The sequence below is a fragment of the Centropristis striata genome, chromosome 18 (assembly GCF_030273125.1).
Source record: "Centropristis striata isolate RG_2023a ecotype Rhode Island chromosome 18, C.striata_1.0, whole genome shotgun sequence".
Taxonomy (NCBI): domain Eukaryota; kingdom Metazoa; phylum Chordata; class Actinopteri; order Perciformes; family Serranidae; genus Centropristis; species Centropristis striata.
The window spans coordinates 27,675,666-27,747,754 of record NC_081534.1 but is presented as its reverse complement, the minus strand read 5'-3'; the positions used below and the strand labels follow the sequence as shown (position 1 = coordinate 27,747,754).

At 40.8% G+C, this 72,089-nt stretch overlaps 1 protein-coding gene and 2 long non-coding RNA genes across 4 annotated transcripts; all 3 read right to left on the bottom strand.

Annotated features, from left to right (window-relative positions):
• Positions 1-35,820: 35,820 nt before the first annotated feature.
• On the bottom strand, positions 35,821-38,898 carry LOC131991279 (uncharacterized). The gene has a single exon (XM_059356630.1). It carries the CDS (start codon positions 38,236-38,238, stop codon positions 35,863-35,865), a length of 2,376 nt encoding a protein of 791 aa, XP_059212613.1. The 5' UTR covers positions 38,239-38,898; the 3' UTR covers positions 35,821-35,862.
• Positions 38,899-41,038: 2,140 nt separating this feature from the next.
• Positions 41,039-42,840, bottom strand: LOC131991669 (uncharacterized). Of its 2 annotated transcripts, XR_009396158.1 has the most exons (4): positions 42,504-42,840; positions 42,366-42,430; positions 42,163-42,288; positions 41,039-41,461 (listed from the first exon to the last, which is right to left on the bottom strand). It is a non-coding gene; the product is annotated as an uncharacterized LOC131991669 (long non-coding RNA). The 2 variants fall into 2 exon arrangements; XR_009396157.1 differs by having other exon boundaries at positions 42,366-42,840.
• Positions 42,841-47,224: 4,384 nt separating this feature from the next.
• LOC131991668 (uncharacterized) lies at positions 47,225-49,879 on the bottom strand. The gene is made up of 3 exons (XR_009396156.1): positions 49,587-49,879; positions 49,384-49,509; positions 47,225-48,682 (listed from the first exon to the last, which is right to left on the bottom strand). It is a non-coding gene; the product is annotated as an uncharacterized LOC131991668 (long non-coding RNA).
• Positions 49,880-72,089: the final 22,210 nt, after the last annotated feature.

Here is a 72,089-nt window from a genome sequence, read left to right as displayed (position 1 = left end):
CTGCAATGTGCTGAATTGTCAAGATTGTAACGCTACTATGAAATGTCAGCTAATGTTGCGACCACAATTTTGAGTTAGCATTGATACGCTAATGGCTACTCTTGTAGCTGTAACAAGCAGCGCCACTAGCATCAGTTAGCCGCTAGCATCAGTTAGCCGCAAGCATCAGTTAGCTGCTAGCATCAGTTAGTCGCTAGCATCAGTTAGCCGCTAGCTTTCGCTAATGACCGAATTTCACCGCTTTCCAGCATTTCACAACAAAGAAATAAGAGTTATCAGAACTATTGTCCCTTGTTGTGAACCCCAACTTAAAGATATAAGTAACAACAACTCACAAACTTGTTTTTGAGCAGACAACTGGCTTCCTTTGTTGTGCTAACTTACATTATTGCCCTAAATGTCAATAATTTATATTTCCAGGTTTTACCAACTTAAATCACTGTTTAAGGCCAAAAAATACAAGTTGGCTTTTTTTTGCAGTGTAGAGGGTTAATGAACAAATCTGCCTTACGCAGCTTTAGAAATACCTAAAAAAAGTTTGAATCTTACATCCCTGTGCAAAACTAAACTAAACTCTCACTTCCATCTGCATGTTTAAAGCTCCTGTAGCAGTTTTCGGTGGGAGCCTCTGGCTGATCTCTTGTCCTGCTGTAATCCCTCAACTCAAATCCCAACATTCCTGAGTAAACTACTTCCGGATGTGCCTGTGAATCCACAGCGCCCAACTTGTTCAGGGCTTACCGAGACTCTCCAACCTTGGCTGCCAGCTCAGTGTATCTAAGCTTCCTCCTTCCATCTACCACATCATCTCCCCACGGCACGCAGACTTCTGCAAAGTGTAACGCTCCACAGAGTACTAGACCACCAAGTCAGCTTCTGAGACTCAGTATCTCTGCGAGACTGTTGGCCATGACTGCTCACGCTCCTCGGTGCCTGAAGTCAATCCCCACAGCTGCTCCCACTGTGTGGACGGCTGCCTCTGTTTCCGGGCAGAACGTGTCGGAGTGTGTCAGAACGAGTGGTGAGCCAGTACCAGACTGTGTGTGTCGCATTTGAATCACAAATAAGTTCTGATAACATCAAGGGGCTTTACCTCTTCTTAGAAGAGTGATGGATGAATGGAAGAATAAAGAACGGATGGATGGATTTTAAAGTTACTGACATTTATGTGGTCATTTGCTAGTTTAAAGATATCTTAAGGTAAAACAGGGGTCTCAAACTCAAATTACCTGGGGGCCGCTGTAGGCAGTATCAAAATGACCAAAAAAAGACACAAAGTGACTGAAAAAACACTAAATTACTTTAAAAAGACACAAAATGACCAAAAAATACACAAAATGACCAAAAAAAGACACAAAATTATTTTTAAAAAAGACACAAAATGACCCAAAAAAAGACACAAAATGACCAAAAATGACACATTACAAAAAAGACAAAAAATGACCAAAAAAAGGCACAAAATTATTTTAAAAAAGACACAAAATGACCCCAAAAAAGACACAAAATGACCCAAAAAAGACACAAAATTATCAAAAAAAAGTAATTAAAAGGACCTTCCACACACAACACAAGTGCCATTCATATAAAACTCACATTGAACTTTCACATCAAGGTGGGGGCCACAAAATATCATCACGAGGGCCGCAATTGGCAACCTGACAACATTTTTAGAACTCTGCAGTGGTGGAAGAAGTAGTCAGATCCCTTACTTCAGTAAAATTACTAATACCACACTGCAGAACTACTCTAATACAAGTAAAAGTCCTGCATTCAAAACTAACTGAAGTAAAACTACAAAAGTATCAGCATGAAAATGTACTTAAAGTATCAAAAGTAAAAGTGCTTGTACTGCAGAATGGACGCACTCAGATTGTTTTATATGTATTCCAGAACAATGCTGATTACATACTGTAAATGCATCAATATTATAACTACTTAATATACTGTTGTATACATGCATAATCACTTGGAATTTATCATGTTTTTATGTTAAATCTCAACCTGAAAAGTAACTAAAAGTAGCAGCATTTAAGATGACAGATTAGCTATTTACATAAACATGAACTTGAATTAGCCGCAGTTAGCACAAAGCTTAACTATCTCTGAAACTCTTTGCTGATGTTGACATTTTTACTTACATTTATTGTCAGATTCTCTTGAAGACATTCTTTAATAGGCCCATCTTCCTTTTGTTGGTTGCTTTGCCTGGCAGTAATTGTTGCCAATGCTGGAATAACAACTTTTTCTGCAGGATTTCCCCCAATAATTCAGGCTTTCACTATCTGAAGGCTCGTTTATCTGCATTTGTAAAACAGCCAATAGGAACACTTCTCTGAAATTACCTGTGATCGGCTAAAATACAAAGCTAAGAGGACATACAGAAGTCCAGCTTCTCAGACCACTTAAATTACAATATACTAAAAGGTTAATATGGAAAGTCTCGTCCAATATCACACTTAAAAACCCGCCTGCCACAGCTTTACACTGACATATTTCTTTGATGAGAAACATTAAGGTAAATGCTACTCCCAACCACTACAGATTGGTTAGTAAAAGACAAAAATGTATCAAGAAGAACAAAATGGTTTGTGTTTTTAGTTTAATTGGCAAAGAGGCAGAAGAAGACCATCATTTTTGTTTATACCCTGAGGGGGAAAGTCTGTGTTAGGATACTAAAGGTGAATTAATCAGTTTAAACTCTTGCTTGTGGTTCTGGTTGGAGAATGTGAGGTGCATGTTGAATCTAAAAAAAGAAAAACTGCTATAAAACTGAGCTCAATTACAGAGTCAATGACTCTAAAATGGTAAAATGTATGTATGTGAAGAAGGCTGGTTGATTACTTGTATTTATTTGAGGACTAAATGACACTACACTGATTGTTTATTTGAATATATTAACTTGAACTGATTTCAACAGGACGTTTTGATGAGATCTCACACAAGTGGGCATGATTACAGCTTTTTTTTTTCAGGCATAAAACAGGAAACATGAGTGAATGCTGCATTAAAAGCTTTTCACTTAATCCCTGAATACACAATTTATAGGTCTTATATGAATTTTGCCTTCAGAAATGTCTCTATATTTAGTATATGGCAATATTTTAAATGCTCATTTAAGTATTTTCCTGCTATTTGATTTAAAAATTATTATTTTTTTTTTTAACAAAAAACTGAATTTCCAGCCTGCAGCTTTAAAATATATGTCTGCACATTCAAGCAATTGTAAAGGGCTCATCTATAGTGCACACACACACACACACACACACACACACACACACACACACACACACACACACTGCATACATGTACAATATATATATATAGTACACACACATTTCCACAAATGACTTCATGCACTCCCTTTCCAGACCCGAAGCCATTAGTGCACTGCTGAGCCCTTTTCTTTGAATCCAGAGGGCTGACAGTGAGTTTGAAATCTCACAAACACACACACACACACACACACACACACACACACACACACACACACACACACACACACACATATGCACACATACACTCCTCGTGACACTCACACACACCATATAGAGGCTAAGCGGGCAGGCGAGTGGGAGCCAGCAGGAGGGAAATGTCAGGACAATGTCAGGGTGTTAGCTTGGCATGGCACGGCCGGGCTCGCCTCAGAATTTCTCTGAATGTCACCACTCTGGAGACCAGACACACACACACACACACACACACACACACACACACACACACACACACACACACACACACACACACACAGATCTGGAACAGAGGGGAAAGTGAAGAGAGGGATCTATGTTTCCCTCCAGCAGCAGCTGTGTCAGGGGAGAAAGCCGGACAATGAAACACCTCTCGCTCCCTTTATAAGGTCATATCTGAATGTCACTCATTGATTATTAAACGAAAAAGCCAAAAAACAGGTTTGTAATGCATGCATGTGTGCATGTGGTGACTATTAAAGCACAATGGAGGCATAAATGACCTCAAACCAAAGATTAAGCATCACCTCCATGAAATGTGTGTTTTCTTTCAAAGATTGCCCCAAAATACACCAATTATAGTAAAAAGAAACAGTAAAACAGGCATTTTAGTTGAACTTTTTAACTTTCCAACAGACCTTGACTGGATTGTAGGTTACAAAGTTTTCCATTAGAAAATGTAATCAAAACGAAGCTTAAAATTGTGATATATCTGTAAAAATAAAAAAATAAAAATCACTTTTTTTTCGACATTTAAAATGTCACAAAAATGAAACCGTTTGGAATAACAGGATGCTGTTAAAAACATTAAATTCTGCGCTCCTGAACGCAACTGTGAAGCCATGATTTATTCTGCTGAGACGAACGGTCACGTGACAAATATTCACTGAAAATCAGACAGAACGGCAGGCTGCTTACACAGAGCAGAGAGGAGAGGACAGGAGAAATGAAAGAAGTGTGACACCCAAAATCTGTCCCAAAGCTTGCCAGACTGTAATGAATTGCACAGATATGAAAGTGAAAACACCTCAAACTCAATCCATTATCAGTCAGGGCTCGACAATAAAAGGACTTAAAAACTGGTATTAGCTTGAATAACTGAGGTTGTTTCCAATGATGCCCCAATGGAAGGACATGTTGTATTATAATAAAATATACAGGTATGCTTCAATGAACAAAAGCACACCAAGAAAACTAATTCATTTAGTAGACCTCAACTGTATTAATAAATCAAAATATCAGATCTAACTGTGCTCAACACAAGATCTGAGACATTTTAAGAGCCAGACTCCAAACCTGCCGTCAGTGTGATTCATAAACAGTCCCTCGGAATATAAGTTGTAGATGGAAAACAAATCTTTTGCATCTTACTATCAATCTCTGCAGTGTTTCTTTCAAATGGAAGTCGGGAACAAGGAACATAAAGTATTGAAGAGGTACTCTGGTGGATGTCTGTGACGCTGCTGCTGCTGCTGGTTTGCTTCACTGACAGTAGTTTATTAGTTTGTCAGCCAGCTGAATCATTCATGAAAACAAAGAAAAAGTCACTGTGACTTATGACCTATCTATCTCTGAGCCAAGTAAAAGGAAAATACTGTCCTTTTCTCTCACACACACACCTACACACACCTACACTTGGCCTTGTGGGAAGCAGAACAAGATGCTGTGAAAGATAAATGAGCAGGATAAACTGGTGTTTGGCTCTCTGTGCTGCAGCTCGGCTTGAAAGCTATTCAGAAAGGGAGAAACTAAGAGGGCAGATCTTCATTGATCACAATGACCCCCCAGAGACTGAACAGACAATAACACTCCAACACACACACACACACACACACACACACACACACACACACACACACCTGAGGCAGCTGTTGTATACCTGCAAACACACACACAATGTACACAATATATATATATATATATATATATATAATTATGAATCCCACAATGGGGAGATTCAACCTCTGCATTTAACCCATCCTTTTTTAAACACAAATGAACACACCATGCGAGGAGCAGTGGGCAGCACATTACTGCGCTCGGGGAGCTGTGCAGGAGGGATAGGTGCCTTGCTCAAGGGCACTTCAGTCCTTGACCTGTCAGTACTGGGATTCGAACCGGTGACTCTCCAGTTACAAGCCCGATTCCTAACCTGTAGACTGCCCTAAAACATCTGCACCGAACGTGGGGCACACACACACACACACACACACACACACACACACACACACACACACTCACACACACACACACACACACACACACACACACACACACACACACACACACACACACACATATACACATACATATATACATACATATAAGTAAAACATACTTTTTTATGTTACAAATAGACTAATTATTTTTTTCAGAATAGTTTTGCATCCTGCAAACGATCATTAAAGGTATACCATGCAGGAATTATGTTCTTAGTTTTTTGTGTGCATTTTCTCTAACCAAAAGTGTAAATATAAGTTATGAAGGGCATTTTGGTGAGAATAGATGCTGCTTGCTTGTGCAGATTATCACATGAATATGATTGTTTTCTGTAGTGTATCTGTTTCTCTGTGTTGTGTGTGTGTGTGTGTGTGTGTGTGTGTGTACGTGTGTGTGTGTGTGTGTGTGTTTACAAAATTGCTCCAGTGGCTCACAAACTGCACACAAAGTGAAAAATCTGTGATGTCAGAAGGGGAGTTAACTAACACACACATACACACAAAGAACAAGATTACCATCCATCTTTCTCTCTCTCTCTCTCTCTCTCTCACACACACACACACACACACACACACACTGAGGGGGAAGAGAGTGGCCATTGATGCAAGTCTTCCATGGAGATTGGTCAGATAATGGAGCGAGGCTGTTAAGTCTGGGGATGAGATGATGATTGCCAGGCAGTCCAAAAACAAATTAAGGCATTAAAGCCTCGGGCTCATTTCTATATTAATGCAGCCGTGATGAGTTTCTACATTAATAGAAGACGGATGATGATCCACTGCAGGGTTCTGTAAAGTTCAACCAAACCTGACCAGCATAGAGATGTCAAGTGCCGTTACATCAGAGAACGTATATTTAAAATGGTGTTTTACACATTGTGGTGAGCTCCATTTCACTTTAAAAAATTTTTTTCTCCAACAGCAACTGGAATCATCTGAAGCACCATGTGGGCTCACTATGGTGAGAGTTGTTTTTTACTGAGAGTGAGGTTATATTGGATTCCAATTGATGAGGAAAAAGGCCATTTTTACAATAGTGAAAGCACCTAAGTGTCATTTCTTTCATGCTTTTATTTATAAACAACTTTCCTAATTTAAATGATGATTTCCACCAAGCACACAGGTAATAATATTTAAGGCCTGTGTATATTGTATATATTGTTCCTAATTTTATATTTGTTATTGTTTAAAGTGTAAATACTTTAAAAAACAGATTTTAATTGTTAATACATTTATATTTCTTTTTAATAATGCTTGTTATTTTATTGATGCTTCTTTCTATATATTTTTTTCCTTATCATATCTTATTGTATAAACCGACACTTTTCCAGTTATTCAGTAAACTCAGACCTCTGCTCAGATTGACATTGTGTTAATAAGGGGATCAAATACATCATAAATCCTCATAAATTCATTTGGAGGATGAAGGTGGAATTTGTTCCACCCTAAATGGGTCAATAAAACTATCATGAGACAGAAGACTGAACAAACCAAGTGTCCTCAGATAATCAGACACAATACTGTCAGTAAACGGCGCAGAAGCTTTAAACCATGGGCCTCAAACTGGTGGGCCAATTGCAGCCCTCGTGACGATATTTTGTGGCCCCCACCTTGATATGAAAGTTTAATGTGAGTTTTATATGAATGGAACTTTACCGTGTTGTGTGTAGAAGGCAATTACTTTTTTTTGGTAATTTCTTGTCTTTTTTAATGATTCTGTGTCTTTTTTAAAAATACTTTGGTGTCTTTTTTGGTAATTATGTGTCTTTTTTCAGGTAATTTGTATCTTTTTTTAGTAATTTTGTTTCTTTTTAAAGTAATTTAGTATTTTTCAGTCATTTTGTGTCTTTTTAAAATAATTTTGTGTCTTTTTTTGGTGATTCTGTGTCTTTTTGGTCATTTTGTTTATTCTTTATGTAATTTAGTTATTTTCTGTCATTTTGTGTCTTTTGGTGTATTTTTTTGTCATTTTGTATCCTTTTTTAAGTAATTTTGTGTCTTTTTTTAGTAATTCTTTGTCTTTTTTTGGTCATTTTGATACTGCCTCCAGCGGCCCCAGGTAATTTGAGTTTGAGACCCCTGCTTTAAAGGGTTCAATATGCTCTGAGAAAACTAGGTTGTACATGATGTCATTTGAACATTTAATACGAAAGTATTCATATTTGTTCTGAATGACCTCACTCAAAGGAGTGAAAAACCAGCCGATGCACAAAAGAGGGATGTGACGCAATGATTTGTAAATATGTGGATATGGATGCACTCTTTGAGTCTCTTCTGGAAGGTTCATTCACTGTGTCTCACTTGTTTTTATAACACACAAAAGTGACAGAAGTAATGAAGAAAGACAGAAGAGAGCTACGGAAAGAATTTTAATCCTACATTCTTTCTTGCAAGTTCTCCGGCTTCCCTCCAGCAGTCAGAAGACGTGAAGTTTAGGTTAATAGTAGACTCTAAGTTGTATGTATGCATGAATGGTTGTCTGTCTCTGTGTGTCAGCCCTGTTATAGTTCATACACTGAAAAAAAGAGATTTTTTGGCCCTGTAATTTTTATTTCAATCATCTATATAAATTCTACAAAGAAATACAAATTCAGTGCTTTTACTTTAAAATAGCAGTTTTGATGTAGTGCTTTACTTAGTGATTGTTTGTTATTATGTGTCCTCAGTTTGTATGTAAATTGAATCATTTATTCCAAGTAATATTCACTAAACCAGTTCATTGGCTTCATTAGTTGATATTTCCAAGTAAAATGTAATTGAGAATCATCAGTGAATCTGCAATTTACTTCTGTATTTTCATAAAAAAAATAAGTGGTTCTATTAAATAAATATGACTTAGAAACAGCCTGAGTAAAGATTACAAACACTTTCTGTGTGGAAAAACTTTCCTAGCTTTTTTAAAGTAAATGTCACTTTTTCACACAATTTTTTCAGTGTAGATCGTCAGCTGGACTTTACATTTATACAGGTTTTATATTATACAGGAATTAACAGGAATTTATAGGAATAAAGAGGGAATTTAAGGTTGGTCCTTAACATGGAACTTAAATATAGTTTGGGAAAATATATTTTAGCATAATCTTGACTAAAACAACCAGATTTCATGCAAATACCCTTGAATATCTGCTATTCCTCAATCACATGGACATAGCACACTGCTTACTGCAGCTGAGGCCACGCCCCCCACTGAGACCACGCCCCTTATATACACCACGCCCCCTACATGCACTGTGCACTCCTCCATCACATGTTCAATCCATTTACATGTTGAACTGTTCCTTTTTGGAGGGAGAGGGGCTTCTTTCATTATTTTCATTTAACATTCTGAATGGGACTATTTGGGGATTTTTGGAGGGAGTGATATGTAATATTGTGTAATATTGTGTAATATTAAAGTCAACATTCATGATTTTGTTGAAATAATAGATTGTTCAATAAAATAATTAAAACTTGATAAGGTTCTACTTACAAATAAATCTGTTGAAATATCATGTTTTTTTTTTTTTTTTTTTAATATTTCCAAAATTCCCCAGCTTAACTTCCAATGGAAAGTTTCTAGAAATTTACCAGAAATTTTTCGGACATTTTCCACCCCTTTGCAACCCTAACTGGGAGCAGCTTCAGCCCCCCATGAGACCCTGAATAGGGTAAGCATTTACAGGTAATGGATAGATTCATACTTTCTGCTAAATGTGAGAGTGAATGTTTCAGAAAGTTAGAGACAGAGTCAGACACAGACTCTGATCCTGATCTGATGTCAGAAAGATCACAGTGCTCCGTCTCTGTCCGTGGTGCTGAAACACTCAAACCCCTGTCTTTGCTCTGTCTGTCTCTGTTTTTAAAGTGCTGAACACAAGTGCAGTCAGCTACCATAACGCACGCAGACAGAGAAGAAAAAGGCAAAGTGAGTTAGGATTTAAGAAAAGATAAAATAATAATAATAATAATACATTTTATTTGTAAAGCACTTTTCATAAAGAAATCTCAAAGTGCTACAGGAACCAGAAACAAAATAAACAAGAGAAAAATCAAACACGTTAAAATCAGCAGTAGGAAAAAAGACACAGGTAATAAAGTACATTAAAGAAAACAGCTAAAGGAGGAGATTAAGTTGCAGAGACAATAATAAAAACATCTAGGGACAACCTAAAAATGCCTGCCTGAACAAAAAAGTTTTAAGCCCTTTTTTAAAATTGTCCACAGACTAATGTCACACATGTAAGTGTAAGTTGAGTAGTGAATAACTTTTTGGCCCAAGCCCTGTCTACGCTGCTTAAACTGTCAAAACACTGTCTCCTTTACACCTGTGCAACATGATAATGTGGACGAACCCTTTATGGAGTCATAGGAATGGCTTTAATTAAATAAATCTGTATAATTATTAAATATTAAATTTATAAATATATATAATATATATAATTATAAATAAATACATGTGGAAATATTTAGAGGATAAAATAAAATAATAAAGTTGAGAAAAATCCTTAAAAAGGAAATTTAAAGAGAAATAAATAATATTATATAGTAATATATAGTATTTGCATTTTACATTTATTTTCCATTTTATATTTTCCATATTTTTTAAATTTATTTTTGTTTGTAATTGTTTTTTGTTGTTAAAAATACATTTTATTTGTTTATTTTGTTTGTCTTGTTTTATTGTGTTGTATTGAAATAATGAAAAATAATGAAAATAATGGATTTATATATATTTTTAAAAATGTATATATATACATATATATAATGAATATAATAAAAATATTTTAATATTTAATATTTTTAAATTCATACTTTTTTATGATATTCAAGGCTTTTTTATTCCTTTATATTTACACAATTATTTTGATTTATTATTTTTCTTTTTTTTAATTGACTCCATAACTCTTTGCCTCTTGTACAATTGTAGCCAATGTTAAATAAAAGAATCAACAAAAGTGCCACGACCATCATCACAACTATTATCTGCAGGATTTCATTTTGCATTAGAGTAAGGTAAAATAAACCCTGCACAGAATGCACAAAACAAACGTACAACAGTAGGAGGATTATCATCAGGTCTCTCTTGTTTCCAGACAGCGGAGGCTACGATGCAAATCACATCTTAATACGAGCAGTAAATGAGGTCCTAGCCAGGGTACGTATCATAAAATATTCTGCTTGTGTCTGCAAAGTGATGCTATGCACGTCGTGATCATGTATTTTTAGTCGGTAAACAAGGGAGTCAATTCCTTAAACCCCGGACTGCAACAGTGTCCTCGCATTTAATGCCAGCATCATTACTGCCAGAACCTCCAAACCTGCTTAAACAGAATATATTTACTAAGCAAATCACTGCAGTGTATCTGTCAGCACGCCACCAGCTCAGAGCTATGGGATTTTTTTAGGACTGTTATTCCAGATATACACCATTAAACTCTATGTTATAAATATGGACTGTGTTTGTAGCTGTGTTTGTGCTTTAAATAAAAAGCTAATGCTCTTTATTTGTGGAGATTAGATCATTTATCTCCCCACTTACTGTCTGCTGCTGCTCTCTCTCTCTCTGCTGTATTCAGCTATTAATATTAAAAAGGCCTGTTTTTAGGGGAAGTGCAGTCTTTTTGTCTTTGCATTTTGTGGTTTGGAACGTTTGTCTATAGACAAAGCGGCACCAGCATAATGGGGATGGGCAGTCCTGTCTGCTGACAGTGACATCAGCATGGGTAGTTTGAGTGACAACCAGTTTTCTCAGCTGATTGATGACAAACTTTACTACAAAAAATGTCAACATTATTGACAGTTTGTGAATAGTTTTCCATCACTCCTACATCACATATGCTCTGTTGACATTTTTTGACAAAACATGCAGCTAATGTAGTTTGTTTTTATCTTTTTCTATTTAGATTTTTTCCCCAAAATATTTCTATTGTAAAAAGTAATTAAATTAAATTACAGAGTGGAGTGTAACCCCCCCCCTCCAAAAAACAACAACAAAAAAACCAAAACAATAAAAACAGTGAACTTCTATTTAGATTTTTACAAATTTAATGTTTCTGCCATACAATTATCAAGTATCTATTACTTGTCATGTCATGTTTCTGACAGGCTTGTGTCACTCTTATGTAGACACCTTCAAAATAAAGTGTTACCATATCTTGCTTAAGTCACAAAGGCATGTTCAAAAAATTGCCTAAGTCACATTTTATTTTGAAAATCATATGATCTGATCAATTGAGGATGTAGGTGATTTAGGTTTAGGTTTAGGCAAAAAAAGATCTTAGCACGCTCATTACTATGCCAATATCCATCCTTTGTTACATCCTTTTTGAGTGAAATGATAAATGTCATATGTTACACTTTTGGTTAAGTTTTTTGTGTTTCCTGCAAAACTTGAAAAAATTAGATAGGCGATTATTTTAACAGGGTGACGATATACATGAATGTACACCTGAAAGTAAAAAAAGGAATTCAAGGTTCAAGGTTTTTTATTTGCCGTTTGTGAAAAGACCACAGTCCGAACACAGAGGAATTTTTGTGCAGGGCTCTCTCGTGGTCAACAAAGAAACTTAAATAAGGAGAATAAATATAAAAATTATAATGAAATTTCCTAGGAGGAGTTCGAAAAAGTAGGTTTGCGACAAATACGATTTTTGAATGTGCGATAAAGTATATGGGAGTTATTAGCCAAAACGCACTTTCCTTTATTATAGCGCCACCTAGTGGTGGAAAGTCAGGATGACAATAGATTATAAAATTTTCGCCATGTGTGACTCATATTTAAAGTTTCATGAGTTCTTGGGTTCATTCAGGCAGTGAAAAATGCGATCATTTGGCAAGAAGAATAATAAAAATAAAAATAAAAAATAATTTGAAATACAATAGGGACCTCGCAGGTTGTTGCCTGCTTGGGCCCTAAAAGTATAACATAAAATACAAGGGTATCAGCTCAAAATATGGACATTATTTATACAACATTATGGAATAAGGTAGTCTAATAATAAGAAACATAGACGTATATAAAATATGGATGCACTGTACAGAGAGTTTGCTATGTGCACACTCATATATTATTATTAAATACACTGGTTCTGGGGTTGGGGGGCAGAGAGAGATAATAATAGTTGAATATTGCATATATATATTCAGTAGTTTTGTTTTGCCATCAGTGTGACTGTGGCAGGCAGAATATAGTGGCTCCTTCTTCAGATGAGATGACTAAACACACTATTTCCATCTCCATTTCCTTGTGATTTCCATTCTAAACAGTCTCCACTCCAATTAACCACGTCTGGAAAGTTCAGCCTCCTCTCGCTGTTATTGATTGAACAGTCAGTTAACTAGACAGACGAGGGAGGAACAAAGGGAGGTGAGGGTCTCTCCTTCTCTCTTTTTCTCTAAGTATCTTAGAAGGAAGTTAGTAAGTGAATGCAGCACTCATTAGCAGCGCCGGCTAAGAATAAACCTATACAGTTGCCTCCATTTCATCTTAAACAACAACCTCTCTAAGTGAGTGCATCTGGTTGTTTTTTCTCTCAACTAAAAGCGAAAAGACGAATAATCACACTAAGTGGTCACAGAGAAAACTAAATGACTAACCAACCCTGGGAACTAAACTGAACTCAAAAGGATGTGTTGTACGTTTAACTGCGAAAAAACATGTGAAATTTAAAGTGGATTTTATTTATCTGTATGTGAAGAAAGATAATAGGCCTCATGCAAGAACCACTGAGTGATTTAGGAGAAGTTTTTATACATTTAAAATTTTCCCTTAGGCACAGAAAACAATTATGAGTCCAGCCCTTTTGTACCTGTCTTGTAAATTTTTTCCACTAATGGATTGTACATATTCCATCAACTCGAAGCAATTTTAAGTTTGAAAAGCCTTTAGAAAGTAAAAAAAAAATGAAAGAAGTATGTGAAACTTTTCTTGCGAGGCTCCATTTTAGTTAAATGCACAATATGTACTTTTCTGCCGATTGTGTCTCTCAATCGAAAACAATAACAAAAGGCTGTTTGGAGACGTTGTTTATTAGTGTTGGATGGTGAGTTTTTGTCCCCTCCTCTCCAAAGAAAACACAGCATGCTGATGTTTTACTGGTTAATATCAGTAAAAACACTGAATAAAGAAGTTCTATGTTGAAAATCAGTGTTTTTCTGAAACAGGAGGCAGCAAAATGGGACTCACGTTTACGTTTTTCAACTGTCCTCCGCTGCCTTCATGCTGACGTAGTAGAAGTGATCGATGGAGTTTAAATGGCGGACATCACACTTGGGGTGGGAGGGAACAAATAGTGGACCTTCACCAGGAGAACGGGGTTTGTGTCCCATGTGAAAAACAAAAGTAAACAACTTTTAATGTAACTTCCGTTGTAAGCCATTCTCAACCTTGAGGTCCCGACCCGGGGTCGCAAAATGATTTCTGGGGGTTGCCAAATCATTTTGGAAAAAATATAAATGACATAAATGAATATTAAATGACATAAATTCAAACAGGGAGATGTTTGAGTTGTTGTCTGCTTCATTGTTTGTCCAAAATTCATCGTATCAACTGTTCAGTGAGCGCAGTGAAAAAAAAAAAAAAACTGGCACGTTGTTGCTTTATTGCAGCTGCAGTTTGCTAGCAGCTAGCTATAACTGATGCTGGGAAAATGTAGCGATGGCTGCAAAGAAAAGCTCCAGACTGGGTCAGCAGCAGCAGCAGGGGCCCCAAGGTCTACCACCATAAAGCCTAAAGCCTGATTTCCACCGGGCGCGTTACTGCAGCATCACGTCAGCGCCGCGTACGCCGTTGCAAATAGGTAACACTCTAATCAATGAGAGCATTTCCGTAACGTTATTATTCCGCATTGCGTAACGTTACAGCAGCGTCACGTCAGCGTCTCTACGCGAGCATTAGGTAGGACTTCTATTTCTCCGCGAGACTGGGGATTTCCGCCGGACGCGTTACAGCAGCAGCACGTCAGTTTAGCGAGCCGGCCGTATACACGCGAGATAACGAGATCACGCGATAATCCTGACCATACGGGAGACCGCAAGATCCCGTGATAAACTTTAAACTCTATTTATACAGTCTATGGATAAACTGTGTGTATAAAGTAAACAACAACAACAAAAACCAACTTACTTTGCTTCTCTGAGGTGAAAGATATGTTGATCTGACCATCTATCTTTATAAAAACAATATGTTATGTCATAAATGATTGTATGATGTTCCACTTCAACAATCAGTCTCTTGTTGTCCGTGTCTCCGATCCTCTGAGACCCTTTGATTGATTGATTGATTGATTGATTGATTGCCGATCTGGTGCCCCGGTCATAACATAATGTTGATGTAAAGTAGTTTAAGGCTGCATGAACTGCGTATTGTGTTTTATTTTGAAAGGGGCGGAAGTGTTTTACGCTGATTCCGAGTCGGACTTCCTGTCTGGTGCGATCTGCTCTGTTGAGATTCACGCGATTTGGCAGCGTCTCGCGGAGAAATAGAAGTCCTACCTAATGCTCGCGTAGAGACGATGACGCGACGCCGCAGTAACGTTACGCAGCGCGCCCGGTGGAAATGCTCTCATTGATTAGAGTGTTACCTATTTGCAACGTCATACGCGACGCTGACGTTACGCTGCAGTAACGCGCCCGGTGGAAATCAGGCTAGACGCTGCCAAATCGCATGAATCTCAACAGAGCAGATCGCACCAGACAGGAAGTCCGACTCAGAATCAGTGTAAAACACTTCCGCCCCTTTCAAAATAAAACACAATATGCAGTTCATGCAGCCTAAAACTACTTCACATCAACATTATGTTATGACCGGGGCACCAGATCGGCAATCAATCAATCAATCAATCAATCAATCAAAGGGTCTCAGAGGATCGGCGACACGACGACAAGAGACTGATTGTTGAAGTGGAACATCATACAATCATTTATGACATAACATATTGTTTTTATAAGGATAGATGGTCAGATCAACAGATCTTTCACGTCAGAGAAGCAAAGTAAGCTGTTGGTTGTTGTTGTTGTTGTTGTTGTTGTTTACTTTATACACACAGTTTATCCATAGACTGTATAAATAGAGTTTAAAGTTTATCACGGGATCTTGCGGTCTCCCGTATGGTCAGGATTATCGCGTGATCTCGTTATCTCGCGTGTATACGACCGGCTCGCTAAGCTGACGTGGCGCTGCTGTAACGCGCCCGGTGTGAATTGACGCCGGGCAGAAGACGCAGCAAAACCGTGGTGGAGCCGTGCTGCCTCTGTAACACGCCCGGTGGAAATCCCCAGTAACAGGACCACCAGCCGAGAAACGGAGGGCAGTGGGGCTGACACCAGCTAGGCTCCCTAAATATCATACCCACCTCTTCAAGTATGGTTTTTTATGCATGACAAACAACAACACAGTCGTGGGCAACATGCATGTTAAATTGGGGGTCGCGACTCATAAAGGTTGAGAACCACTGGTGTACATAACTATCTGTGGCTCACGTCACCCACGCTTGTTCTTCACTTTCTGCATTACGTCAATTAGATCACGTTTAAAGCTTGTTTAGTTGATGATTGCAAGAAAAATTGTTACTATAAATTGGATGAAGACTGACCCCCCCATGATCACTCACTGGTTACAGAAAGTAAAACATGTCTACATGACATGAAAATGATATATGACTGCCTAATTACAGCTAAAAGTACCTGTTTTGATGAGAAGGTGGACCCCAGTTACCAAATGACCAAATAAAACAGGTTACAGATTTCTCAAGGTTTGAAAATGTTCAAACCAGTTTTGATCAGTCATTTCAGATATACAAAAAGAAATAAAGACTTAAAACCAGTCTAAAGGCAGCATAGTTGTGAAGCTATACTGAAAGCTTTGTTTTGTTGTTACGATTTACAGGATTTCTACACAATAAAAGCTAAACATGCTGCTCGTATAGATCCGGACACTTAATATAAAGCATTTCTAAACCCTCCAATTTAAAAAAGTTCACTGAAAATTGCCACTAAATCTGGAAAGCATATTATGTTCCTCTCTACTTTGCACCTGAAAGAGGCATTTTTCTGTTTTTACAAATAGGAACAGGCTGTTCTGTTTTACCTGTGGCTGCAAATTGAATTTCCCAAGAGGATACAGGAATTAATTACAATCTGCATTAAGCTCAGCCACATCATGACACTGTGTGTGTGTGTGTGTGTGTGCAATTATAATAGCAAAAGAAGAACAATACCTTCCCGGAGTCATATTTTTTTGGGTTGTACCGCGAGAAATCTAAACAAAGCCATTCATTAAATGTAATTGCTTTATCTTTCTACTCGACTAATTCCGCAGACATTAAATGCACAGCGGTGCTGCAATATTATTTGCAGGATGACGCCTCTCTATCACTCTCTTACAACAATATGTGCTGAGTCAGGACGCTCGTCTGCAGGACGTCAGCTAACAGGTTCAGTCTGAGCAACAAGCATTTAATCTCCCAGCTAAATGTTACTGCATGTTATGTTTGAAGTGGCTTAAAGCCAACAAGATGCAATGACAGAAGCTTCCTGGAGAACCTGCCTACCTCTGATCAACAGTTTAACACACTTGCATCAGTCAGAAGCACTCGCCAGGCAACAAAAAGAAGATTTGACTCGGCAGCATGCTTTCTCTCTAAGGGACGCCTTTTCCTGCAGCAGTGCAACAAAGCAGCGTGCAGAGAGCTGAGGAAATGAACCTGGATGTAAAGACCCTCCAGCATGCATACAACTGAGCTGATCTTAATGCAGGTGGAGGCTGGAGGGTGGAGAGCAGCTTTGGAAGTGTCTGTGTAGCAAGTACAAGTAAGCATAAGGATTGAATATGAGCAGGAAGGTCTTTAACCCTTTGATGCACAACATATAAACACCTTCTAATGCACAGCATGGGTCCAAAATGACCTGCATTCATTTCCCATGTTATTTAATGCTGGCTCGGTGTTTGAATATTTTTATTTTATTTATTACAACAGATCATTATATCCATTTTTCCTTTCATACTTTATGAAGAAAAATAGTTTTTGTATTATTACTAGGGCCGGGACTCAATTAAAAAAACACATGGATTTTTAGTATACCATTGAATAATGACTGAATACATAAGCTTAAGCAACAAAAATATTGTTTATTTTTGTTCAAGTCCAACAGACCAGTGCAATTTTTGCCATTAAGTGTAGCAATAGTATATTTAGAAATATAGTACTTTTCATAAATCCAGGTAGACTATAGGTAGGTAGACCTTCTGTAAACTAGAATACTTTGGTTTTTTAAGTAAAACACAATCCACGCTAGCTACCACACTAGCCGCTAGCTGCTATATGTTTAGCATTGAGGTGATACTTGAGGCTGGATGTGCTGCGGTGATATGTGAATTCCTTGTTGCATAGCAACACAACCATGCTCTTATCCACGCTTCCATCCGTTGGTTTTTAGTAACTAAATGTCCCATCATCCACGGGGCCAAACAAAGGTCTCATCAGCTTCTTCCTTCATGTTCACTGTGGTTTGTTGTTGTCTGAACTCATGAACGCTAGTTGGTGCTCCAGTATAATCGGTCCTCCTGAAACTCATCCAGTGAGAAACGTTCCGCGGTGCAAAAATAAGTGCGATTGAAATGCGTCAATTTTTTAAACGCGTTCATTTTTGTGTAATTAATTCATCTTAATTAACGCGTTAAAGTCCCTAATTATTACATCAAGTTTATACACATGGGTTAAAAATTACCTTGTGCATTAGAAGCGTAGTGATACAAAAAAGGGTTTTATTCAAAAAGTAAGAAATTAAAACAAAAAATTAGGACGTATGACGATCAAAAACAAGTTAATTGAGGAAAACCTGGAATATTGAATGATGAAATTAATTTATTGCATATATATATATAATATAATAACTTAGTCGAGTCACTTTAGAGCCATGTTGTGCATCAAAGGGTTAAAATCAGAAGAGTGAGGTGGATCCTGCCAGAACTCATTTTTTAGTAAAGCACACTCATGTCAGATAAAACACCTCCACAGTTATTAACTTTAAAAAAGCAACACACACGCCGGATTCTCCCACAGAAAGCCAACATGCTGTTTCTCTTGAACAAAAACTGTTGATGTATTTTTAATAATGCAGGGAGAGATGCCACAGAGATGCTGGCACCGCTCCCCGCTAACCTTGTTCTACACTGTTTTGTTTACACGTCCCTTTTTTGGAGTGTTTGTATTAGTTATTCTTCTATTCATGTTGGCTGCTGGGAAGCTATTTCTCTCCCACTAAAATATCATTAAAAGGGATAAGGGTGGTGATTTTCTTATTGTCATCAAATCCTATAAAGGGACCAAAGCGGATACCTTATGTGCCATAGAGATTCATTGTCGCCAAAAAACTATTAAAAACACATCAAGGAGCCAAAATGTTGCACTGGGTGACATTTCCTTTTGTTATAATGAACACACACACTGTGGATTATTTTAAGTCAATCACACACACACACACACACACACACACACACACACGCACGCACACACACACACAATCACACACACACACACACACACAAAGACACATACGCACACACACGCTATGAGGGGTATTTTATGCCAGCACACTATACTTAAACGCCTAGAATGCGTCGCCTGTGCCAGCATAAAGTCTGATTAATAGGCGTGCTTACAGACACGCGTATTGCGAGTACACCAGATGACATGGGTGACGGGTGAAAAGTGCCACGAGCGAACGTAGTGGACGCCTGTGTGTGTGTGTAACGCGTGTACGTTAACAGTGTGTTACTCTGTGTAACAGTTCAGCTGTTACACAGAGTCTCAGCTTCATATGGTATTGTTTATAAGAAAGCACAACTTACAGATGAACTCCAAGCCCCCACAGAGCTGTCAGGATATTTCTATTATTTTCAGGCCAGTTTTTATTTTCTTGTTAATGAAATCTCTCTCTCTCTCTCTCTCTCTCTCTCTCTCTCTCTCTCTCTCTCTCTCTCTAGGTTTGAATGATATCGAATTGATATTTAATGATAGCAAGGGTGAAAGGGATAATTAAAATAATTTCAGCTACTTAAAAATAGTAGGCTAATAGTGCAACGCTCACAGCCAGTTCCCAGCTTCGCGCGCGGACACACAGTTCATTACGCACCAGCTGTAATTAGGTAGGTTTACCTGCCTGCAGAAGCCGTAATCGCTGTCACCCCTGAATATTAAGTAGCCATGCGGACCTATCTAATGAATATTCAGTAGCCATGTGGACAGCAGTCCGTTCACAATATGATTCCATCGGACCTTATATCTACACTGTTTAACCCAATTCGGCACTTATGCACAGTCCCATTATGTTTTACAGACATTCGTAGTTAACTAATGAGGTAAAACATTTTGTTTAAGCTGCATTTTGCTTACTTTCACTCCTAAAACAGGCTAATTAAGCCTCCGGTTTTGGCCGGAAAAACGTTAAGTTTATCTGGTACGTACGAGATAGTCTTTCTCTTCATCTATAAGTTGTGCTTTCTTATAAACAATACCATATGAAGCTGAGACTCTGTGTAACAGCTGAACTGTTATAGGCTTACACGCGTTACACACACACACAGGCGTCCACTACGTTCGCTAGTGGCACTTTTCACCCGTCACCCATGTTATCTGGTGTACTCGCAATACGCGTGTCTGTACGCCTATGTAGAATTGTACTTAACAGTCACGCGGGTCTTCATGTCACGTATTTGAGGCGTAGTTCACCCGTCACGCAGCCGTCACGTAGGCGTATGTGCAACAACGCGTGTACAGCGTCTGCGTGACGCCTACGTGACGCCTGTCTGTCCATTGAAAGTGAATGGAATTTACACGCGCACGTTAGACGTTTGATGTCATCGCATAGGCGCTGTACACGCGTTTTAGTATAGTGTGCTGGCATAAAATGCCCCTCATACACACGCACATGCACACACACACACAAGCACACACATGCACACACACGCACACACACACACATTTGCACGCACGCACACACACACACACACACGCACGCACATGCACACACACACACAAGCACACACATGCACACACACGCACACACACACACATTTGCACGCACACACACACACACACACATTTGCACACACATGCACACGCACACACATACACGCACGCACGCACACACACACACACACACACACACACACACACACACACACACACACTAACTATCCTGCAGCCACAAATACTCACAAGAGCACCAAATGTGGAATAATCTGCCAACCAATTTATAATTTTATCCCCTTTACATTAATGTTTGCAGACTAAAACTAAAGTGACAAAACCCAGCCAGGAACTTATTCGCTTACGAAAAATGAAAATATTTGTGTCCTGTTATTAGTTTACAGATTTAATAAACAAACAGAGAGCATTATACTTTAAGTTTATTTGTAGTTTGCTATTGGTAACAAAAATAAATAAAAAATACATATCTATCCACACATGCTCATACATAAGTTGTTTGCCAGTGACTCCCAATTAAGTCCTGACGGCTCATTTTTAAAAACACAGTTTCTGAATATGGGCTGTGTGCATGGCTTAAGCATTTAGATACTTGCACCTACAACTGCTTTATAATTAAGATGTTGTGATCTGTTGCTGTTTTAAACATGTGATTGTTCAGTTTAATATAGTGTAGCGGTCAAAGTTTTAAACACTTGGTTACCATTGTGAAACTGCTTGGTTAGGTTTAGGATAAGATCACGTTTTGGGTTAAAATAAGTAAGTAATGTTACGTATGCAACTTAACTATGTTATGCAGGTTGACTTGGGCTCCTGCGTTTGTTTGGCCCACCCGACTACCCAGCCTCCTCCCAGACACGGAGGTTAACCCTCTTAATGCTAATTCACCTGGCTTCCTCCTGTTCTCCCATCATAATTAAGGCTAATAACAGAATGATGTCATTCTGTTCTTGCAGCCCTGGGGGACAGAACAAATTTCTGTTCTTGCCACATCATCTGGGCAGAACTTTTTTCTTGTGTGGTGTCCAAGAACTATTGTTTGATTGGTCAGACTTTTGACATGTGCTGCAGTAGGAGGGCCCTGTGACGACTTCCCAGGAGTTCTGCAGTGGAGTTTCTCGTGAAGTATGAAATGACCTGGCCAGAACTACAATTCTACAATTCTACAATGTCATTTAGCAGACGCTTTTATCCAAAGTAATGTACATTTGAGGGTTAGTACAACACAAGCAAAGATGAAGTCAAGAAACAACACAAGAGTAAGTGCTGTGGGTTCAGTTTGAGTCCATTAGGACGTAAGTGCTTTTAGGTCGCGGGACCGGTCAGTGCTAACAGCTTGTTTTTATTTTATTTTATTTTATTTATTTATCATTCTCATCTGTGTAGATCAAGTGTGAAGGTGTTCAGTAAAGAGTTGGGTCTTCAGTCTCTTCTTAAAGATTGATAAGGCAACCCCAATGTATTAGGTGTCAAAGTGAAGAGGGAACACTATCCCACTTATTCTTGTCATGTCATAAGCTGCAACCATTCTGGGGCTCCTTGTTTGAGTTCTTCACTAAGGCCCTCAATCATCCATGTAACCCAGAGCCATCCACTGTGTTGTTCGGAGTGGCTAATCCAGATAGTGTGAAAAGTAGTTATGAAGCTAAGGCTATCTCCCTTTAAACATTGTTAGCCAGAAAGCTAATTTTACAGTCTTTGAAATCTGAAAGGGCTCCTACATTTTAAATGTGGTTGGGAGAGCTGGGAAATGTATTACACTTGGAGAAAATCAGGTACATCATATCTGCTAAAGAGGATATCTTTTTTTTAAATCTGGCAACCTTTTCTTGATTTAATGTCTAAAAATTGAATTAGTGCTATTCTGTTGCTGTGCTGTTTATTTTATACCCATGTTTTGTTTGTCTCATGTCAAAAACACTGTCAAAAAACATGTATGGTTCTGTGTAGCTCCACCAACTATCTCTATAATTTGTATATATTTTTTTGTTATGAAAACAATGTTTTTTCAATTAATGTGGTTTGACCTGAAGTTGAGGCCGAACAAAAAACAGAAATATGGGTTTGAATTAGTTTCTTGCACAGGTGACATCATACTTTAGTCATTACATTTTGTCATTTGTGGCAAAACATATGTAGTAAAAAGAAGATATTGGAGATCAAAAATGGAATGGATTACTTTCAAGATTGATAAAACTTTCACTATATGTAAAACTATGGAGTTGTCAGTATGTTTCTGCTCTTTATGGATGCTTTCTACTGAGGTAACAAAGACCCAGCAGCATGAAAAACACTGCAAAAAGCATCACAAATGATACATGAGGACAAAATACAACTTAAACTTCCTCCAGAACAAAGCTTGTGACACACACTACTAATCTGTACAAACTAAAATCAACCTCAGTTTCCCTTGTTCAATTTGCACACCAATTAGTAAGTAAAACAACATTGCATCAATTTAAAAGCTACAAATCTAACCTTGACAGTTCAAATGTCCCAAATCCCTGTGAATTTAAATGTGTTACATTTCACGGTGTTGCAAACTAGAAATTAGATATCTCCACATTAGTATTGAAGGTGCAGTATTTATGCACCGTGTTATTCCTCCCAGTTTTGAAACTAAGAGTCCTTGAATATTCAACAGCAGCTCCAATGCAGAAAACCCCTCATTTTGCACTCCAAGATATGGACACAACTAGTAATTTGGCAGCATTAATTAGACATGGAGAGGAAGAGGGAACTGTGTGTGTGCATGCATGTACGTGTTTGTTAAAGAGAAAAGAGAAAAATTGGGAGGATAGCAGCTGCAGAGGCTGAAGGTTCAGTATGAGTCATAGATTAGTCTGGCTTTAATTAATGATCGTGGCCCGGAGCTGTCAGACACATCAAACGGCCAAAGAAGAAGTAAAACACACTGAAAATTAGCCAAAGTACAGAGGAGACTCATACGAATCAAGGAAGCAAGACATCTTTTAACCTCTATCTTCTTTTTCATCAGGCCAAAGACTTTAAAATCTTGTTTAACATCACAGAATGAAGACAAATTGAGTTTAAAAGCGAATAACATGTATCTTCTCTGCATTTTAATATCTAAAAACGACAAGATTTATGTTAGATATTTTTGTTTGGTACTTAGATCATCCCAGATGTTTCAAACTATATTCAAACTTTCTCTTTCAAAATCAGTAACTTTAATCAGGGACAGGCGTTGTTGTTATAAATCAACTTTTTATCCAATTTTACGTCATATATTTACGATACACTTTTTTTCTTTTAAAAGTTTGTCTTTTAACCAGATGAAGCATTTTTAGACATTGGACATCTTCAGATCCAGATGTTTAGTCAGAGAAAAAAGCTGATCAAACGTTAGCGGCAGCTCGTCTTCCAGTGTGCCAGACAGCATCGTAGAAACACTGATTTTTAAACAGCAAACTGCTTTATTCAGTGATTTTTAATAGTTTGAATCACCAGGTGCATTTGTTTTGGAGAGGGAGAGATCTCTTTGGATAATTGGCTCCAGGTAAAAACCTCCTGAATGCCTGGATGGTAAGTTATCCGAGAACCAAGCTAAAAAATTAAATCACCGTAGTAGACACATTGAGTTACGGTAAATCATGAAGCAGTACAAAACCTTTATATAATAATAATAATAATAATAATAACAATAATAATAATAATAATAATAATAAACTTTATAATGAAAAATAAAATATAGAAAAACCCTTTTTTGTGAATTTTATTCATGCAATTTTTTTGGTATATATATACATATAAAAAAATAAAAAAATAAATATATATATATACACATATATATATATATAGTACAAGAAAGACAAGAAACCAAACAGACAAAAAACAGACAGATAGTCAGCACTTTTTCATTGTAGTTAACACATTTTTATTGTAAAAATATAACATTTTAATGGAAAATTACACAAGCACACAACTACGCTAAAATAACAAGATAATTCTGACTAAATGACGGATTTTGCTGATGTCCACATTTAAATTTACAGTAGAAAACCTCAACCATAACATCTGATGTATTGTCACTGTAATTTTCATGGTGAAGTTCTGGCGACCACAGCTAACTTTATTGTACCATAATTTTTCTTTTACAGTGTGCAGTGCATAAATATTACATAACAAACACAAATAAGTGCATTGGAGGCTTCTTGCATGTGAATCAGACGTTTAATCTATTCCAAAGTTGGAAAACGTTCGCAAACTGATGCATCTAAATACGTTCCCATCCTCCTTCCCCTCTTCTAATCCTCCATCTCCATCTCCTGCATCTCTGAATGTAATTGAAGTCGGGCTTTAAGACGGGTTTATTCCTCCACCCACATCCAATCGACCGCAACACAAATTCCTCCCTCAAACCCCTTTTGTAAAGGAGGGAAGACGGGTCGCAAATGAATCACTCAGCATGTCAAGAACTACACACACACGCTCTCTCTCTGCCTCTATCCGATTCAGATTACACATTCTTCAGTTTCTCTCTGATTGGCATGCAGCACAATATCAGTAATTACTGCTGGATAGATGGAGGAATGTCAGCGAGACAGAAAGAAAGAGAGAAATAGAGGCTTCAAGGCAGCAATCCTTCTCGACAAAAGAGAAATAAGTTTAGAGGGAGAACAGATGGAGGGAGACGTGTATCGATGTAGCACGCACAGATACTTTTGTTAGTTTATTTCCATATTTATAATATGCAGTAAATGTCAAACGCTTTTCAATTTCGTGTTAACTAGGGATGGGCGTTGGAAGAAACCTGCCAACTCGATTATCTATAACGTTAACGATTCATTAATCAATGAATCGCATGCATACATGGGTAAAATAAAAGATATATATATACAGTACTATGCAAGACTGTTTTCACAGTAATCTTCATATTTAAGTGTGTTTTGTGTTGAAATAAGTTTTGGATAAAATTAAACTCAAAACTTGCTAGCATGACACAGTAATTCATGCTAGCAAGGTTTGATCTGGCGGCAACCTCCAGGTCTGAGCAGGGAGGCAAACCAGGAAGTGCCTTAAGCTGCATTCTACCGGAAATTCCAGCAGGGGGCGCTAAATTTGGCTGCAGAAAGATTTCTGTCCATTCATTTCAATGCAAAATGAGAAAACTTCTCGCTTGATTTATTACCTCAGAATTTTTTTAAGACAACACTATGGTCTCAATCGCTAGTAAAAAATCTTCTTTAAGACAACTTCATGTTAATAGTTCAAATAATGGCCCCATTTAGAAGAAAATAGAAGATAAAGAATCGTATGATTTGGGGCGTGGCTACCTTTGATTGACAAGTCACTAACAAGGCGAGCCGTCATCAGGAGAGAAGCAGAACGATGCGTATCGACGGCAGCGTGTCAATAAAGTTAAAAATAATGTTATATAGATGTAAAAAAGGACGTTTAGCGGTTTGGCCTCATAACTTTGACCCTTTCACTGTATTTTCACTTAATGACAGTTTATTTCAACAAATTGTTTATTAAAAGTGTCTTGTTCAGTGTTTGGTTGGACTGAAATGAACATCCCAGTTAATGCTCCAGTTAATGCTAACATGAATTAGCAGCAGCTTCTCTCAGTCAGGTTGAGGTGTAGAGAGGCTGTAGTCAGTGATCAGATCCCTCTCCTCCTCCACAGTCCAAATATGGTCTGCTTCCTGTATCGGAAACAAGATGGCGCCGAGTGTAACGATGAACTCGATGCTTCCAACGGGCCACAAACCAACGTGCGACGTCACGGTGACTACGTCCATTATTTATATACAGTCCATGGCTTTGATACAGTAAGCTACTTTGGCTCAAATTAGTACTTCATTAGTATTTCTGTGTGTTTTATAATTGTTATTGCAAACTGTAGCTTTAGCCAATTTAATTCTCAGTTCATTGGCTCATTGACTTACGGGACGTACAGATCGATTAAAAATTCCACGTGATTGACCAAATTCTTAACGACCATTAATCGATCATGGATTAATTATTCCCATTCCTAATACCAACATCTTCTCAGATGGATCCCTCTGACAATGACTCATTTTAGGCTTAAGGTGTAATTTTGAGGGCGGGAAGACGTCACCGTCCTTGATGTCTGAATTCAGGCTCACATCCAGATATTCTGAGTCAATTTCCATGTTTTCTTTAAGCCAACCTGCTGACTTTTAAACAGGGTTTTATCCCTCTACAACAACATCATGTCCCAGCCAGAAATTATGCTGAATCACAGATGAATCATGAATCAAGATATCATCAAAATGTCATTGAGTTACCTTGTTTTTTTCCAGTAAAAAGAGTCACAGAAACGAAGGACAAAACTAGATACATTTACCATTTTGATCAAAGCCCGACCTGATGTTCAGACTGCTTCAAATGTAATCAATCTTCTTTCAATTGTGAAAAATAACAATGAGGCAATATCATTTAGATGACACTGGAGTTATGTGGCATTTTGGATTAGTTTCAGGAATAAAGAGTTTTTCTATTAAGGTCCAGATAAAGGGAATGGAACAAAATTAGATTTGCAAATGGCTTCATCCATTTCGGGAGAAGATATAAATTACCTGACTCTCCATATCTCAGAGCTGAGTCATGACTGATTTCTAATTTCAGCACAGACGAAAAGTAGCCAAGTTGATGGTGGATTGTAGTTCAGAGCAGTTACCAAATATATCAAGCATTACTTTTCACCAGTGGTGGAATGTAACTAAGTACATTTACTCAAGTACTCTACTTAAGTACAACTTTGAGGTACCTGTACTTTACTTGAACATTTCCATTTTATTTTTGAGGTAAATATTGTACTTTTTACTCAACTAGATTTAGCTGACAGCTTTAGTTTCTTTCCAGGTCAAAATTTAACATAAATTTAAAGTGCTTAGGCTTTTTTTTGTTTATTAAACCTGATAACATTATAATAAATAGTTATTTTGAGAAAATTAGAATGCTCCTTTCATGAATGTATCAATAATAATAATAATTAAATAATATATTTAGAATAATAAAAAACAGCCTGCTGCCCCCGCGACCCGGCCTCGGATAAGCGGACAAGAATGGATGGATGGATTATAAAACAATTTGAGTGGGTCCATTCTGCAGAACGAATACTTAAATTGTTGATACTTTAAGTACATTTTGATGCTGATACTTTTGTACTTTTACTTCAAGTTTTGAATGCAGGACTTTTTCTTGTAGTTGAGTCATTTCATTATGTTATTAGTAATTTTACTGAAGTAAGGGATCTGAATACTTCTTCCACCACTGTTCTTAACTCAGTTATTAAGAGACACCTACAATAAAACGATGGTTAAACAATAATACACCGTTATACTGTTACTTTCTGACAGTTTTTATGTACTAAAGTAAAACTATCCAGGCTGTTCTCACTGTTCATAGTTCTACTTATGAAAAGTAATGCACCAATAACAACATTTCCTTCAAAATCAACTTTGTTATTTCAAGTTAACCTGTAAATGAACGTCTGTATGTAGATATTTCACACTCCATATCATAGTGACGCTTCAGTTTTTGTAATATAACAGAGATTATTCATGAGGATGTGTTGAACTATCTGACATGAAGAGTAAGTAAGAAAAAAAGCTTTTTCATGATTCAGGATCAACATGATGAACACGCAGTTGCCTTTTTTTTTTAACGTACACTTGGTTAAAACTGATGCAATCTAATACAACAGCTGTGCAATAAAGCACTTCATGAAGAAGTTTAATGTTCAGGTTTGGTTGAAAATGTTTTCTGAAAGGCTGTTTCCAAGGTCAAGATCATCATCTATATAAAACAACCTTAAAATACGTTACATTTAGTAGATTTTCAGGAGTGTTTAATCATAATTACATTATCAGTAATGGTCTTTAAACCTTAGCTGTTGAGCAAATATGGACAGAAAAACTTTTCTCAGAACTTTTTCCAACTCCATCTGCTGATGAAGTTCATATAATATGTTTAGCTTAGTTATTTAATGTCAGCAAGATGGCGGCGGACGCATTAGAGTGGACTGTGAAATTCGTAAATATCGCTCGTTTTTCACTGCCTGTACACTCGACCTACATTGAAGTTTTTGACGGGAGAAGAAGCTGGTTGTTATGAGTGGTATTGACAAACGACTTATTCTGTCGTTTAGCTTGTAGATGTTGTTGTATAATTCATGCTATATATACTGCCCTACAAAAACTAACTGCAGTAACTGGTTGAAATTGAGTTATAACTTAAAATGAACTCATTTATGTCTGTTTTTATCTTGTGACAAAGTTTTAGATTTCAATGTTGCTTTATTTCAGAGAAATAATAATGTAAAAATTGCAGTAACTACAAAATCCATTGTGATACAGTGTAGCCTTGTATTTATCCACTGTGTTGAATAGTGAAGACAAGAATAATAGAAACTGTAAGTTTATTTGATAGGGAAATTAATATCTAGATAATGGTTAAGTAAAAAAAGTGGGATAAAATTATATAAAGACTAAAATATAACATCACTTTATAATATTAGGCCAAAAAAAAAACACAAATCTTTGAATACACTGAAAAAAATGGAGTGATATTTACTTAAAAAAAGCTAGGCAAGTTTTTCCACACATAAAGTGTTTGTAGTCGTTACTCAGGCTGTTTCTAGGTAATATTTATTTAATAGAACCACTTATTTTTTTCATGAAAATACACAAGTAAATTGCAGATTGACTGATGTCCCTCAATTACCTTTTACTTGGAAATATCAACTAATTAAGCCATTGAACTGGTTTAGTGAATATTACTTGGGACAAATGATTCAATTTACATACAAAACTAAGGACACATAATAACAAACAATCACTAAGTAATGCACTACATGAAAAACTGCTGTTTCAAAGTAAAAGCACTGAATTCGTATTTTACTGTATAATCTATATAGATGATTGAAATAATAATTACAGGGCCAAAAAAAAAAAAAATGTCAGTGACACTTTTGAAACAATATTGTTGTTTTCTCAGTTTTACCCTTTACATAGTTACTGCAGTTCGGCTTTGTTAGGCAGTGCAGCAACAGATGGTTTAAGAGAATTAATATGTTTGTTCCAACTCCATTCTTTGTCCCTGCAACCGGCATCATAAACGCCCTTTTACCGACCCTCCTAATAGGCCTTTTTATATTTTTATATTTATATTTTCATATGCAGAAGACAGATTTAAGTGTCACAGTAGCAAAGCACTGGTGTAAATAATAAAATTAATGATGGCTGAACTCCATTTAGCCGCTTCAGTTTCAGGGTCCTGGTGCTGTGCGTGCTGGCTCACTGTCAAGGCTCTTCAATACAACACAGCCATTGTTAGAGCTATTACCAACATCTGTGCTTTTACTACGATGAACTCAGATCAGATATTGGCTGGCGGGTCCATACAGTAAAACTCTTATTATCACCGTCTAATTGTTAGCATCTGAAATGTCCAAGCATCTGTGTTATCCCTCCTCTCCTCTCATATCAACCCTTTACAAAGTGTTTCCTTACCAGACATAATGTGACATACACTAAAGGCCAAAAGTTTGGAAGCAGCAATTTTCTGTTCACAACCTTTATTGAATTGAACCATTTTCCTCCATTGACCCTTAGGTATACATTGATGTTACTAGACCATTGCTGAATAAATGTTAAGAAAGGAAAAGAAGGGCTTAGTACGGAAGCGCATTGCATTCACTGGATAAAAAAAAAAAATAGACACCTTATCTCATAATTACGAGATCTTTTCTCGCAGACGAACAGTGTCTGCTAAGAAGCACCAATCCTAACAGGTAGCATATCAAAATGACGGGGAGAAACTCCATTACCAAGCATTGCCACCCAAACGGAACATAGTTCAATCCCGACGAAATTATATGGGCATGTAACAAAAACACGAAAACGGGGCATGTTAACTTTAGGACTTCTGCTACTTTCACCACTTCAACCAAACCACACAAAGAAAGAGAGCGACATCCAGCACGTCAGACTGGGCTTTCCGCATGAACAGTCCGAACGACTTGAGATGCCTGCGCAGTGTTGACATACTAATATTAATACCATCCTCATTTTTAAGAAACATCAGTATTTCCCAGTGTCTCCAACCGAGAAGGTAGTAGTAGCAGATTAACTGCGATAGCGCCAACATTGCCACTGAGAGAGGATTTACAGACGTTTCCTTTTTCTTTATCTTACGAGGATCTCATAATTACGAGAAAAGATCTCGTAATTACCAAAAAAGGTGTCTATTTTTTTTTAATCCAGTGAATGCAATGCGCTTCCGTAGCTTAGTTTTAGGGTTGAGAAGATTTAAAAGAGTCACAACTTCAGTGCAAAAGTAAAAAACAAATCACAGTTTGCATTATTCGCTTTAGCTCTTTGGCTTTTGAGAGTTTGGATACAAAAATCCCAATAAATCTCAACTGTGTTCATATCTCTGACAAACCACCACAGAAATGGCTCAAATTGAAGCAGCTGAGTAAAGAAACAAGAGTACAGATTTATACATTAAGGAAAGAAGGAAACACAAAGTCTAAGCAATAAAAACCCTGATAATTATCATCAAAATGTGTTCTAATAAGTGACTCTTTATACTATAATAATCACATTTATTTTGTTGCAAAGTATAGCAATGAAACTATGATTTTTTTTTGTACAAATTTGATCTTGCTTCCAAACTTTTGGCCTGTAGTGTACACAAATATCAACGCTGAGACTTTCTTTCTACTCATATTCAGTTAAGTGACGGTCCGTGTCACACTCACGTTGTATCTATTTATCCCCCTGTTTTCTCATTTATATCCTGATAGCTGGAAATGATGTCTCCGTTACATATTTTTCATTTCTGCTACAGGGAACAGAGCCTCCACAGTCATCTGTTTTTGCACAGATGCAGACAAACTCCCACAGAGTTTTATTAGAGGGCTCAGCGGAGCATCTCCATTACAGACATTTGTCCAAGTGACAGTAATGCACCAATAAAAGAAGACAGGAAGAGGGCACAGAGCACCAGATGACCACTACACACGCACAAACAAACACACAAGAATATAATCAACTTACGTTTGCTGAATTCCAGGAAAGATCTTGTGACGGAGTGTCGTAATAAACTGCTTTGCTAAACTTCCTGTTACCTCTGATTCAGTTATTTCTGACGTTTCCTGGAATGATTTTGTCACCCGGAGAGAAAAGTTATGAATCACAACTTGCCATATAATTAAAGAAGTGTCTGTACACTGTAAAAAATGTTTGTAGAAATTACACTAAAACACTGTCAATTTGCATCAGAAATAGGGCCTGAAATTAAAAATTTTATGTCACCATTGTAAACACTTTTTATGACGGTAAATCAAAGAATAGCACAAAACTTTAACTGTCATAAACAGTTGAAAACACACAGTTTTGCTGTAGAAAAAAATGAATAAATAAAAAACAAATTAATGGAGAAATACCATGATGTCACAATGACACAATTACCCTAAAATAATGGGATTACTCAGACTAAATTACAGTTTTTGCTGATATTTACATTTTTCATTTTACATTAGAAAACAGACTCACTGTACTTTTTTTACAGTGAAGTTCTGGCAACCACAGCTGCCAGTAGTTTCCCATAAATTAAACAGATTTTTTACAGTGTAGACATGATAACAACAACACCAGCAGGCTTCTTGCTGCAGATTCTTATATAATGTATAATTTTTTAGGATGTTTAGCATCTAAGTTAAGCTTGTTAGCAGGCAAATATTTGCTTGTAGCTTGATGAGGTGCAGCTAAGACTGGTGGGAATAAAGGTTGAGTCCTTGTAAAATGTCAAAACCAGTCTGATATTAACCCATTTAGGCCAGATGTAATGTTTGCGTGTGTACATTTAGGACCAGGTGCGACACCTGCATGCTTTGGATGATCTTGTCCTTTTTAAGACACATAACCGATTAAATGCAATGAGATTTGCTGAAATTCGCTGAAGTATGGAAGGCAAAAAGGGAAAAAAATAATAATCGAAAAAAACTATTTTATGTGATACAGAGGCTGAGAAATATGATGATTCTTCATTATGATGTTTATAGATTTCTTTAAAGCAGGTTTCTCAAACTCAAATTACCTGGGGGCCGCTGGAGGTAGTATCAAAATGACTAAAGAAAGACATAAAATGACCAAGAAAAGACACAAAATGACCCAAAAAATACACAAAATTACAAAAAGGACACACAATTACAAAAAAAGACACAAAATTGCCAAAAAAGACACAAAATTATTTTAAAAAAGACATAAAATTACCAAAAAATACACAAAATGACTGAAAAACACTAAATTACTTTTAAGAAAAAGACACAAAATGACAAAAAAAGACACAAAATTATTTTAAAAAAAAGACACAAAATTACTAAAAAAAGACACAAAATTATTTAAAAAAAAAGACACAAAATTATTTTTAAAAAAAGACACAAAATAATAAAAAAAAAGACACATAATTACATTACATAACATTTCCAATTCTTCTGTTAACAACAACACGGCAGATAATAAACGGTCCGGTAGCAGCTGCCTTTCTTTTTGTTAACGTCGTCATAGAAACAAGTGAAACAAAGCTCCAGCTGGAGCAATAAAGGGACCTTCTACACACAACACGGTAAAGTGCCATTCATATAAAACTTATCCTTTCATAAACTTAACCTTTCATATCAAGGTGAGGGCCACAAAATATCGTCACGAGGGCCGCAACTGGCCCGCGGGCCGCAGGTTTAAGACCCATGCTTTAAAGGGTTAGGGCAAAGGCAGTTAAAGACAGGAGTTTAAGCTTTCAGATGAGTTTTATTTCATGTCTCTATCAGCTCCAGAGTCAGAGAAATAGATTATTTAGCATTCTGTGCAGTTTTTCCCAAAAACTTTTGGGAGGTGGTTCAGAAACAATGCTTAGAATTTAGAGGGTGTTTTTCTAAGTTGACTTTGGCTTAACCTGAACACTGGCCTGGAGCAGCATGTCAAGGTGTCCCTCTTGACTCACTGGTCAAGCTGCTCCTGAGTGGAACAAAATGAGAGCATAGAGTCCAATCCTCTTGGTCATGTTCCTCTGAGCCATGAATTTGGACTTTTTTGCCTTTGTGTTGTTTACACTTTGCCTCATCAATTTATTTTCTGGCTCACCTGCTTCGTGGGCTTCAAATCCAAAATGTTGCCATATTGGTGCAGTTTTAGTTTTCTTTGTGACTAAATCTGCCATCTCATCTCATCTCATCTCATCTCATCTCATCACTGAACTGTCCAATAAACAGACACAATGTGAACACCTTCCCCCCTATCACCTCTACTGAAATGTCAGATAAAATAAGATTCTCCTTTATTAGTCTCACAACCGGGAAATGCCTTGTATTACAGCAGTAAAGTAGATAGATAGATAGAGAGGAGCTTCAATTGATTGTTTGTTTGATTGATTGATTGATTGAGAATTTATTTGAACACAAAATAAAATAAAAAACAATTAAAAACAAACGAACAACAAATACAAGACAACAACAGAAAATGAAACTACAAAAAAACTCAACACTTATTTGTGTTCAAAAGGAGTCAAAGCTTATTAAATACCTTCTCCCTATGTTGATTTACTATATTCAGTTATATAACAACAATAATATTTATATATATGTATGTATGTATGACACATAGTAATGTAGTATATAAACATATTATATTGTTATTAACTTACACACACATAAGTACACATACACCCATGAAGTCACAACGAGACAACAATGAAAAAAACAAAAAAACAACAACAACACACAAAAAAGAAAAATAGTAATAATACATTTAAAGAATAAAACGTCAACAATAACTTTAGGTTATTTACATAACCCCGGTTCTCTGAGTAATATGAGTGAGATGTCTCACTATGGGATGCACGCCCCCGCTGCAGACCTCAGAAGCATTAATCTCAATACGCCAATCCTGATTGGCTGGTAAACGTGTCCGTCCGTCCGCCCGCGGTAGTCCCACCTCCTATAAGTACCGCCTGCGGACGGGAACACGTCATTCAAGATAAGCACCTCTTCTCACCCGCCCAAGCAAGAAGGGTTGTCTGGTGAGACATCTCACTCATATTACTCAGAGAACCGGGGTTATGTAAATAACCTAAAGTTCTCTTTCATAATATTTCGTTCGATGTCTCACTATGGGATATGGTTGCTCCCGTATTGCCAGACAAGCTTATCCAGCGTCCACCAACCCTCAGGGAAACCAATCTGTTCCAATCAGGACATCAACACCGCGCTTGCCACGCAAGGAGCGGAGACGTCCAACATATAAAAGCGGACAAAAGTGAGAGGCGAGGACCAACTCGCCGCCGCACAAATGTCCTGAACAGACACTCCCCTGAACAAGGCCCAGGATGTAGCCACGCCCCGAGTCGAGTGCGCTCGCAGACCCACAGGTGGCTGCAAACCCTGACCCGCATAGGCCAAAGCAATCGCCTCCACCACCCAGTGGGACAGGCGCTGCTTCGTAATAGGCTTCCCTCTATGAGGACTAGCCCAGGAGACAAACAGCTGATCGCTCCTCCTGAACCCCCCAGTCCTATCCACATAGGTGCGCACAGCACGGACTGGACATAACGCATGCGACCGCAGCTCACCAGATGAGGCAGCAAAGGCCACAAGGTCAATAGGAGAACATGAGCCCACCACCTTAGGCACAAAAGCCGGGTTGGGCCTCAAGGTCATCCTCACATCCCCCGGGAAGAACTGAGTGCACGACGGGTGCACCGAGAGCGCATGAATGTCACTAACCCGCTTCGCCGAAGCCAGAGCCAGTAACAACACCGCCTTGAGAGACACGTGTTTCAAGTCGGCCCCCTCCAGTGGTTCAAACGGAGGGCCCTTGAGCCCCTCCAAAACCACAGCCAGGTCCCAAGGCGGCACCAGCGGCCTGGACACGGGGAGAAGCCTGCGCGCCCCCTTCATAAAACGGCAAACGAGTGGGTGCTGGCCCACCGTCAGCCTCCCAAACCCCACGTGGCACGCGGCAATAGCCGCCAAGTACACCTTAACCGTGGAGAAAGCCTTCCGATTGTCAATCAGGTCCTGCAAGAATGACAAAATCACCCCCACCGGACACTGAAGAGGAACGTGGCCGTTACTGTGGCACCACTCCTCAAACACCCTCCACTTGCAGTCATACAGAGACCTAGTGGAGGCGGCTCGAGCACTCTGAATAGTGGAAATCACTCGCTGTGAGAGACCCCCAGCTGACAGATTGAGCCACTCAGGGGCCAAGCCCAGAGCGCCAGGCGCTCCGGGTGCGGATGGAAGACCATCCCCCCCCCTTGCGACAGCAGGTCCCTGCGCAGCGGGAGCTGCCAGGGTTGGGTGCACAGCAACCGATATATCTCCGCCAGCCAATGCATCGCAGGCCAATGCGGAGCCACCAGAATCAGCGCGTGGCCGTGCTCCCTCACTCTGGACAGAGTGGGGGGTATCAAGGCCAGGGGAGGGAACGCATAAAGAAGCTCGCGCGGCCAGGCGTGCGCTAACGCGTCTATGCCGAGGGGAGCATCCACGCCGCGCAGAGAGTAAAACAGCGCGCACTGCGCGTTCTCTCGCGACGCGAACAGATCCACCGCGGCCCGACCGTAACGGGACCACAACTGCTCCACAACCTCCGGGTGCAGAGTCCATTCCCCGTACACTGGCGCGCCCCTGGACAACAGGTCCGCGCCCGTGTTCAGGACTCCCGGAACATGCGTCGCTCTCAGAGAGAGGAGACGACCGCAGCTCCACAGGATCAGTCTGCGTGCCAACATGTGCAGCTGACGGGAGCGTAAACCCCCCTGACGGTTGATATACGCCACCGTCGTCGTATTGTCCGTCCTCACCAGGACATGATGACCCCTGAGAGACGGAAGAAAATGTTTCAGGGAGAGGAACACCGCTGAAAGCTCCAGAAAATTTATGTGAGACCGCTGGAGGCCCACACTCCAGACGCCCCTCACAGACCGGCCCTCGTGAATCCCGCCCCATCCCGCCAGGCTGGCGTCCGTAGTGACCACCTTCCTGGACAGAACGGAGCCCATGGGTACCCCGCGGGTCAGAAAGGACGGGACTCGCCAGTGGCGCAGCGACCTGGCGCACCCCGGCGTGACCGGCACCATCCGTGCGCCATGACGCACGGGGTCCAGCCCACATGAGGCCACCCACAGCTGGAATTCCCTCATGTGGAGGCGACCGAGACGGACTACGAGAATGGCAGACGCCATCAACCCGAGTAACCGAAGACACAACCTGAATCGAACAGATTTCCCCGGACGAAAAAGCGCGAGACATGTCCTGAAGACCCTCACACGCTCCGCCGAGAGGCGCGCCGTGAAAGACACCGAGTCCAGGGATAATCCCAGAAAGATTATCTCCTGCGCCGGGGACAGCACGCTCTTTTCCGCGTTTATCACGAAACCCAGATCCACCAGGTGTCGCATGAGAATACGCGTGTGCGCTCTGGCCTCCTGCTCCGACTGTGCCAGCAGCAGCCAGTCGTCCAGATATGTGGCCAGGCGAATGCCCTGCCGTCTCAGCGGGGCTATCGCCGCTTCCGTGCACCGCACAAACACCCTCGGGCTTAAAGACAGGCCGAAGGGAAGTACGCGATACTCGTAGCAGATCCCCTGGAAAGCGAACCTCAGATACTTTCTGTGGGGAGGATAGATCGGGATGTGGAAATACGCGTCTTTCAGATCGACAGAAGTGAACCAATCGTTCTGCCGCACAAGGCGCAACAGGGATGCGTGTGTAAGCATCCTGAATTTGTATTTCCTGAGAAATTTGTTCAGAGCACGTAAATCCAGGATAGGGCGAATACCGGTCCCCCCCCGTTTGGGAACCAGAAAATACCTGGAGTAAAAACCGCTCTGACACTGTGCGGGGGGAACGACACAAATTGCTCTTTTGTTTAACAGCGAGAGGATTTCCTCCTGCAAAACACGAGCTGACTCCCCCCGAGCCTGAGAGTGTATTATACCGGCGAAACGCGGAGGAACGGCGGCGAACTGCAGCCTGTAACCCCGCGAAATCGTCCTCAACACCCAAGGCGGAGCCGCGAGTGCGGCCCATCTCTCCCACCTGAGGGAGAGAGTGGTCTCGCACCGCAGCCCCTCCACCACGAGAGGCCCCAGCCGCGGTGCGGTGGCGGCCTCCCGTGGTGGAACAGTGGCACGGCACCCGGACGGCACAGTGGACGGCCGTCCGGGTGGGCAGCGCGGCGGCCCCGCCGTCCCCGCCTCGGCTTTTACCCGAGGGGGAACAGCGAGCGTTGCCACCGCGCTGCTCATTGTGATTCTTTTGGCTTTTATTAGCTGCGCCCTCGGCACTCGGCCTGGATGCGGCAGCGGGACACATTTTATTTTCTTTGAGAAAATGTGTGTGTGTGTGCGTGCTTGTGGACGTAAGACAGGGGCAACCGCTGAACTCTCCGCCGTCAAACGTCCATCTCTCCCGGCTCGCTCTGGCGCAGGCCGTGGCGGCTGGGAGGCGGGGGCGTGGGGGGCCCCCGGGCACACGCTGAAAAGCCGAACAGGTGGGGCTGGAGAACGGGGAACGTCCAGCTGCATCACCGGTGGAGAGAGGGGCGGTCAGGCCGCTCTCTTCTTTTTCCTGGCCTGGCCGGTAGCTTGCGCGGGCGGGGCCGGCGGAGCCGCGGCCGGGACCGAGGGTTTTCTGGGCCAGCTGGGCCGACCTGGCTGGGAAGGCGGCGCAGGCTGGGGTCTTGGCTGCTTAGGCACTTTAAACCGTGAAACCTGGGAAGCAGCCTGTGCGAAGGTTTTACGCTGCGCAGGTGGAGAGGGCGCAGGGGGCTTACGGGGGAGGCAGAGCTGGAGAGCCTCATCCTCCTTCTTTTTGGCTTCACACCGCCGTTGCATTGAAGCCAACGCGGAGCCAAAAATCCCCTCCGGGACAATGGGCATGTCCAGGACGTCGTCCTTCTCCCTGTCCGACAGGTTGGCGAGGTTGAGCCACCGCGCCCGTTCCTGCAGGACCATGGTCCCCATCGCTTTCCCCGTGGCCTGGACCGCGCAGCGTTGGACACGGAGACACAGGTCGGTAATGACCGGGATCTCCTCCCACGCAGCCGGGTCCTGAGTTTGCACAAAATCCTCACACAACTCAGCCTGGTAGGCCGTGAGCAGGGAGAGGACATTGAGCGCTCTGGCCGAAAGCGCAGCTGCCTTGTAGGCCTTTTCAGTCAGGGCTGACTGAAAACGGTCCGACTTAGACGGCAGGCTGGGGCTCCGGGAGGACACCGCTGACAGCCGCGGGTGGAGGTGCGCCGCGACGAGTGCCTCCATCGGAGGCATACGGAGCAGGCCCAGGCTCTCCATCGCTTCACAGTCGAGGGACGAGGCACCGGGGACCGGGCTCCTGCTGCTGTAGGGGCGGTCTTTCCACGAGCGCGCCACCTCATCCAGCAGTTCTGGGAAGACGGGGAGAAGTTGCCTTGTCGCGCTCCTGGCCAGGGGCAATTTCTTCCCCTCGTAGCGGGACCTGGTGGTCTCAGCTACGACAGCAGGCCAGGGGATGGCCAGCCGGGCAGCAGCGCGTTTGCACACGTCGAGCATGTCCGAGCTGGGGAGGGGAGAGGCTGGTAAGCTACTCTCATCTCCATCCCGAAAGGCAACGGAGACCGCGGGCTTTGCAGCCCCGGCCGGAGTGATGAAGACGTCGTCCTCTTCTTCATCCTCTGATATGAGGAGTTCAGAGGCGCAGTCATCATCGTCCCCATAGTCCAATTCCAGGACGTCTTCCTCCTGCGTGGAGACCGTGGCGAGGTCAGCCTGGGAGCCCCAGCTGGCACAAGCCTCCGGTACCGCCACCGCAGCGACCCCCGTCTCCTCTCCGTCTCCGGCGGCGCCGTCGGATGGGAGATAGGGGTCGAAGCCAGACAAGCTAGCCTGGCGGGCTAGCCGTCGGCGGAGACTCTTGACCGTGAACACCGCGCAGTGTTGACACGAGCCGGGGACGTCGATAGCTAGCCGGGCGTGTTCCAGCCCTAGGCAGCCCGAGCAGACCTGGTGTGGATCCCTGCTCGCAATCTTGTTCCCACAGCGGCACGAGCGGGCCGCTGAGTCTCCGTGCCCTCTGGTGTGAGGGGTATTCACCTCCATTCCGTGCGAGCTGGTGTGCAGGCAGGGAATCGAGGATGGTTAGCTGGTGTGCTAACGCTAATTGCACCGAGGGACCGGCTGGTGTGCCGACACTCGGTACTCGAGCTGCCTGGTGTGGCGCCGAGGACAGTGCTGACCAAACCGTGGTGGGGCTAGGAAGCACTGAAATCGATCTGGTATGATCGACGAAGCAAATAAAATGTCCAAAAAACTAGCTAGCGCCCGGCGACAGAAGCTAAATAAGATCCGTCTGCAGACAGTTAAGCTAGCCAGCCTTGGACGCAAGATATGCTCCGGGTGAGAAGAGGTGTTTGAATGACGTGTTCCCGTCCGCAGGCGGTACTTATAGGAGGTGGGACTACCGCGGGCGGACGGACGGACACGTTTACCAGCCAATCAGGATTGGCGTATTGAGATTAATGCTTCTGAGGTCTGCAGCGGGGGCGTGCATCCCATAGTGAGACATCGAACGAAATATTATGAAAGAGAACCACACACTGTCATTTCACTCAGTAAAAATAACAATAAATAATAAACAAGCAGTATAAACTAGAAATATAAGAAATGTATTAACAATTTAACAAGTAAAACATTTCAAAAAGTGTTAACAATTTACAATTTAAACAAGTAGAAAAAAAATATTAAATTATTACTATTACATTTAAAAAGTAACCTTCATGTGGCTTTCCTCGGCTTGCCAGTAAATTGTTCCTAAAACAGAGCCTTTCAGACACTAGTGGCTCTGTTAGTAAGTTTAAAAACTAACTTTTAGAGTGGCTATGATGCTGTTTGCAACAAAAAATGCTGGTATAAAAATCTCAACAGTGCTGTCGACAATAGAGAAAGGCCTGGCTGCACCAACTGTCATTCTGGGAAAATGTGAGAAACTCTCCAGCTTGATTGTATTGTTTTAAACTAATCACAATCATGTTGTGCTCCGGATGCAGTGATGGTGCTGCATAATACTGCAGATAGAAGTGGAGGGACAGTTCTGTCTGAAATAGGCAGCCAACGGCAGCATTAACCCAGCAGTCTAAAGGTCCAGAGAGACAGAGCAGCATGAAATCAAACCAGTCTGAGCTTGTAAACAACCAGTTCGCCAAAAAACAAGAAATCAACCTAAATCTAATGGGAATATCAGTAGTTGGGAGGTACATGAATTTCCTCATGATTTCACAAGTGTCTGCAGACATGTGAGGTTGTACCTACTGTGGCGGCACTAGGGGTGATTTACTAAGTTATCTCTCAAATGATTTTTTTCTCCTATATTACCGACAACGCCACCTTGGGTTAGGGCCCAAGGACCCGTAGGAAAGGTCAATTATCAACTATTGTAAAAGGACACAGGTTCGTTCAAGACAGGGAGGTTAGGAGACGGAGTTCAAAATGTCATACAAAACTTTATTGTTAAAAAAACTAATCACAAGGTCTGGGACAATGAAAGAAATAAATATGAAGCGAGCCCAACTGTAGAAGGGGATGCGAGCTGAGGCTTACCGGCTGGAGGAGGGGTCAACAAAAGGGAAGTGACGTCCAAAAAAGAGGGGAACACCCCATTCACACAGCAAACGTGAAGTGCACACAAAATAATCTTGAATGGGAATCACACGCACACAGGGGACCACCACCACCCAGGAGGAACCACCACCACCATCACCGTCGGCCTCCAACTCTAGGAAAATAATAAAAACACAGTTAACAGGGGGGCACCATCAAAGAAACAAACAATATCCCAAAACATAAATGGGCTAACGAATGATCAAATAAGAAGCTAAAGAATAGTAAATTTAATTGATCAGAAATCAACCACACTAATGAAAAAGAAAATTAAGGAGTCTCCGGCCAGAGATAAACTCAACAGTTAATCTTAAATCAATTAATCCATTTATAAAGCAAATTTCCCTCCCAAAAGAAAATTAAATAATTTCAACAAACTCCCCAAAATAAACAGGTTATTCAAACAAAACAATAAACAACTGAGATAATAAGAAATCATCAAAATAGGTTAACCAGAGAAATAAACAGAATTACACCACACCTTGATTAATTACATTAAAACACACAAACATCCACGCACACACACAGTCCGATCAGGTGGCTGAGTCTCCGAACGGGACTCTTAATGTCCAGTGCAAGCGGAGCCACACACCCAAAACCCACACTGCGTTGCGTGCAGCAGCAGCAGCAGGAAACAGGGCCCGCCGAGAGACACAGGTCGGCCGGGAACGGCCGCCAGGACCCCCACACCAAGCCGGCGAAGTAGCAGCAAAGTAGCAGTAGCAGCAAGTAGCAGGCAGCAGCAAAGTAGCAGGCAGCAGCAAAGTAGCAGTTAGCCGCGGCTAAATAGCCGAGATCACTCTATACTGTTCTTACTTGGCCGTGACGGTCAAGATACCGGTTTCCAGTCCGGTCGGTTTGCGTCCCCACCAAAGAGGGAGAGGGGTGAAGAGGGTCGGCGCAGCGGGGGAGGACTGCCACCACACACCATGCGACCAGCAGCTGTTAGAGGGAGAGGAGCGGAGATGGCTTAGCACCTGGCTACAAACAATTAGCAACGGTGGCTCACAGCAACTCACCTATGCTCCGGTCAACCTAGGCAACGGCCCAAATGCATCACCACGGCCGCCTCAGTAATGCCGATCTACGACAAGATTATGTTTTAGTTAAATAATACTTTTATAAGTGAAAAACCGGCGAGCTAAAGGTGTGCCTACCTGTGCTATGCGGTGCGCAGCAGAGACAACGACCCGGAAGGGGGCGGGCCGAAGAGGCAGGAAGCGAAAGGGCAGAGGGGGGGGACCTGTCCTACTTTTATCCTCTCGGTGTAAACAGTGATTGGCTGAGGAGCCAAGTAGGGCAGGGTGAAACCAAAAATATAACAGTGCCTCATACCACTACAATCCATCCCCCCCATTTTCATCGTCGACCCGACGATGCACTTGAAATACCCTGACTCTAAGACCATGGTCTAAAGAAAGCAGACACAGAATTTGACAGAGCAGCTGAGGGCCCAGCCTGAGCCACCTCACTGGCAGGCCTGGGTAAATGATGGAGATTTGAGTGTTGGCCAGCGGTAGGTCGGGCTGTCTGTCGCCTAACAACTTCATCACTCCCTGAAGGGGTGAGTAAGGGAACGGTACAGATAGGTGGCTGCACTGTCGGGTGGACAGGGAGTGCAGAGGGTAACGGAACTGTCGAGGCAACATGTATCACCGGCGCAGAGGTAAGTTGGACTTCTCCAGCCGGATGACCCGCTGGCAGGAGAGGGGTGTCCCTTACCACAGCCATCAAGTCCTCATCATCAGATGAGCTCTCAGACGCTGCGGGTTGGTCAAGGGGGACAGAAAGAGTTACAGGGTGGTCACCTGAAGCAGCCATCCCGACTATGGCTTTAAGCAGTGTGCGATGAACCCGTTTGACCTTAGCAAGGTCATCCTCTGGTGCAACTGTATACACCGCACCATTGCCGTGGGGAGCTTTAACCACCCGATACACCACTGGATTCCACCTGTCCTGGATCTTATGACGTCCCTTCCAGCCAAACTCCTTTAGCCAAACTGGCTGACCCACCATGAGCGGCTCTGACCGGACAGACTGATCATGGTTTTCCTTCCGACGTTGGGCTGCCTCCCTCAACCTGTCCTGGACGCCTTCAAAAGCCAAGTGTAGCCGGGTCTGATGCTCCCGGACCCAGTCACTTATCGTCCCATCAACAGGATCCTGCACCCTTCCCAGCAGGAAGTCAACGGGAAGCCTTGCCTCACGACCAAACATGAGAAAGAATGGAGATTCCCCAGTGGATTGATGCGGTGTAGTATTGTAAGCATACAATATCTGAGGTAGGCAAGAGTGCCATTCGCGCTTTCGAGAGGGAGGCAAAGTGCGCAGCAAATCATGCAGAGTGCGATTGAAACGCTCACACTGACCGTTACCTGCAGGATGGTACGGTGTGGTGCGGGATTTTTCAATGTTGTAGAGGCCACACAGCTGCCGAATGAGTGCACTTTCGAAATTGCGACCCTGATCAGAATGAATGCGTGTAGGGACACCAAACTTCGAAAACCACTCCGTGACGAGCACCTGTGCCACTGTAGAGGCACGCTGGTCACGAGTGGGAATGGCAAGCGTGTATTTACTGAAAATGTCTGTCATCACAAGGACGTTCTCAAGCCCATTATGGGTTGGTTCAAGCAGGGTGAAATCCATCGCCAGGATTTCGTTAGGCTCTGAGGCAAGTAAATGCCCCATAAAGGCACGAACTGGTGGCCCGGAATCCTTAGCCACTTGGCACCGCTCACAAGTCTGACACCAACGTCTCACGTCTGATGACATCCCCGGCCAATAGCACCGCTGCCTGAGCAATTCCAAAGTCCGGCCCACCCCCTGGTGGCCGTGATTTTGATGGACCTCCGTGAGGACTTTGTCCTTTAAAGCAGCTGGCACAAGCACCTGGAGCACCGCTTCTCCCCCATCGGAGCGGGAGACTTGCCGGTACACCACTCCAGCCTGCTCGATCAAACGCCCCCACTGCTTGAGGAGCACCAGAGCTGGTGGAGACAACCGCCTGCGCTCCTCCTGGCTCGGGTACCGTTTCTGTTGCCAAAACACAAGGACTTCCAGAATCACAGGGTCGGCTCGCTGAAGTTCTCCCATGTCTACAGGCAGGTACTGAGGCAAAGCCTGGACAGCAGCCTGATAGGCTGCAGGCTCTCGGGCCTGGAGAGCTTGTTTTAAAGGCGGTGGGAGCTGTGTACCAGAGATGAGTATTTCTTGATCCACGGCTCTGGGTGGATGCAAACGAGACAGAGCGTCCGCATTAGTGTTACTCTTGCCAGAGCGATAACGGATCTCAAAATCGAATGACGCAAGTTGGGCTGCCCAACGCTGCTCGAGGGCTCCAAGCTTAGCCGAGGACAAGTGGCTAAGTGGATTATTGTCTGTGAAGACAATACATTTATGACCCAGTAAGTACTCACGAAATTTATCTGACATGGCCCATTTCAGCGCCAGAAACTCGAGCTTCATGGAGCTATAATTGGCTGGGTTGCGTTCAGTTGGCCTCAGACTCCGGCTGGCAAAGGCTATGGGCCGAACTTTTCCTCCCTGCTCTTGCGAGAGCACAGCGCCTAAGCCTCCATGGCTTGCGTCAACCTCCACGATGAAGGGAAGGGAGAAGTCAGCGTAAGCCAGGACGGGTGCAGAGGTAAGCTTGGATTTTAAAGCCTCAAAACTCTGCCGATGTTCGCTCGTCCATTTTTCGACAACTTGCCGCTCAGGCCGTCTAGACTTGGACGCCACCAACTCGGCCACAAGGCGGTGTAAAGGGGCAGCTAACTTGGCGAAGCCCTCCACAAAGCGCCGATAATAGCTTGCGAATCCAAGAAAGGAACGCAGCTCCAAGATGGTAGTGGGAGGCTTCCAGTCAGCTACCGCTTCGATCTTACTGTGGTCGGTGGAAACGCCTTCGGCCGAGATGATGTGGCCCAAATAACGCACCTCTGGCTGAAAGAACTAGCACTTGGACAGCTTTGCCTTCAGACCCTCATGCCTTAACCGCTGCAGCACCACTTCCAGCCTCTCAAGGTGTTGTTGAAAGGTGGAGGAAAAGACCACGATGTCATCTAAATACAAAAGCAGCGACTGACATTGCTGGTCCCCAAAGACCCGTTGCATGAGTCGCTGGAACGTGCTTGGTGCATTACACAACCCGAAAGGCATGCGGTTCCATTCGAAAAGTCCAAAAGGAGTGCAAAAGGCAGTCTTAGGTCGGTCGGCCTCCGCCACCGGGACCTGATTGTACCCGCTGGCTAAGTCCATTGTGGAAAACCAGCGGGCTCCAGTGAGTGCATCGAGCGACTCCTCAATCCGAGGGAGAGGGAACGCGTCTTTTCGGGTCCTGCTGTTCAGCTGCCGGTAGTCTACGCACAAGCGCAGACTTCCGTCCTTCTTTTTAACTAGCACAATCGGGGAAGCAAAAGGGCTGCAACTCTCCCGGATGACCTGCGCACCCAACAACTGATTGATATGCTCTTTGACCACTTCGTATTCCGAAGGTGGAATACGCCGGTAGCGCTGACGGATGGGAGTGTCGTCAAGCAGCGGGATCTCATGCGTAATCAGGTTGGTGCAACCCAGGTCACTGTCGTGCGAAGAGAAAACAGAGGCATGTTTCCAAAGAAGAAGCCGAGCTTCCTTCTGCTCTTCGGCTGACAAAGCAGACAGGTTAACGGCGTCTATTTGGTCTGGTAGCGTAGGAGTCACGGCCTGTGATGCAACACTGGCCAGGTAAGGTGGCACCTCCTGAACCCCAGAAGGTAAGCTCACCACACAAACCTCGCGCAGAGCACCAATCTCTGTGCGGGGGTAAAGCAGCACATCAGACGTGCCCACATTGACCACAGGTATATACACAGTACCTCCCTCGACTCGAACCAATGCTGGGGATGCCAGCAGACCGGCAGGGAGGCCCTGATCTGAGGGCTCAAAGAGTACACCAGCCCCAGATGGCTGGTTGGAACAGGTGGCTGGAACTAGCTGCATGGTGCCACCAAAGATACGGCAAGCTTTCTTGCCTCGCAGCTTGACCTTGCCAATGACATCTGAAGGGGAAGTCAGAGATGCTTGATGGCATCTCTGCAATGCCTGCACCACAGATTTTGGTGCTTCGGCGACAGTGGGCAGATCGAACAGTGCAGAGCCATGTTGCCCAAACAAGGTGCTATAGCATCTCCGCAAGATGTTCATCCCCAAAACACCCGGGACAGGAGGAGATGAATCAGCTGGAGGGTCCTTGACGACCAGTAGCCCACACCCTGGCAAAATCCTACCACAGAGCTCGACATCCAACTCCAAGTAGCCCAGGTATGGGATGGGCAAGCCATTGGCCGCTTGAAGCCGAAGCCAATGGCAAGACTTAAGTCTCTCTGAGTCCCAAGTCTCAAAGTGCTGATGGAAGAAGCTTTCTCTGACAGTGGACACCATGGACCCAGTGTCCACTAAACAAGGAACTGTTACTCCCCCCATAACCACATCCATGTGTGGACAAGCACTGATTAATTTACCGGTCTCCTCCCCATCCCTAAATATAGCTGGTGAGCCAGTGACGGCTCCCCTCGAACTTTGGCTCTGCAGTTCGACGGGCGCTAGTTTCCCGAATGCGGAGCTGGGTCCCGCCGAGAGGCTGCCCCCATAGAAGCAGACACTGAAGATGGAGGAGGGGCACGCTCCCCTCTGCACTCCCTAGCAAAATGGCCAGGCTGCTGACACCGTCTGCAGATTACTGGACCACGATAAGAAGGAAGGTTACGCTGTGGATTGATCTGCAGCCGAGCAAGAGTTTCTGTGAGACTGTTAAGCTGTTCCTGTTGGAGCTTCAGCATGTGTTTCACCTCCTGCAATTCTGAAGTCTGGGGTGGACTAACAACAGAAAGAGCACTCTTAACACCACACTGCAAACCCATCACTGTAGGAACTGAGTGGCTTCGGCCCCGCACACCTCCTGGCAATCCCTCTCGCTCCCACCTAATTGCCTCTGCCCTAGCATCCAGCAAAGAGACGGTAGGCTGCCTGCGTGTGAGTTGTTTTAGTTCGCGGCGGAGAGAACCATCGATAACATTTTCAATAAACTGATCACGCAACAAAACATCCGCATTTGGCATCTCACTGGGAGCACTTTGTTTCACAGCAGACATCAAATTCATTAATGCGAGGGAGAACTCTTGAAGAGACTCTCCATCTTGCTGTCGCCGTGAAAAGAACGCCTCCTGTAGAGCAACATACGAATCAGAGCAGCCATATAGTTCTCGCAAAACCGCAATAATTTTAGCTGGATCACTTCTATCGGTGGCCGGGCGATATTTTATTTCTTCACGTGCCTCTCCCTCTAAATGGTCAAACAGAAAGAACGATTGATCGAAAGTGGACAGGTGGCGAGCCCTCATGCAGGCTTGAGCCTCCTCAATCCACTCCTCTAGACCTATGCCTAACTTACCCCTAAACACTGGGCACTTCCTATCTCGGGGTATGAGGACCAGACGCTCTGTTACACGAGCGGTAGAAGTGGACGGTGCTGGGAGAGGTTCTGCAGGAATGGAGGATGCAACACTAGGACCAGGCACGGCTGTAGCCTGCTCCTGCTGCAACCTGTCATTCTCTGCCCTCAACTGTGCCACCAAATCCCTCAACTCTTGTAGCTCTCCCTCCATATTTTTTATTTTTTATTTTTTTTTTATTTTTTTATTTTTTTAAGTTACAACTTAGCTGTGAATACTGATGCTACGGCTACAAAAATACAATAAATTCACTGCTGGTTCGCTTTAAACTGCTGTACATTCACACTCACACTAACAATCTGAAAACAAAATAACAGAAAAGGAACAGAACACACGTCTCCACCTCCACTGATTTGATCCTGCCGACCAACGCCAAGTTTGTGGCGGCACTAGGGGTGATTTACTAAGTTATCTCTCAAATGATTTTTTTCTCCTATATTACCGACAACGCCACCTTGGGTTAGGGCCCAAGGACCCGTAGGAAAGGTCAATTATCAACTATTGTAAAAGGACACAGGTTCGTTCAAGACAGGGAGGTTAGGAGACGGAGTTCAAAATGTCATACAAAACTTTATTGTTAAAAAAACTAATCACAAGGTCTGGGACAATGAAAGAAATAAATATGAAGCGAGCCCAACTGTAGAAGGGGATGCGAGCTGAGGCTTACCGGCTGGAGGAGGGGTCAACAAAAGGGAAGTGACGTCCAAAAAAGAGGGGAACACCCCATTCACACAGCAAACGTGAAGTGCACACAAAATAATCTTGAATGGGAATCACACGCACACAGGGGACCACCACCACCCAGGAGGAACCACCACCACCATCACCGTCGGCCTCCAACTCTAGGAAAATAATAAAAACACAGTTAACAGGGGGGCACCATCAAAGAAACAAACAATATCCCAAAACATAAATGGGCTAACGAATGATCAAATAAGAAGCTAAAGAATAGTAAATTTAATTGATCAGAAATCAACCACACTAATGAAAAAGAAAATTAAGGAGTCTCCGGCCAGAGATAAACTCAACAGTTAATCTTAAATCAATTAATCCATTTATAAAGCAAATTTCCCTCCCAAAAGAAAATTAAATAATTTCAACAAACTCCCCAAAATAAACAGGTTATTCAAACAAAACAATAAACAACTGAGATAATAAGAAATCATCAAAATAGGTTAACCAGAGAAATAAACAGAATTACACCACACCTTGATTAATTACATTAAAACACACAAACATCCACGCACACACACAGTCCGATCAGGTGGCTGAGTCTCCGAACGGGACTCTTAATGTCCAGTGCAAGCGGAGCCACACACCCAAAACCCACACTGCGTTGCGTGCAGCAGCAGCAGCAGGAAACAGGGCCCGCCGAGAGACACAGGTCGGCCGGGAACGGCCGCCAGGACCCCCACACCAAGCCGGCGAAGTAGCAGCAAAGTAGCAGTAGCAGCAAGTAGCAGGCAGCAGCAAAGTAGCAGGCAGCAGCAAAGTAGCAGTTAGCCGCGGCTAAATAGCCGAGATCACTCTATACTGTTCTTACTTGGCCGTGACGGTCAAGATACCGGTTTCCAGTCCGGTCGGTTTGCGTCCCCACCAAAGAGGGAGAGGGGTGAAGAGGGTCGGCGCAGCGGGGGAGGACTGCCACCACACACCATGCGACCAGCAGCTGTTAGAGGGAGAGGAGCGGAGATGGCTTAGCACCTGGCTACAAACAATTAGCAACGGTGGCTCACAGCAACTCACCTATGCTCCGGTCAACCTAGGCAACGGCCCAAATGCATCACCACGGCCGCCTCAGTAATGCCGATCTACGACAAGATTATGTTTTAGTTAAATAATACTTTTATAAGTGAAAAACCGGCGAGCTAAAGGTGTGCCTACCTGTGCTATGCGGTGCGCAGCAGAGACAACGACCCGGAAGGGGGCGGGCCGAAGAGGCAGGAAGCGAAAGGGCAGAGGGGGGGGACCTGTCCTACTTTTATCCTCTCGGTGTAAACAGTGATTGGCTGAGGAGCCAAGTAGGGCAGGGTGAAACCAAAAATATAACAGTGCCTCATACCACTACACTACATTAGAAATTTCACCTGATTGTGAGGATGCATTTGTTTGAAGTTCTGCACAGCATGTATTCATAGACGCAGCGTAAAGTTGATACTTATGCTGCGTTCGATTGCACTCGGAACTCGGAAAGATCTGAGTTGGAAATTCCGACTTCCGAGGTAGATTTGTTTCATTGCTCAACCTCAGAAAACATTGCCGGCCACGGCAAATTGATGTTTGTTTGGATGTCTTTCGAGCATTTGAAAATTATTCTTGGGAAGTACATCGGCTACCTGGTACAACATACAGTTAAATTATTATTATATTATTATTATATTACGTTGTGTCCTCTCTGGGTCCACATATAGGGTGGAATTGTGGTCTGCAAATACTTAAGAGACAAAAATATAATTAAATCTTATCAATTTACTGGATATAATGAAAAGAAGTGCAGTATTACACCTTATAGACTAATGTAGTTTAAATATGGGGAAAACTATAATATTTTTTACACTTTTACTGTGCTTTTTTGTCCCTTCTACGCTCACACAAACTCTTTAACTAACAGAGTGGGAGTGCAAATACCACTACAAAGTAATCCGACACTTTTAGTAACACAAATGCTAAATGAAACGACACATAACAGACTAAATGTTGAAGATAAAGTGACTGTTTACCTCTCACGGTGTGTGGAGCCATTTTGCTTTGACGTTTTCCACGTATTTCCGACCTACTTGGGCTGCTTGGATCCTACCCTAATTCCCGAGTCAGAATCCCGAGTTCAAAGGCTGTTCTACTGCACTCTTTCCAAGTTCCGAGTGCAATCGAACGCAGCATTAGGTATGCTTGTTGACAAGGATGTTGACAGGCTGACCACACATGAACTAATATACAGTCATGAAAAAAAGTATTAATATAATGGTTATTAGACCACCATTCAGTTTCTTGTTCATTTTAATGCCTGGTACAACTAAAGCTGAATTTGTTTGTACAAATATAATGATAACAACAAAAATAGCTGATAAGAGTTTCATTTAAGAGCTGATATCTAGACATTTTCCATGTTTTTCTTGGTAATAACCAAAATCTTTATCAAGAATGTCTAGATATCAGATCTTAAATTAAAATCTTATGCGCTATTTTTGTTGTTGTCATTATATTTGTCCAAACAAAATATACCTTAAGTTGTACCAGGCATTAAATTAAACAAGATGTTAGAGAGAACAAGGGTGGTCTGATAATTTTTTTCCATGACTAAATGTTACATCTGTGTTTACAACTTTGCCATGCAAGCTCAAAAGTTAACTGATGAGTATATCAGACGTTTCAGTAACCTTTTCATTCATTCTGAAGCCAGAACTGAATCCAACATCATGAGGATCAAATGTGCATTAAACGACCATATCTCTTCTTGTTCTCCTCAGTCATCAAACAACAACAAAACTGCATCCTATCACCTGATGTTGACCCGGTTAAAGGTTAAAAGATCACTATTACAATTCATTCATTCACAGGAACATGAATGTCTGCACCAAATATCTACACACAATAACTGTTCAGACATTTCACTCAAAATCACAAATGTCAGCCTCGTGGCAGCACTGGAGGAATCAGGGGATCACTAAATCCATCCTCTGGTGGCCATGAACACAGAATTTCATCCATATTTCTACTGTGAATGTCCAATTATGAGTCATTTCAGAATGTCAGCTGAAGGTAAATGCTGTTACTGTGGGTTTATTGTTTGTTGGGTCTCAGAAGAGTCGTTCATGCACCATGCAACACTTTGTTTAAGCAACGCTGACAGAAATACACCTTTTACTTTATGCAAAATGTCTCTCTGTTCTATCTCTGTTTCAGGCCTGACTGTCTTGATTTTTTTTTTTATGGTAGTTTATTGATGGAAAGCAAAGTGATAGAAATGAAGAGACAGAAATCGGGCAAAATATCCAGATTTAGTTTTGGTTTTGGAAGGGATACAAACTGATGTAATTAAAAACAAATGTGAAGTGATTTGAATCATTAAGAAGCAGAATGTTGAATCCATGTATCATTTGTTCTTTCCATTTTCAATTGGCAATCAAAAATCAAATAATGAAAAATTGACTGGTTATTTTGTTATTTGTTTTCTATTATCAAACAAAAAATGAAAAAAATGCTTTTTTTTTCATATTTCAATATTAGGCTCAGATAAAAAATACGAAATGGAAAAACGGGCACCAGGACTGAATTAGTTTATACTGTACAGTAAATATTCAAGTGCATTTTAAACTGATATTCCACAGTGAAAAGTCCTGTAAGTTTGTGAGAAGATACCTGAGGTCCTCTGAAATTTACCTGAAGTGGAATTAGTTACTGGAAACAGACAGTTTAATTTTAATATTTTTTTTAATATAATGTAGTATTTTACTGTACAGTCTACATCCAATGGTGTTTTATAAAAAAAAAAAATACACAGTGAACAGTTCTGTGAATATCATGCAATTAATCTTCTTTCCATATTTATCTGGTATTTGGGCCTGGTTGTGTAACACTTTATTCTGAAAACTGAAAACCGCACGTTGACACAACAAATACATTTTCGGCGGAACGCAATTTGATTATTTCTAGTGGTTAATACTTCATCTCCTCTCTGCGGTGTAAAAAAAAAAGTGATAAAAAAAAGATTCATGTCAGCTCGCTCTGAGCAGTCTCAATGAATTTACCGTAAATATCACAATACGGTGCATTACATTATATATTATTATTATTATATAGTGATGGCTGGTTTGACTACGGAGAAGCTAATGACAGCTCACTGGACCTCAGTCAAACTTGCTGGTCACGTAAACCTGACCAATTAAATATTCAAATCAAATTCATTCCTGGTGCCCGTTTTTCCATTTTAAATTTTTGATCTGAGCCTAAGATTGAAATATGAAAAAAAACAAGCATTTTGTTAATTTTTTGTGTTATAATAAAAAACAAATAACAAAATAACCAGACGATTTTTCATTATTTGACTTTTGATTGCCAATTGATACACGGATTATGTTGCAACTCAGGCTGACTTTTTTGATTTGGAATATGTTTTAAAATTCAATTTAGTTTTTTTTTTTTGTTTGTTTGTTTTTATCTGAGGAATCTTTTCCACTCAATTTATCCTCCATTTCATTTTTGTTAAAAAAATGTTAAAAATCATTTTCATGACAACTCTAATTTAACACCTATGGAATGGATAATCCCTCGCTAATTGTATAACAACTTTAAACGATGACGTATACGTTTTTGCCTTGCTGATGATAACTGGAAACGATCAACACGTTGTTCATGTGACACAGACAGAGAAAGAGTATCGCACTGGGAGAAACGACAGAGTTACTGGTCAAGTGTTAAGTGCTAAATGAAAATAGCTGCAGTTTGATAGATGATAAGGTTTCTACTGCAACTGCCATCACAGCTTCATCTGTCTTGTTAAACTGGTGTGCTCTGGTAGGGTTCATTACTTACTATAAGACACACACACACACACACACACTAAAGAAATGCTTGAAAGCTTCAGAAATGCTCAGCACTCTGGAGAGCAGACAACAGGCCGTCTTATGACTTAATGGCATGAAACACTTTATTCTGAAAGATTGAACAAGCTGGAGTGATACTTTTATGTGCTGTGTGTGTGTGTTCATGCCATGTGTTCCCTCCACCATCACCTCCACAACCTCACACACACACACACACACACACACAGCCATGCATGCACGCACCTCCCTTCAACATTTCTTTCCACTTGCTCATCCAAGAAGATGAGATTCTGACAACCCAGAGTGCATAGCTAAAACAAACGTCAAGCGTCAGCAGCCAGCAGTAACAGCCACAGCATCACTGTGTGTGTGTGTGTAGGACCATGTATAGATGGGTGTGTGTGATGCAGCCTGTCTGTCGCTTGCACGGCCCAGCAGCTTGTTGTTATGTTGGTTTTTCTCTCTCATGACATGACAGTTTGTAACAAGCAGGAGACAGGCAGGATGAAGCTGCTCTGACAACGTGACGTGCAGAAATACACACATCAACCAGCCGACTGTCACAAACACAACTCGCACAAGAAACGAGAAAAAGTGTGCAAGTTTATGAACTTGATTAATAAACTTTGCACGAGTTTTATTGATCATCGTGGAGCAAATTCACTTCATAGATAAATCGTGTTATTTAGTGATCAAAGAAGACATAAACTCATTCATATTCTTGATGTGTCACAATGTCGAAGTGCCTCTGATGTTCGTCCGATTTAGATTAATGAACACTGTCAACTAATTCAACCCCGTCTCCTACAAATTAAATTAATATGCAAATATTCTGCAGAGCATATATACATTCTGTGTCAAAGATCAGTGGTGTGAAGTTCGGCTGTATAAAGGTCTTTGGATGGGTTCATGAAGTCATTTATACTGTTGTTGTGCCAAGGATGAAAAGTGAATCTCATATGAAAATTGCTTTTGTCACAATAATTAAAAAACTAAAGTATATTCTTGACGTTTGAAGCAGCAGCTGTCAGAACAATCGTACACAGTTCATTCGTAGCTGACCCTGACACTTTTGATTGGCTTAAATAAACAAAGGAAAGAAAATGCAATGGTGCGAAAATGGGCACAAAATTAAACATTTTAAGATCAGAATTACAGATATATATTGTATGCTTTTTATTTGATGGTCTGAATAAGACACTAAATTTGTTATTGTTTGGTCTGGAAAGTTAATAAAACGAGCAAGAAAGTCACTAATTTGGCAAAAAACAAAACAAAATTCAGGGGCTTTTGCTGAAAAATCTAGCCACATATAGTATGAAAAAATGGGTTTTGATACAATTTAAATTTTATAAATGCTATAAAAATACTATAAACTGTATAAAATACTAATTAGCTTTAATAAATAAACAAATATTTTTACCACTGCCCTCAGGGAAACTCTTGCATAGCTGTTCTACTTGTTATTTTGGTTTAGTTTTTTAAATTGCTGCTGCAAATGAAGGAACAATAAGTGTGTTTTTCCTTCATGTGTTTGACTATATATTCACCTACATTTTTAACTGAAACTCTAATAAGCTGTTATGTCTGTAAACGATCACATTGTATGGCACAGCTTAGGAACGATGCTCATATTTTGTATATTTGAGCAGTGAATCATATGTTGCTTATTTGTGCAGGGAATCATATTTTGGATATTTGTGCAGGGAATCATATTGTGTATTTTTGTGCAGGGAATCATATTTGATAAATTTGTGCAGGGAATCATATTTTGTATTTTTGTGCAGGGAATCATATTTGATAAATGTGTGCAGGGAATCCTACTTCGTAAATTTTTGCAGGGAATCATATTTTGCATTTTTGTGCAGGGAATCATATTTTGCATATTTGTGCAGAGAATCATATTTTGTATTTTTGTGAAGGGAATCATATTTCGTAAATTTGTGCAGGGAATAATTTTTTGCATATTTGGGCAAGGACTCAATCATTTGAATATTTGTGTAGGGAATCTTATTTTGCAATGACCCAGACTCACATTTTTCTTATTTAACCCATGTTTTCATGACCTAAACGGGTGGTTTTTGCATTCCTTATTCATACCATTATTCTACCTTAAGTGTACGTTAGTTGCCGTGCATGGATTTGAAGGTCTATATAACCAAACATTAAGCTGTCAACTCATTGCATGGCAGCCATATTTCAGATGTCCTCTGTGATGCGTGGGATTACTCTGCTCTTTTAAAGAACAACCCCCCTGCCATCACTACTTAACACTCCAGCTGTGAAAGCAAAGTGTAGAAATGCCAAATGCAAATGAAAGTGTCCTACAAGATTATGAAGGACACGATGTGGAAATATCAGAGAGCGGGCTAATGATGTAAGATTCTGTAATCTTATCTTCTAGAAACACTATAACTCTAGGGTGCTTTCCAGTGTTATTTATTCAGTTGTTATCCCCGCTCCAGTCGCTGTATTTGAGCTGCTTTTCAAATAGTATTTACTAAAAATGTTCAAGTATAAAAGAATCCTCCTGAGGGTAAAAACACAAGGATGAAGGTGGTTGGATCCACTGGGAGGAGCTTTGTTTGAAGCTTTCTTCATATCCTTCGTGTGTCGTCCGGTTATTGTTTCTCAATGAACTATTCGGTAAAGGTGGAATCGTTTTTTTTTAACATTTTGACCATTGGCGTCTTCTCAATTATTTTAAATTTCCTCCTTTTCCTGACCTCTAATCCATTCAAATCAACGTGCTTCTAACCGCTCCCCGTCCTGCCTCTTCTCAACATTTTGTTAGGGTGTCACAACCCCGTTAATAACTTTTACGAGTCAACATAATATTGGAGAAATCTCAATCTTGTTTTTTAGAGCTCCTTAGAGCACAGAGGCTGCTCTCCTCAAGAGAGACTTATATGACCTTCTTTTTTAGCAGCAAGAAAGTCCCATTTAAATCTCACAGCAGCCTTGAATATTGTACACCAAATAATATTTTTATTGCACTGCTTAAAGGCCTTTAATTCAGTTTGTACTCTCAGAAAGTCACCCTGTGACTGCATGTCTTTATAGAGCTTAATCAAGGATGGAAAGACGGCTAAAGTTGGACACTGCCAGTTGTTTATTGATTTGAAAGGAAAATATTTTGGCTGATTTGGGAGGCAAAGATTTCCTTATCGCACTGATGTGTCAAAGGAAAATTGGTTAATTGATTTGATTTTGATTTTATATTTTAATACATCCATATATACTGTTATGTGTTTCACACATCTACTTATAAGTCCATTGAAGTTTAGGTTGTATTGCACAAACCATAGGGGTGGAATGGTACATGTAGTTATATCGAAACGGCATGGTACGGATGTCATGGTTTGGTGCATGAATTTAAACAGATAATATACTGTATAAAAAATAAATAAAGCTTGTGTGTGAAAATTAAAGATAATTTAATTATGCATTAAATAAAACACACAGGAAGCCTTATTATCCTTAACAATGATTCCCTATATGTTTACAATCATGAAGGCTATCTCATTATTTTGAGACCAATCATTAAGATCAGTGTATATGATGGAATAACAGCATTAGAATGTGCAAGTGGCCACCAAATTTGGACGTTTTACAGCAAAAGTTTTGATGCACAATAAATAAATAAAAATGTATAATGCATTTTTTGTCTTGCTTTTCCCTCCATTATACCAAACTCAAACTGAACCTGGATGTCTGGACCGAGGTATGAACCAGACTGTGAATTCTGTGTACTTATAGACGAGGTAGTCTGTAGAGTAGTTCTTAGTGTTTTTGGGTTATGACTCCTTTAAATGTTTTTTTTGTGAGTCTTATTATAATGTTACAATAACTTCCATATAATTAAATCAAAGAGTGATTGTTCTGCTAACCTTCTTTTATTGACATTGTTTTTCGGCACCTCAAGAAAATGTTGCCAAAACATAAATAAATAAAAAGTTGAGTTATATAAAAAAAACCCTCGTAAGCAAATAATCTCACCATAAATACACCCCACCAATCATCTTCTACCTCTATATATATTGTTTATTCAATCACTATTTGCATATGTACATTTCTGATTACTGTTTATTTGTGCACTTTCTCTTTAACTTATTGCTCAGTTTATTCTGTATTTACCGTTTGTCTTTTCCTATTAAACTACCTCAGAGGATTGAAAAACCAGAGTCAAATTCCTTCCATGTTACACACATACTTGGCCAATAAAGCCGATTCTGAAACAATCGGCATAATTCTGTGTCGCACACATATTGTTTGTTATCTCTTTTATCCTCTAGCCACTCTATACATCTTTCTAGGGACCCCTCTGCAGGGTTCTGACCCTGAAGATGAAAACCATTGATGTGGAATATTGCTTTTGTTTCTTTTCTGATTTTATACGTTAAGAGCAAAATAGGAATGGCAGGTTCTGTAGAGTGACATAGATATGTTTTGACAGTTGTCGGGGGCAGATCTTCTCGTACATGAACCTTCATGTCTGATACACCTGTACATTTCACTGTAAATGTGTCTGGAAGTTTCTGTGTTATGACTCATTTGTTGCTTTCATTGCTACGCATCACACGCCTTAACTAGCTTCAAATCTGACTTGTGTAGAAATGACAGACATCCTGAGGAGCATGCACAACTGATCCATGATCGGTGGAGGCGGACATCCTGTCTGAACGGCTGCATTACAATACTTTTCCCTTTCAAAGTCTTTCCCATGGGGTTTATAAGGCCCGAATCTGTGCTCCCTCTCCCTCCTCCTCCTCCTTATCTTATAAAATGAAATATAAATCCAAGACGGGGCCGGGTCCTATGAATGCTGATTCTCCCAATGGCAGGTGAGGGGAATAAGTACAGCTCACGTTTGAATGCAAATGCATGCAACAAGCGTATACGTGCACGGCCATTCATTCTCACCACATGCAATTTTGAGCTGTTGCTAGGAGCAACAAGTGCACTCATATTTTCCCTGGGCAGGTGTGATTATGAAGCATTTGTCATGGGCCCCCTGTCATCAAAGAGAGGACAGTGCCTGCAGAAGAAAGTGCTCCTGATGAACTCTTTTTATTGAAATGGAAATTTGCACTGATAATGGTTTGCAATAGATTTCCCATCACGTCTCGGTAAGGGCCGCGCCGATCTGCTGCAGTCTGTCACACTAGACTGTTCATCTGTGCGCTCGTGCTCCCACCCACTCACACACTTCATGCTTGATCAGAGTGGTAGTTCCTGCAGACTGAAAACTCTCAGAGCACACTGACTGAATGAAGAACTGAGTGGGTTATAAAAAGGGACGGTATCTTTTTCAGCTTTCAAAAGAAGCTGCATTAAAGGAAGCGTATAAGGGCTGCTGCTATCAAAATGATGCTTGGCATTTAAATACAGATTTTAATCTTTCTTTTCCAAAATAAAATCAGGCTCAGACAGGCAAGTTCGACATTACAGTATGAATTATTTAAACTGTTGAAAAATTGGAACCGAATGTTCTGGAGCTCAAAAGGAAGTCTTTAAAGTGCTCCATATGTTGAAGAAATTATCTTTACTGTCACAAAAGATGATAAAAAGCAGCACATCATCCTGTCCTTCCTGAAGTTATTCTCCTCAAACACAACCACACTTTTTGCAAATGAGAAATGTACTGCATGAGCACACAGAAAGACTAATTTAAAAGGTGTTGCTGCTGCTGTTGAAGCAAGCAGCAGGATCTAGGAGCTAATAAGAGACTGAACCACAGGTGTGCTGCACTGGGAACACACTAAGGCCACCAGGTAGACAGGCAAGGAGTGTCTGGATCCAGAGAAGGAAGAAGCATCTTATATAATGAGAAAAATAACAGGATAAATAAAGGAGTTTAAATCCCTAACCGTGAGGTAGTATTTTATCAACAGCTGAGCAGAAACTTGTTTGTGGAAATTCTGGAGTCAAACTAATATAAAAATGTTGAAACGCACACTGCAAAATTTGAAAAATCTCTGCAAAAAAAGTAAAATCACGTTAAACTTGGTCAAGGTGTTTTTTTTTTACCTTTGCTGAAAAAGAGTTGAAGCACTAAATTGGACATGGAAACTTCTGGAAAAGCCAAAACTTTAGAGAAAAGCTGACAGCAGGGCTTAATGCTGCTTTGTTTTTACCTCATGAAGAAGTCGTGCTGCGGCGCTTTCGTGGACTCCAGAGGGTTAACATCCTAGTTAAAGTTACAGTTAATGCTAACATGAATTAGCAGCGACTTCGCTCAGTCAGGTTGAGGTGTAGATGGAGTGTAGTGTCGTGTCTTTGGTCGTCAGTCAGACCAACCTTTGGCTCCTCCTCAGTCCAAATATGGTCTGCTTCCTGTGTCTGAAACCAGGATGGCGACAAGAATAGAAAGATGTCCACAAACCAACGGGTGACGTCACAGTGACTACGTCCATTATTTATATACAGTCTGAGCTTCTACTACATTCCTTTACTTCCCCCTTTGCTTTCACACTCCAATACACAAACAAACAATGCATGTTAATATAGCAGTCCATCCAATGAGTTGATAATTACCTGCTGTACCTACTAGAAAGTAAAGTAGGCCCCTACTCGGCCATACTCGTGGGAATGATTAGCGCTCTTAAACGCCTCTTCAATAGTCTGACAACGATCAAATTAGCCGATAAATGAGTCATTCATCACAGACTTTATAAAGATCTTGTTAACTCAAGTTTGAAACTGGTAATTAGGATTGCTACAATAGGACTTGAATGCAGTATTAGCTTGTGTCCATGTCTTGTTTCTTCTGCAAACAACACACAGCTCTGCAGATTCAATCCCCCTGTTTTCACCACCAGCTGGGCGATGTTTTGTAAATGCTGCTGTGTCCCTGTCGAGCAGCCCGCTCCTCTGAAGACCAAAAGCTCAGAGCGCTTTTTCGACACTCTATCAACAACTCTGGGAGGAAGAAGTGTCTTGATCTTTGTTGAAGAAAGTTCTCTCCCTCTTTTTATTTTTTTTATTCTGAGCTTCAATCCATTGAGTCAGTATCCCTCCGGTCGTCTGCATAGCCCCGGGCGATGGTAGGAGGACGGGGCTTGAAAAGCATCAGATGGCAGCCCTGTGGAATTAATCAATGTGAGGGAGCGAGAGAGAGAGAGGCCGTGCCGGGGAGAGGAAGAAAGAGAGGGACGGAGAGATCAGACGAAATAGTGTCAGAGAACAGATGAGAGGGAACGAAAGAGGAACCGGGTGTCTGGCATTGTGGCAGATTATATGTGTTTGCACTAGAAATGTGGTCAGTTATTGTTAAGGGACTGAGGCCTCTCTCTGATATGACGTAGTTTATTCCAATACCTTTATAATATTGATTAATGTCAGCTGCATATCTTTGGAAAGCTTTTACCCCAAATTGACTCCAATAAACCATGTGCAGAGGAATAATAGGAATTTCTCCAGTGAAAGGCCAGTAATGATGAGAGCATTTCATTTGACCATAACAAAACCATAACCAAAACTATAACCATAACAAAAACCATCACCATAACCAAAGCCAAAACCATAACCATAACCCAGTAGTTCTCAAACTTTTTCTGTCGGGCCCCCCTTCGGAGGAAAAACATTTTTATGGAAGTCTGACTTTTATTGAAAGAAACATCAATATTATGAACATTTTTTTTCGCTTTTCTTTGAATAATTTTCTTGTGGAAATTAAAAATGAGTTCAATTTTTGCTTGATAAATACAAGTAAACTCATCAAGATCGCTCCCTGAGACAATACTTTTCCAAATAAAAATATGAATACATGTTTTTTTAAGAAAGTTTCCTCTTGAAAACCTTGAGTGGTTTACTGATGTGATTGGAGTGTATGTTGTCTAAGAATCTCTTCAATTTGTTAGGTTTCATATTGTCTTGGATTTTGGTGGTGAATCGTCGTTCACATGGGCCGACATTGTCTTGGTGTTGTGTTCGTTGCACGTTTTTCTTTTCAACCCAGTAAGAAACTTCTCCATTCTTAAAACCTTGGCATCATGGCAGTGTTTTTTTGTTGTACGTCCCTAAAATGAGTTCAGGGTGCTCCGATGCCAAAATATTAGTTCTGCCTGCTTCATGTTCATCATCTTGATGTCAACTGTGAAGACGATTGGATAAACAATCAAGAAAATCAAAGGACAGACAAACCTACAGACAAAAAGAGACTCTTTTGAGTTGCTCAATTTTTTATTGACTAATTGATAGGGTTGCAAAGGGGCGACAAATTTCCGTCAAATTTCCAGAAACTTTCGATAGGAAAGTAAGCTGGGGAACTTTTGGAAATATAAAAAAAAAAAACATGACATTTCAAGCAGATATTCAAGTGTTCATGCAAGAAATCTGTTTTTTTTAGTCAAGATTATGCTAAAATATATTTCCCCCAACTATATTTAGGTTCCCTGTCAAGGGCCAACCTTCAATCTAGTAAATTCCTGGTTAATAACTGTTTTTCCTATGGAAAGTTTCCAACTTTGAAAATTCCCAGAATTTTTCAACTCTAATGCTAGCTATCTGGGACCATCGCTGATGCCAACTGTGAAGACGATTGGATAAACAATCAAGATAACAGAAGACGGACAGACCTATAGACAAAAAGAGACTACATCCATTTTAAGTTGATCAATTTCTGATTGACTAACTGATAAATAGTTCCAACTTTAAGGTAGCACGCATAGTGTTGTCCACCACAATCTTAAAGACAATGGTAAAATGTAATTCGACAGAAAGGAGCATTCGGGAATATCAACAATCCTGGTCTCCAAAGCATCATGGAGCATGTCGAGACTCAATTCCGACTTATTTCTTTCCCGAATCGGTTGTTTTATAATGACTCACTCATAAAATACAGTCATACCCGACTCTTATTCGCATTCCCAACACCCCTCGTCTATAGGATGGGGTAATTATTGGGCTGATACTGTGTGGTCTGATCCTGGCATAACAACCAATCTAGTCTGGTGTATACTGAAGAACCTAAACATAACAGAATAGAATTAATGTGCAGAGAGCATACAGGATTTGTATGCAGTGATGTGATTGTCTACCTTTGTTGGTGGAAATGAGAAACAGCCAACTATCTTCAGGTTCTACACGATTCTTAATCAAATCTTATTCATGAGGCGGATGGAAGAGGAGCGTAGTTAAAAGACGAGGCGAGGGAGGAGAGCCCGACCGGCCTGTGAACTACACACAGGGGGGAGACGGCTGTGGGGGAGGACGGGAGCTTTATGGGACATGAAGGCTGCAGGGGCTGTTGATTTACTTCTGCAGTGCACTTTTGGAACTATCTGCACACACAGATACAGATAAACTCACCGTGTGCAGGGGGAGGAAATACAGAATAAAAAAACATACATTTACTGCTGTTATTGTTAGCTGAAGAAGAATCTGCAGCTTGTTGAATGGCCGTACACCCACAAAGCGCCTGCACAGCAGTTACAGCCTCCTGGCTCACTATATTTGTCCAACAATGGGTGTCAGCAGTAGTAAAAGGCCAAGTCATAGAAATGATTATCCACCATTGAGCTCACAGCATGTAGGAAACAAGGGGAGAGGAGCTTGTTTTGATCCTTTTTACTTCCTGTTGGGATACATACAAGAAGAGAGAAAGCATGAAGAGATAAAGCATTATTGCTTACTCTCTCTGTGCCCAGGTTTTATTATGTGATATGTCTTTTCACAGCCTTCCAAGGCCTTTCTTACTGCCGTATATGGTTACTGTATTGTCCTTTGTACACACCAATAAACTATGCTTTTTATTGGTTCAATGATTAGATACATAAACAAGTCCCACGCAGACACACAGGAAGATAACTTCTAAGAAAGTCTGGAAAAATTGGTCTGTTTTCATTTCATATATGGAAGCATGATACGGGGTCGGTAATAAAGCTGTGCTGTGTTTGACCAACAGAACATCATTATATTGCTAAACTTATCTCATGTGCAGAGTCACCTATGTGTCCCAGGGGGTTCTGGGGATGTTTTTGTAGAAAGCAGAAAGCTGAAATAACATCCAACCAGGCTACAGAAAAGACTTGCCAGTGGACTGATGCTGTATTAAACCATATATAACACATAAGGCATTAATTAGCTTATTCTTTTGTGACATATATTCAATTTAAAAATATAAAAAACATATACTTAATTTTTATACTGGTAAAAGGGGAAACTTGGAAGGCTCTGTTTTTCACAAGCAAGGATTGGATAAGGTTGGCCATTTTTTGAAAAACAGTGTGGGCAAATAACTGTTTGACAATGTTTCTCAACACACAATTGCAAGAAATGTATGGATTTCCCCATCGACAAAGATTCAGAGAATCCGGACAAATCTCTGCACATAAGTGGCAAGGCCAAATAAACAACACTAGATGCAGGCGGCATTGCATTAAAAACGAACAGAGTTTGAAGGACATTAGTACATGGGCTCAGGAACATTTTGGATCACAGTTTGTTGCTTCATGGTCGAATGCAACTTGTCATGTAACTCGTCATGCAACTTGTCATGGTCAAATGCAAGACTCTACCAAGCAAAGAGAAAACCATGTATCAACAACTTCCAAAAAGGTCACTTTAGAAAAAGCCAAGACAAGGAGTATGTGTTTGGGGGCTCATTGGTAGGTCGCTTACCATTAACGGGTGGCTGTGGCTCAGTTGGTAGAGCGGATCACCCACTGATGGAGGGTTGGTGGTTCGATCCCCGACCATGGAAGCCTACATGTCAAAGTATCCTTGAGCAAGATACTGAACCCCAAATTGCTCCCGATGCTGCGTTCATCGGTGTGAGAATGAATTCCCAATGGTGGCAGGTGGCACCATTTAGGGTAGCCTCTGCCACCAGTATGAATGTGTGTGTGAACGGGTGAATGAGCGCAGTCTATAGTGTAAAGTGCTTTGAGTGGTCGCAAAGTGACTAGAAAAAGCACTATATAAGTGCAGGTCAATTCCATTTAACAAGTCTTAGTCCTTGCAATGACCCGGGTTCCAATCTGGCTCGGAGCCATTTCCTGTAATTCTCACCTCTGGCCCCTGCTTTTAACTCTGCATCTCTACCAGATTGGATTGTCTGGTTCCAGACAAACTCTTGTGCCCAGCCACACCATCTCTAAGGCTGAACCCAGCCACCATACGAAGGAAATTAATTTCAGCTGTTCGTATCTGTGATCTCATTCTTTCGGTCATCATCCAAAGTTGGATGGCCTTCCGGCTTAGCTCCTTCTTCATCATGACGGTCCAGTTCTACTCTCACTTGTAAACAAAACCAAGAGATACTTTAACTCCTTCTCTTGCAGCCACAACTCACCCCTAACCCAGAGGGGTAGTCCACTGATATCTGGCAGAAAACTACTCCTTCATTTATTAAATGATATGCAAAAAAATACTCACAATGCTCTTTAAAAGTGGCCGCCCAAAAGACCCTTGTTCACAGACAGCCATAAGCCTCGATTTCACTATGAAATTCAGCCACCAGGCACGATCTTAGGAAAATAAACTGCACTTCTGACACTAAGACACTTTACATTTGACACCATTTGCACTATTCAGCCTGTATATTTTTGCCTTTTATATGTTTAGTCCGCATGTTTTCTAGCTTATTTTATTTTTATTCTGTATACAGCTTGTGTATGTGTATATTTGTTTTAAATGAGGGTTCTGAGAGAAAAGTAATTTCAGTTCTCTGTATGTGTACACGCGTAGCAGAACTGACAATAAATCGACTTTTGACTTTTTTTAACTTTTTTGATAAAAGCCTTCTAGCTGATGTTGGCAGGCAGAAACAAACATCAATGATCGATTATCTGTCTGATAATCTAGACACAGAACATGGCTATATTCTGTTATGGTGCTAGCTGGTTGAAAAGTTGTCTACTTTACTACGTTTTGTTCTTGTCACATCTTCCAGGCTGGAATCACCAGCAACCCTTCATGTCAGCACTCAACTCGTCAAAAACATCATTATCTCATTTCTAAGTGGCGAGCTGCGACCACTGTGAACGTGTCCTGCCACGTTCTCTTCTCAACATTGTGACCAATTTTAAAGACACTGCCTCTTCTATAATGTCTGTACTTGTAAATAGTGTAAGTAAAGCATTTACAGCGCACATGCCTTTAAGTTTTGTTCTCAAAGGTCCTTGAAGTGGAAAAGAACTAAAAAAGTAGCTCAATCTCGGTTGAAGAAAAAGAAAACAAAAAGAGAAAGACGATAACCTCAAGTTCATGTGCTGATTAAAATGTTCCCACCACCTCTGAAATGAAAACCGCATCCTTGCTTCATTAGAGCTATTATCTGCTACAACAATTATTAATGTGGGGAGAGAGAGAGAGAGAGAGAGAGAGAGAGAGCTATGCTGAGAAATCCAGCTCTGAATCGAAGACTATTCTCCTGGGTTTACTTTAACAAGGACGGAAACAGTTTGTGGTTCAGAGACAGCAAGAAGCACGAGAGGAGGCAACAAAGTCAAAACAAAGTCAGAAACAGAAATAACTCATTATAAAGTGTCACACATGCATGAATTAAATACGACATACGCTCATTTTCAGGTTCATACTTGTATTTTGGGCTTCTACCAGAAGATGTTTACATGCTTTGACATGTTAATTTTTATTTTCCTTCTATTTGTCTTTCTAAATATATCTGTCTTCAGCTTTTAGTGCCTGTCTCTTTAAGTCCTCCTCCCATAAAAAGGCCAGTCTGCTCTGATTGATCAGTATTTCTGGTGCTTTAACATCAGCAAATATTTCCATAACAAATATTTAGAGCCAATAAAGACAATTTGGCCACTTAAAAATGGGAAAGTCAATAGTATTTTGTCGTAGGAATTGAGATAATACAAAAAAGTGAATTAGATTAAAAATTTGAGAGAGAAAAAAGCAAAATGGACACACGCTCTTAAACTGACGCACTTTAGTTTGACCGTGGCAGTCAGCAACCATGACTAGACATTCCTCTTCCCGGCAACATTTTCTAGCTCCTCATGAACCCTGAGGCGTTCAGGCAAGATATGTAATCTCTCCAGTGTGCTGTTGGTTTTTCTGGGCCTCGTACCAAATGGATGTGCCTGGAAAACCTCTAAAGGGAGGAACCTGAACCACCTCAACTAGCTTCTTTCAGCATGAAAAAGAGGTGGAGCAGCTCTCCTCTGAGCTCCCTCTGGATGTCTGAGCTCCTCACCCTATCTCTGAGGCTGAGCCCAGACGCCTGACAGAGGAAACTCATTTCAGCTGCTTGTATCTCATTCTTTCAGTCACTACCTAAAACTCATGACCACAGGTGAGGGTTGAAACATAGATGGACTGGTAAATTGAGAGATTTGCTTTCTGGCCCTACTCCTTTTTTCACCACAACGGTCCTATACAATACTTCAATCCAATCGAATCCAATCCACTTTATTTGTATAGCACATTTAACAACAAAAACGTCTCCAAAGTGCTGTACATAGAATCAACAATAAAACAAACATTTCCATATACCAATCAGCAATAAATAATAAGTGTATAAATCTAAAATTATGCTATAAATAAAACAATACAATCAAACAGATAAACATAGTAAAATAAATAAAAGACGTAGTTAAAAGTAGTAAAATAAATAAAAGACACAGAGGACCACAGGGCCCACCACAGAGAAAGCCCTGTCCCCCCTGGTTTTAAGTCTCGCTCTAGGCACCACGAGCTGGAGCTGGCCCTCGGACCTCAATTTGCGCGCTGGAGTATAGATTTGGATGAGGTCATTGATGTACTGTGGGGCCAGTCCATTCAAAGCTTTAAAAACAAACAATAAAATCTTAAAATCAATACAAAAATTGACAGGGAGCCAGTGCAAAGACCCAAGGATCGGGGTAATGTGTTCCCGCTTTTTGGCCCCTGTTAAAAGTCATGCTGCGGCATTCTGGACTAACTGCGGACGAGAGAGGGCTTTGTGGCTGACAATACTTGCATCACTGCTGATGCTGCACCAAACCGCCTGTCCAGCTCACGTCCACTCTACCCTCAAACAAAACCCAAAAATCTTTCGCTTGGGGCGGAAACTCACTCCCAACCCAGAGGGGGCAGTCTCACAATACTCACAATTGTCAGTAAAGTGGCTGCCCAAAAAAAAACACAGTTCACAGACAGCCACTAATCAATCAGTGATCAATAGCTGTAAAGTTATATCACATCCATTATAAGGTTAATGGAGGCAATCTACTGGCTTTCTGTGTCTAAAGGACAACTATTTAAAAAGTTGTTTCCCTGAAGTGTCTGCAGGAGACAAACCTCTGGTCTGGGTTCTAGTCTCAGTAGGTTGTTTCAGTAAATCCCCGGGCTTACCGTGCTGCTGTTGACCTTTTACATGATTTCAAGTTGATGGCTCCTTTGGATACTTCTGAGACAACAAAAGCCACAGTTCTTTTATTGATGGGGCAAACAGCTTGATCACCCCGCTGAGAGAAGCCTGTTAATTGGTAGAAAATACAGCCTATTATACGAGGTGGGCGAGAGGGGCCAAGGGGGAGCTTGTTGTGTATGCAGGTCCAGTAGTGTCTAATGTGTGCTCTCTCCATTTAAATTCAGTGTTTTACATTTGGCTTGGCGAATGGAGTCCCACATCGCTGATTAATTACAGCAAACATGGACCAACACTCTAAACTTGTGTGTCTGTGTATTTATGTGTGTGCGTATAAATGCATTTAGAGAATCTGACAAAATAATGTGCAACGCTGCAACATCTCCGAGCTAATTAGTGGTGGGATTTCGATTGGAAATGCTGACCGCAGCAGCATGCAAACACTTGTTTATGAGACCTACTTTCTTACTGTAAATGCTGAGCAATGCTACCCGTATCCCTACGCAGCATGTACAAGCTTTGATCCTGATTATACACCACATCAGCTTGAATGCTTTGATAAAACTGAAGGCAGAATCCAGTGCCTTTTTGTCAGTAGCTCAGGGGTAAAACTGCCAGGGTAAAATAAAATATACTTTTTCTTTTTCAGCCACGCCAGCGGCTCTGGGCGGCTCAATGTAAGAACTGCTGTCAGTCCAACACTTTGCACCAGACTGAAAAATCTCAACAACTATTGGATGAATTGCTCTTTCATTTGGTGCATTTGGACATTTGGTCCTCAGGCAGTAAAAACTTTGGTGAGTTTTCATCCAGTACTGCCAGCAAGTCCACAGTTCTAGCAACTTTATATCTCCAGATATGTGTTCAGACTGAACATGAAGTGAATTTTAGCCTTTAACTACTAATAAAACTGGACTTTTATACATATAACTCAATGTTTTTTGCTCCAGACTCCCAAACTGCAAAGAAGCCAACATAGCAGCTGTGTGTATGTGGAGTGCTCAGACACAAAAAAAAGCAGGAATTTATTTAAGTCGTATTCCTCCTTTTTCTTCTTTTACTGTCTCTTTGCAATGATTGTCTCATCAGGAAGCATCAAGATGATGCTGATTTGACATCGCCAAAAGGTGGAATTACAATTTCCGGGTGCGTCACCAGATGCCATTGGTCCCAGAAACACTTTTCCCATTGACTGTTGTTAGATTATGAACTTTTATGTTGTTGTTAATTAGGAAAATGTGGAGAACTTTTATTTTGAAGGAGAGAACTGAGAATGTTGGAATTTGCATTTGTAAGAGGTAACTTCCTGTTTTTATATTTTATTTTTTACAAAGGACTCTGATGATAATTTGTGGCGAAATTATTTTCTGTATCATTTTATATCTTGTATCAAGCAGAGGGAATTACATATAAGTGTTATATAAGTATTTTGCCCTTGTAAAAAGTTGAAGAAATGGATTCTCCCGTTGTGGACAGAAGTTATTTTCCCCGCTCTTTGTTTTGGACTATGAGAGCGAAGGTTTTTCTGTTCCACTATTTTATTTATTTTACTTTACTTTAATACTGTGTTTAAAGTATTTGTTCTTTACCATCGTCAGTATTGAGAGTAGTGATGTTAAATGATGTCTTGTGTTGCAATTTTCACATATTCTGTCATTTATTTTCATGCCATACCCTGTAAATAACTCAGTCAGACACACTAAAGTAGAGTGAAGGTGCATTGCTAAAAAAAAAAAACCTTTGGAAAGTCTAGAAAGACCCTGAGATTAAACTATTTTATTTACATTCAAGTCAGCAGAGCACTGCAGCAGAAGCAGCCTGGAGTAGTCTTTAGTGTGCGAGTCCTGTGGACCCAAGAGATGCAGGAAAGCAGCAGAAGATCCGGGTACTTTTAATGCACGGAAGTCAAAGGTTTTTGGCATCATGCTCCACTAAGCAACTATCATAGAGAATAAGCAGAGCGGCAGGTCCAATACAATCCAGTTCTCTTTTTGCATTAATTGGTGTCATAAGTGCTGGGATATGTGAAAATGTGGGGAGTGTATCTATGTTCTATTGTTTATTCTGTTAACACACATTAACACTCCTATTGAGTTTGATTAAAATTTCACCTATTTCAACTTATACTTATATTTTCCAGTTAACCCTAATTAAACCCACTTTCTTGCAAGATTTGTATTTCTTGCTAGATTTTATAACATTTATAATAGACCAGAAAGAAAGAAAGGAAGAAAGAAAGAAAGAAAGAAAGAAAGAAAGAAAGAAGATAGATAGATAGATAGATAGATAGATAGATAGATAGATAGATAGATAGATAGATAGATAGATAGATAGATAGATAGATAGATAGATAGAAATTTAACATTTGCAGAAAATTAAATAATGTACATGAAAATTAAACATGTACAGAGGAATTAAAATATTTGTAGAGAAATGTGACATTTGCATAGAAATTAAAGATGTGGAGAGAGGTTAAACATTTGTTGAGATCTCTAGAAAAAAGTGCTAAATAGACAATGACATTTAGCAAAGTTAGAAATATATTATACTGAATTTAATTCCCATTGATGCTGCTCTGACAAATTGCTGTACACAGCCTTTCTTCTCTCCCTCTCCTCTTGTGCAGTCAGCCGACAAAACCACTAAGCTTCATGCAAATGATGTGTGATGACATCACAATATATAAATGAGCACACAAAGTGGGCAGCAAACCAAAGACCTACTCCACCAGCTTCTATACTGTAACTAAACAGGCCTTCTAAGAGGGTTTGGTATAAATGAGTTCCTTTTTTTCCCTGTATAAATAATGAGCTAAATTTAAATCTACCACTTCACTGGGCGGTACAGTTTGAACAGCTTTCTCAGCATTCAGCTGCACCACATATAAAACAGATAATCATTGTTTTGTTCACATCCAACACGCTCCCTTGAGGATTTAACTGACTTTGAATGGATGGAATATGATGGAAAATGTACTTATTCATGGCTATCAGAGCTTTAACACAGGCTTTTACGTCATGGTGAAAGACAGAGAAATACTAGTAATGACCTCAATAAATAAAAGCACAATAAACAGTTCATTCATACAGACAGAAAGGACAATTTGTCTGTCACCTCTTACATTTACGACTTGAAATGCAAGTCCCTGACTTATAAATGCCCACAGCTTTGTGCCATACAAGCCATGAAATCGATGTGCATGTTTGTAAAGAGAAGATGTGCCCTGCTAACACTTCAAATATCTTTATTACAAAGGAGTTACCTAAGTCCTGAACTGAAACTGAAGAGTTTCAGTAGAGTGTGAATTCAGCCGAGCAATGCATCTCAATTCTAAATGGGAGTGACACTGTGACATGAGAATTATTACGCTGCATGAGTCTGCATGTGCTCCCAAAAGGATTATCTATAACTACTACTGTAGCTCATACTACAGCTTCCAGGGACAGCGGGGGAGAAAGGGTGTGTGTGTGTGTGTGTGTGTGTGTGTGTGTGTGTCACCCACACATCTCTGAATAAGAAGCTTTTTCATGCATCATGGTTCTAATCTGGAAAATTCATGGTTGTTTCTATAAAAACAACAAAAAAGGGAGAAACATACGTGAGAAAAGAGAGAGAAACAGATCAACTCCCCCTCAGTTAAATCTTTTAATCTTCCTCAGATCTAACATTTTGATTCCACATATTTCCTATTAACAAAGATAATTAATAATACAGTGTTTATTGACAGGGTTGATAATCCAAAAACTACTGTTTGTGTGTTTCTGATGACTGACTCTTTAAAGATATTGCACTAACAACTTTATTTGTACATTTGTTAGTTGTACATTGTTTGTAGATAGTTTGTTTCCTATATTTTGACATACTTTTCCATATGTTGTATGGTGTGCTTGGTGTTTTAATATTTGCTGCTGCTGTAATTGAGTAATTCCCCAGTTTGGGATCAAGGTAGTCCGTCCGTGAATATACATATACATATACATATATCATGTTGTTTTTCATGTTATAGCAATATATTTTTCATGCTATTGTACCATGTATTACCCTCATTGAAACACAGCAGCTTATGCAGTTTTTACAAGACACTTTTCTTGCTTTAGAAACAAATCACATTCATTTATTATATTATTAACAGCCTTTCTCAGTGCATGTTAAATAGCTATGTTGTTGATTTGTGTAGGAGCAAAATAAAAAGTTATATTAAATACAAAATAAAGTCAATGTTTAAACAGGAAAAGTTTCAGAATAATTTGGTAATAATGAAAAAATAAAATAACAAATCTAATTCTAATTGAAATGACTAACCTTCATGTAATAAAAAACGAGAATTCTAATTCAAAATTTGAATACATTCCCTTAAGAGGTTCCTGAGCTTTTCTCTCACTTGAA

Bases quoted from the DNA above. Each gene is read 5' to 3' on its own strand.
- LOC131991279 (XM_059356630.1), bottom strand. From the start codon at position 38,238: ATGCAGCTGGACGTTCCCCGTTCTCCAGCCCCACCTGTTCGGCTTTTC.